This window comes from Rutidosis leptorrhynchoides, chromosome 5 (genome assembly GCF_046630445.1).
Source record: "Rutidosis leptorrhynchoides isolate AG116_Rl617_1_P2 chromosome 5, CSIRO_AGI_Rlap_v1, whole genome shotgun sequence".
In the NCBI taxonomy this organism is placed as follows: Eukaryota; Viridiplantae; Streptophyta; class Magnoliopsida; order Asterales; family Asteraceae; genus Rutidosis; species Rutidosis leptorrhynchoides.
Genome location: NC_092337.1, coordinates 392,106,676 through 392,178,764, shown reverse-complemented (window position 1 = coordinate 392,178,764; position 72,089 = coordinate 392,106,676). Strand labels below are relative to the sequence as shown.

Here is a 72,089-nt window from a genome sequence, read left to right as displayed (position 1 = left end):
CCTGAATATTCTCCGGATTCTCAATTGTGATGTCGGGTTCAAAAAATGGATTATCGGAAATTTGAACTGAAGTACTTGGTCGACTGGATGACGATTCTAAAGAAAAATCAACGGCGGTTATATTTGCTAAATGTCTTGATCTAGTTACAGGTGGTGAACGTACAAAAGGTGATGAACGTCTTGCTCGGTGCATTCACTGAATATCCTATTAGTTTTTAAAAGGAAAGAAAAATTATAATAAGTTATCCAATCAATAGACTTTTCTGATTTTGCCCACGTTTCGAATAGCCAAAAGATGCAGCAGAGGGGCAGGATTCGTTTGGTCTCAATATAATTGAGGACTGTTTGGCTCCAATAACCCGGTCCACGTACAAATCCAACTATTACTACGAACCAGAAAATTTTGATGTCTATTAATTTAACCACTTAAAATAAATTTTCGTAATTTTAAGAAAATTTAGATAAGAAGTAGAAAAAATTCTAAGTCCTAAAAACTAGAATGGCGAGAAATAAGAGAGAAAAAGAGTTCGTCACAAAAGGTCGAAAAAGAAAAAAAATGGTTGAAAAATAAAAGGTGACGGAAAAATAAAAGAAACTTATAAAAACTTAAAAATACTTTACTAACCTAACCTTATTACTACAACTAACTTAAAATTATAATCGCAAATTGAAATTACTAATTGGAATGATAATTGATACATAGTAAAAGGTCTAAAAATATTAAAGCTTACAGGAGAAACTAAATCCCAAATGGAAATAACTTAAAAAGAAACTAAAACTTAAAAAGGCGTCGCAAAATTCTAAAGTACCTAAATCTTAGTCTAAAGAAAAAGCACTTAAGGAATTCTACGGCAAAGCCTAAAAATCTAGGAGTAAAAATAACTATAGCAAAAACTAAGTTTAAAATTAAATATGAGCTAAAAAATACAAATATTACGCTACAACGATTAAAAAGGTACAAAATATAAAAATATACAAAAAGTTGTAAAAATTACAATTTTTATAAAAATATTATTTTTATATTATTTATTTAATAAAACTACTAATTTTACAATTTAAATAAATTAATTAAACTAAAAATACAAATTAATTAAAAAGTAAAAGTTAAAATAAAACTAATAATAATAATAATAATAATTATTAGGGTTAAATAATAATAATAATTAATTAATACCCGTAATTAATGCTGAATTAGGGCTTCTGTCCGTGTGTCAGATGGTCTCCGCGAGTCGCGGTATTTTATGCTTCAAACCCCGCGAGTCGCGGGGTTCCAGAATTCAGATGACAGCTTTCAATATTCGACGCGTTTTTTCTTTATTTATTTTTTTTTTTTATTTTCTGTTTTCTGTTTTTTAATTAAATAAAAGATATTAAAACTTATATTTTTATAAACTAAAATAAAAATAAAGAAACTTATAAAACTTAAATATTTAACAAAATCTTAAAAATACTTATATTTTTGTTTTTCTTTTTATATTTTCGAATTTTTAAAACGTATTTTTACAAAAACGACTTTTAATAAAAGTAACTAAAAATCTTTTTTTTTTTATATTAGCGTTGCGCTTCCGGCGTTTAAGAGTGATCCCCGGCAGCGGCGCCAAAAATACTTGATGTTTTGCGAGGTGTATATAAAATAGTTTATATTTTAGCAGAAAAAAAAACTATTAAATACGATACAATTTTACACAAGATATTTATTTATTTATAGAATGGATATACTTAAACCTTGCTACAACACTTATAGGCAGTGTACCTAATCGTACAGTAGTGTAGTTTTTAGTAAGTCCGGTTCGTTCCACAGGGAAATCTTTAAACAAAGCTCAACGCTATATTAATTTACTTTTATAAAAATACAAATATATATTTAAGTAATATTATTATTATAAAGGGGGGGTTTTTACCGTTTAATGACCGGTTTGTCGATTTTAAAACTTTTAGTCGCAGTTAAAACCTAATGTAAAATATTAAATAAATAAAAGACTTAATTTAAAGCGTAAAGTAAATAACGATAATGAAATTGCGAATAATAAAAGTGCGATAAAATCAACTTGCGATAATTAAAAAGTACGATAATTAAAAGTGCGATTAAATAACAATAAATAAAAGTGCGATAATTAGAAGTGCAATTAAATATAAAATAAAGGAAATTAAATATGAAATAAAAGAATTATGCTTATTTAAACTTCCGTAATCATGATGTTTGACGTGTTGATTTTAGTTTTATGCCCATGGGTTAATTGTCCTTTGTCCTGGATTATTTAATATGTCCGTCTGGTTTTTGTCCATAACATTCCATCAGTCATAAATATAAAGTGCGAGTGTCCTCGTCAAATTATTATTATACCCGAAGTTAAATATTCCAACTAATTGGGGATCCGAATTGTAACAAGGTTTTAATACTTTGTTTAATGAATACACCAGGTTATCGACTGCGTGTAAACCAAGGTTTTACCACTTTGTTAACAATTACACCAATTACCCTTGAATGTAATTTCACCCCTGTTTTGATTATTCTAGTGGCTATTAATCCATTCCCGTGTCCGGTTAAATGAACGATTATTCGTACATATAAATACCCCGCCCATCGTGTCCGATCGAGTGTATATGGTAATTTATAGGGACGCCCAATTGTAAATCTTTATATTAACATTAACAAACTTTCATTTAGTTAAACAAATATAAAGCCCATTAATAGCCCATAGTCTAATTTCCACAAGTGTCGTTCTTTTGTCCAAACCCCAATTATGGTACAAAGCCCAATTACCCAATTTTAGTAATTAGCCCAACATCATGATTACTTCGTTTTAAATAAGCACAATAATAACTTAGCTACGAGACATTAATGTAAAAAGGTTGAACATAACTTACAATGATTAAAAATAGCGTAGCGTTATACGGACAGAATTTCGACTTACACCCTTACAACATTCGCTAACATACCCTTATTATTAGAATTAAAATTAAAATTAAAATATAAATTATATATATATATATAAATTTTACGTATGATAAGAGAAGAAAAAGATATGAATTGCGATCAGAATTCGGTTGGCTTTATAGGGATTTTCAATTTTTGGGGCTCCGCGACTCGCGGTGAATTTTGCCTTCAAACTCCGCGAGTCGCGGAGTTTGAAATTCCAGCTCAAATCTTGGAGTCTTTCTCTGCCGACGGTTTTTATTATATATATATAATATATATATAATTAATATAATTAATTATATATTATATTATATTTATATACATAGTTAACTTGTAATTTTTAGTCCGTTGCGTCGAGCGTTAAGAGTTGACTCTGGTCCCGGTTCCGGATTTTCGAACGTCCTTGCGTACAATTTTATATTTTGTACTTTGCGTTTTGAATCTTGTACTCTTGTAATTTCGAGACGTTTCTTATCAATAATTGGAACCTTTTTTTATTGTCTTTTGTACTTTTGAGCTTTTTGGTCGTTTGCGTCTTCAATTCGTCGAATCTGTCTTTTGTCTTCACCTTTTATTATTTAAACGAATATCACTTGTAAATAGAACAATTACAACTAAAAGCTTGTCTTTCTTGAGGAATAATGCTATGAAATATATGTTCGTTTTTAGCATTATCAAAAACGCACAACCGTGCCAATTGGACCTATACACAAGTCCATCAATCCACCTATATGTGAAGTGAGCTCTGTGACCGAGAACCACTTCACCCGACCCGCACCCATCCTACACATACATATGCACATAGGATATTAACACTCACCTTAAGCCTTGATGAATGCAACCAAGTAATCCGCAACATGCCAATGGAAAGTACCTATTCCATTAACACAAATACAACAACACAATTAGGGTGGATTTACAAATCGACCCTAATTGTCAAATAGTGCAATTTCGACCCAAATGCACTTCCAAGCTCAAACCGCGCTAAAACTAGCCAATGATCACTAACACAAGTGACAATGGTCCTAATATACCAATTAAACCCAAGCATAGGCGTTAAATACCAATCTTGCCCAATATGACACCTTAACCCTAATTTTGACCCATTTCAAAATTAGTTAACCAAAATACACCCAAAGTGGTTCAAACACTTCTATAATCACTAACACTAGTGATTACACACTACTTTCAAGCCTTAAACGTGGTTAAATCATTAACCAACCCAAAACCCACCAACATCAACAATAACTAGTTACAATTACCCATTTCACCTCCTAAATGGGGTTTACAACTAACTAGCTCAAAACCCTAAACTTGAATATCAAATCACAAGAAAGAAATTCGGAGTTGAGACTTACCAATACCGCCAAAATGATGCCGTTGACGAGTGGAACAACTTTAACACTTGAGGTTTGACCCGAAACCCTCTTCTTCTTCTCCAAAAGAAGCTTTATCTTTCTAAAACTCAATCTCTCTCTAGGGTTTGGAGTTGAGAGTGTTTTTGAGTGAAGATGAGGATAATATGAGCCTTGAATCAGTCTTATGGCTCGAGAACCGGCCATAAGTGAATTTACCAAAACACCCTCAAAAGATTCCATTAAAATGGGTTAATAATGTCATTACAGCGACATTTGTCGCGTTTCGCGACACCAATACGCGACAAACAACACTCAAACGCGACAAAGTGGACAGAAATCACCATCAGAAGTTGTCTCGTTTCAAGCATGTTTGTCACGGAACGCGACGCACCAGAACGCGACAAACTGCACTCAAACTCAACAGTTTACCTGATGTACTCAAATTTCACTTTTAAAACATCCCAAAGTCAATCGTGGTCAATGCATTACATCCAAACTATTAAATAATCATTCTTGTACTTCAAATGACGCCTCGAGCGTCATGTTTAGAAAAACGGGGTGTTACAACTCTCCCCCACTTAGATTCGATCACGTCCTCGTGATCCTAATCACTTAATCAATCCAAACCGACACACTACGGTTCTCAACAAACGTTTCAATCTGACTTTCATCACATTACCCATTAACCCAAGAACTAATCCATTAACTAAGACACACACTTGCACGCATTCTGAGCCGTGCAATACACACAACAACCGAAGGTTACAACAATCACTTAGAATACGCGAAATCGCCACGTATTCTTCCAATTCCGTCGGGCAATTCTTCTCAAAGATTTACCCTTAGCAACTAAATCGTCACCCGCGATTTATCAAATCACAATCCGAGCACTAAAACCTTACTCAGTCCCTCGGATCGGGAAAACTCAACCAATCTCGAACCGAGATATCAATCCCTTAGCGTACCCTTACCGAGTACAATGCTAAAAGCAACCAAGTCTCAACCTAAGGTCAACAACCCGAAACGATGAAGACCGAACCAAACGAATCCTTACGAATAACACTTACCACTTAACATCCCTTGTAGTGCGCAATACAACCAATACGCCACTATCCTAACATCATAAGCAACGGCTAAAACCAAGAGCGCCCAAAACGACTATGGCAACGCTAATCCTAAGGTGTACAAAATCAACTATTGTCACACCCGTAACAACATGTGAGCAAAACAATGCTATTGTATCACTAATCACACAACATGGTCCTCACGATCCCACCATCGGTGTATAAAACAACCGATAGATCACACCACACGGTCCTTACGACCCCACCATCGGAGTATAAAACAACTGATAGATCACTCAACATCGGATGAAGTCAGCGGACCCCGTCAACGGTCATGCTTCACCGATATGTCACTACCCCATGATGAAGTCAGCGGACCCCGAAGGTCATGCTTCACCAATCAACAATACCATGATGAAGTCAGCGGACCCCGAAGGTCATGCTTCACCAATCAACGCCCTCTTGGCCTCGAACAACGAGTAGCGTAACATCGCGCTCTGCCACGCTATAGTGAATCCTAACGGATACCACTAACCATTCCCACAATCGAGCAAGAACCACCTATATCAAACATAGGTACAAAACAATAATTCTCTAGAAGAAAATCCGATACGCACATCCCTTAACCGAGGGATTTCACCTTGCTCGCCAAACACGTCCTTTATCTCTCAACGAGATTTACCACATTACCACCTCGGTGGTAACTTACATCCAAAACCATAAGTACAATTTAACCGAAATTGTACTTTAGCACAAATCGTCCAAAACTAGGTCCCAACGCAAACTTCCGGATCTACTAAAAGTATCATCCGAAGTCTCAAACTAAAAACCTCCTCGTGCGGGAGTGCAACTCCCCCACTTGGAACTACGTTCCATATCCACAACTCGTACAACCGTACAATACTACCAAAGGTAGACTTTACCAACAATTGGGCTCACACGATCCATCACCATAACTTGCTCTAACCTTGAGCATACGAAGGATTTTAACCTATCCTTAACCACTTCAAACGAAAAGTGTACCACGATTACACAAACTATACCCTCACAATCATCCAATTGCTATAGTTTGTCAACTTTCACCTTATCACTCATGTACCTAAGGGTTTCACTTCGGTACCCTAAGACAATGTAACCGCAACACAATCAGAGTTGAACACCACGCTAGTAGGTATAAAAGAGGCACCTAATGTCGCGTCATATAAACTCCATTACCAACATACATCGAGATTCAAAACACACGATCTCAAGGGTTTCATCCCACCCGTCGAACCTCATGGTTCATCAACTCCAACACACAAGCGAACACGCGCTTAACAATCGAACACCAAAATCCATTTCCATGGCTTGGTAGAAACATTTCCCAAATACTAAGGAATGCTTGGTTGCACCAAGTCTTACACCCTTCGCCCGTTAATCAAACGTCACCATAGGGTACTTCCATTAGGAACGTCACCCATAACAACAATATGCACAACACAAGGCATTTTACAACTCAAACACAAACGGCACTTAATAAATAATCAAAGGACATATTTATTAAAACGAAACGTACCTTAACGTCTCCTTGCCGCACCCGTCCCCACTAACTTGGGACATTCCGACTTACGATGTCCTTCTTCTTGGCAATTGAAGCACACCATGCCATCACCTTTTGGTACCGAACATTCCCACGACTTGTGACCCCTCACGCCACAATTGTAACATCTAGCCGCACTAGAATCCGATATATTCGTCCGTGTACCACCCGTGCTCACACTCGGACCCTTAGTCCTCTTACTTGGAGCACCATACGAAACAACCCTTCTCTCACTTGAAGGTTCACCAACCTTCGATCGTGAATAAGACTCGAAACCTCTAGCCAAGGCGAATAACTCCTCAAATGATTTCGCTTGACCCCGGCTAATTTTACTCTTCAAGTCATCATTCAAGGTCCGATAAAAATCCCCCATCAACAAACGATCATTCCCCAAATACTCCGGGCAAAAACGAGCCTTCGCCATAAAGGTCGTCTTGAGAGTATTCAAATCCATAGATCCTTGTCGCAAATTTCGCAACTCATTATGCAACTCCCACAAATCAGCTGAAGTTCGGAACTCCTCGAAGAATTCCTCCTTAAATTCGTCCCACGATAAAGCCATAAATGTTTTGCCACCGCCAAGATCAATCATACCATCCAACCAATCCTTTTTCCTACCCCGCAACAAACTAGTAGCGAGTCTCGTCTTCTTCTCGGGAGGGCATTCAATAGTGTGAAAACACCCTTCGACAGCCGAGATCCAAGTTGTGCTCACTAAAGAATCCGGTTTCCCGTCATACATCGGGGGTTTAGTCCTCATGAAGCTCTTAAGACAACGCTCCATTTCACCACTACTCCGAGATTCGGAATACTTCCTATCCGTTTCTTCCCGAAACGTACTCATTTGCTCCGCAACGGCGGCCGCAACTCTAGCGTTAAACTCCGCATCATTCGTCTCGATCCCGTTTCCCGTCGCCATTCTAAGGAATTCAAAGCGATTAGATCACGAACGCATAAAGTTATGCACACAACACCGCCCCATCTTGCTAAACACTCGTCGTACATTACTTGCTAGACACGATTTGCACCTGTAATAAGGTTTGCAAGTCCTTATTACGCACACACGCCGTATCAACTCGTTAGTACAACGACCGCCTTGCTCGATGATATAACAAACACAAACAAAATTCTACGCGATATAAACACACGCGAGAATTATTATCACAACACGATATTATATTAAAAATATCCGCATTATTAATATAAACGTTAGTCCACTTACAAACAAGGCACTAACTATAACCCATTCCGACCCATAATCCTACAAGTCCCGCAACAATTAAGCACACACAAAAGTCTAAGTCTAGGCACCTATCTCAAGTCACCTAAATCCCTTAGACCATGCTCTGATACCACTTGAAACAACCCAACCCGTATTAAAACCGGCCCATAAAATTTTTTCCTTTTAATACGCGTTAAATAATACGTTAGGTCCCATTACACAATTTCCAAAATATATTTGTTACCAAAGTAAGTTCAACGAACTTAAAACATACATTAATAATTTAAACTCCCTAATACAATGGTTCATTAATTAAATCGTAAACCGGTTATAATCATTATGACCCGACTAGTTACGTTTACACAAAACCGAGCATGGTGATTTGGGACTACACTACCCAAATCCTAATCGAGTCCAAAAGCAAGATCTTCTAAAGCAACCTAGCCAAGATCTCTAATCCCCAAGCTTACCCGAGCCGCCAAGCATGCGAACCTATAAAAATATCAACAACGAGAGGGTAAGCTAACGCTTAGTGAGTGATAATATACTACATACATATATATGTATAAAATGGACACGCCACATGTAGTGACCCGAACTTTTCCATGTTTATATATATTAATTGAGATTGATATTTACATGATTAAATGTTTCCAACATGTTAAGCAATCAAACTTGTTAAGACTTGATTAATTAAAATATGTTTCATATAGACAATTGACCACCCAAGTTGACCGGTGATTCACGAACGTTAAAACTTGTAAAAACTATATGATGACATATATATGGATATATATATATATATATATATATATATATATATATATATATATATATATATATATATATATATATATATATATATATATATAGTTAACATGATACTATGATAAGTAAACATATCATTAAGTATATTAACAATGAACTACATATGTAAAAACAAGACTACTAACTTAATGATTTTTAAACGAGACATATATGTAACGATTATCGTTGTAAAGACATTTAATGATATTCATACATGATAATATCATGATAATATAATAATTTAAAATCTCATTTGATATTATAAACATTGGGTTAACAACATTTAACAAGATCGTTAACCTAAAGGTTTCAAAACAACACTTACATGTAACGACTAACGATGACTTAACGACTCGGTTAAAATGTATATACATGTAGTGTTTTAATATGTATTTATACACTTTTTAAAGACTTCAATACACTTATCAAAATACTTCTACTTAACAAAAATGCTTACAATTATATCCTCGTTCAGTTTCATCAACAATTCTACTCGTATGCACCCGTATTCGTACTCGTACAATACACAGCTTTTAGATGTATGTACTATTGGTATATACACTCCAATGATCAGCTCTTAGCAGCCCATGTGAGTCACCTAACACATGTGGGAACCATCATTTGGCAACTAGCATGAAATATCTCATAAAATTACAAAAATATGAGTAATCATTCATGACTTATTTACATGAAAACAAAATTACATATCCTTTATATCTAATCCATACACCAACGACCAAAAACACCTACAAACACTTTCATTCTTCAATTTTCTTCATCTAATTGATCTCTCTCAAGTTCTATCTTCAAGTTCTAAGTGTTCTTCATATATTCTACAAGTTCTTGTTACATAAAATCAAGAATACTTTCAAGTTTGCTAGCTCACTTCCAATCTTGTAAGGTGATCATCCAACCTCAAGAAATCTTTGTTTCTTACAGTATGTTATCATTCTAATACAAGGTAATAATCATATTCAAACTTTGGTTCAATTTCTATAACTATAACAATCTTATTTCAAGTGATGATCTTACTTGAACTTGTTTTCGTGTCATGATTCTGCTTCAAGAACTTCGAGCCATCCAAGGATCCGTTGAAGCTAGATCCATTTTTCTCTTTTCCAGTAGGTTTATCCAAGGAACTTAAGGTAGTAATGATGTTCATAACATCATTCAATTCATACATATAAAGCTATCTTATTCGAAGGTTTAAACTTGTAATCACTAGAACATAGTTTAGTTAATTCTAAACTTGTTCGCAAACAAAAGTTAATCCTTTTAACTTGACTTTTAAAATCAACTAAACACATGTTCTATACCTATATGATATGCTAACTTAATGATTTAAAACCTGGAAACACGAAAAACACCGTAAAACCGGATTTACGCCGTCGTAGTAACACCGCGGGCTTTTTGGGTTAGTTAATTAAAAACTATGATAAACTTTGATTTAAAAGTTTCTATTCTGAGAAAATGATTTTTATTATGAACATGAAACTATATCCAAAAATTATGGTAAAACTCAAAGTGGAAGTATGTTTTCTAAAATAGTCATCTTGACGTCGTTCTTTCGACTGAAATGACTACCTTTACAAAAACGACTTGTAACTTATTTTTCCGACTATAAACCTATACTTTTTCTGTTTAGATTCATAAAATAGAGTTCAATATGAAACCATAGCAATTTTATTCACTCAAAACGGATTTAAAATGAAGAAGTTATGGGTAAAACAAGATTGGATAATTTTTCTCATTTTAGCTACGTGAAAATTGGTAACAAATCTATTCCAACCATAACTTAATCAACTTGTATTGTGTATTATGTAATCTTGAGATACCATAGACACGTATACAATGTTTCGACCTATCATGTCGACACATCTATATATATTTCGGAACAACCATAGACACTCTATATGTGAATGTTGGAGTTAGCTATACATGGTTGAGGTTGATTCCAAAATATATATAGTTTGAGTTGTGATCAATACTGAGATACGTATACACTGGGTCGTGGATTGATTCAAGATAATATTTATCGATTTATTTCTGTACATCTAACTGTGGACAACTAGTTGTAGGTTACTAACGAGGACAGCTGACTTAATGAACTTAAAACATCAAAATGTATTAAAAGTGTTGTAAATATATTTTGAACATACTTTGATATATATGTACATATTTGTTATAGGTTCGTGAATCAACCAGTGGCCAAGTCTTACTTCCCGACGAAGTAAAAAATCTGTGAAAGTGAGTTATAGTCCCACTTTTAAAATCTAATATTTTTGGGATGAGAAAACATGCAGGTTTTATAAATGATTTACAAAATAGACACAAGTACGTGAAACTACATTCTATGGTTGAATTATCGAAATCGAATATGCCCCTTTTTATTAAGTCTGGTAATCTAAGAATTAGGGAACAGACACCCTAATTGACGCGAATCCTAAAGATATATCTATTGGGCCTAACAAACCCCATCCAAAGTACAGGATGCTTTAGTACTTCGAAATTTATATCATATCCGAAGGGTGTCCCGGAATGATGGGGATATTCTTATATATGCATCTTGTTAATGTCGGTTACCAGGTGTTCACCATATGAATGATTTTTATCTCTATGTATGGGATGTGTATTGAAATATGAAATCTTGTGGTCTATTATTATGATTTGATATATATAGGTTAAACCTATAACTCACCAACATTTTTGTTGACGTTTTAAGCATGTTTATTCTTAGGTGATTATTAAGAGCTTCCACTGTCGCATACTTAAATAAGGACGAGATTTGGAGTCCATGCTTGTATGATATTGTGTAAAAACTGCATTCAAGAAACTTATTTTGTTGTAACATATTTGTATTGTAAACCATTATGTAATGGTCGTGTGTAAACAGGATATTTTAGATTATCATTATTTGATAATCTACGTAAAGATTTTTAAACCTTTATTGATGAAATAAAGGTTATGGTTTGTTTTAAAACGAATGCAGTCTTTGAAAAACGTCTCATATAGAGGTCAAAACCTCGCAACGAAATCAATTAATATGGAACGTTTTTAATCAATAAGAACGGGACATTTCAGTTGGTATCCGGGCGTTGGTCTTAGAGAACCAGAAAATTTGCACTAGTGTGTCTTATCGAGTTTGTTAGGATGCATTAGTGCGTCTGGACTTCGACCGTGTTTTCTTTAAAAATGATTGCTTAACATTTTTGTTGGAAACTATATATTATTAACATGTATATATTATGTGATATATTAATCTCTTAACATGTTTGATATTGTGTGATAGATGTATACCTCTAGCACAAATCCCATTGACTCACCTAATAGTAATGAAGATTCGAATATATATTGGACTGATTCACAAGTTCCCGAAGAAGAACCGGAAGAAGAATCAGAACCGGAAGAAGAATCAGAACCGGAAGAGGAGGAACCGGAGGAGGAAATAGAACCGGTGAGGGAAATAATAAAACGGTTAAGTAAAAGAAAATCCTCAACCAACCGACCAAGGTTAATTATGGTCAATGGTGTTTCCGCCAAGGAAGCAAAATATTGGGAGGATTACCAATTCTCCGATGAATCGGATTCCGACGAGAATTCCGATGATGTTATAGAAATTACCCCAACTAAATTTAAAAAGGCAAAAGAAAATAATAAGGGAAAGGGCATAAAAATAGAGAAATCTAATTCCAACCCCGATGAACTTTATATGTATCGTCAACCCCCGAAGCCCTTAAGTTGTAACAATGACCCGGGAACCTCTAAACCACCAGGTTTTTCTAAATTGTTGTGGAAAACGACAGCTCGTATTAGGGGAACATCATATATCCCTAGAAACTTGGCAAAATGAACCAAAACCGAAGAAGAAGAAATGAGCGAGTTGGAATAAGATAGTTGTATTCGTGTGGTGTAATATATGTAATATAGTGTGCTTATGTTTTATGATATATGTAAAAATTGCTTGTATTAATAAGTATTTTTTTTATGAATCTAACTCTTGTCTATTTTACAGTATAAAAACACAAAATGGATAGACAACCCAATATTTTAAGAGACCTACCCGGAGACATGATTGATGAAATCTTGTCTAGAGTCGGTCAGAATTCTTCAGCACAACTATTTACGGCGAAATCAGTTTGTAAGACATTCGAAGAACGTTCCAAGAATGTCTTGGTTTATAAGAGACTTTCGTTTGAAAGATGGGGGATATCACATTGGGAAACCCATAAGTTACGATGTGTTAACTTTGACGCATATATTGCGGGGAACCCAAATGCTATTTTACGCAACGGGTTAAGAAATTATTTTGACTCAATGTATCCGAATATTGGACTTCGTGATTTATAAAAAGCGGCTAACATGCAACATAAAGAAGCATGTTATGCTTACGGATTAGTAATGTTCGCTTCTCACCAAAGTGAGAACAAGAACATCGGGCTACAACTATTAAACAAAACGTTCCCACAAGTGACGGAGTCGGTAATTGGGGTAAGAAATGAGGTTTTTAGATTGTTACGGGACTGTTGGACATTACGTAACCCTCGTCCCTTTGACGACGTTACAACACGCTGTCTTATCAACGGCCATAACGGTTATGTTCCACAAGACCAAGGATGGGAAGTAATCCTAGTAAAACCAGAATGCATGACTTGTTTCTGGACGTATGAATTACGTGTCTTTATTGCCTTTGCTGAACGACTTGTGTACTAGCTAGAATTATCTTCACAACCATCTTGTATCAAATTTATTGTGTGCTATATTTCATTTCATGCTATATGAAAAATAAGCGGTATTGTAAGTTTGTAAAATATTGTGTAAAAGTTTGAACGCGAAATATTATTATAATCAGTTTTTCATATAGAATTGTAGTAGTTGAATTGTATATTAGCTACTAAGTATGAACTTAACGGGTAGGTACTACCCGAATTTAAACTTATAAAACGTTAATATGAATAAAAAGCTTTTATAAATGAGTTCATATTATGCTACGAAATACTATTAACTACACTTAATATTCTGTATGATTAACTTGTTCCATTTGACTATTTTGAAGGAAATGGCACCGACTACTCGACACACCGTGAATATGAATGAAGAGGAATTCCGTACTTTTCTAGCTTCAAACATAGCCGCAGTACAGGCTGCGCTACATACCAACAATAACCTTGGATCTAGCAGTACAGGAAATTGTGTAGGATGCACCTACAAAGAATTCACTGCCTACAAACCTTTAGAATTTGATGGAACCGAAGGACCGATCGGATTGAAACGGTGGACCGAGAAGGTCGAATCGGTGTTTGCCATAAGTAAGTGTACTGAAGAGGACAAAGTGAAGTACGCTACGCATACCTTCACAGGTTCTGCATTAACATGGTGGAATACCTATCTAGAGAAAGTGGGACAAGGCGATGCGTACGCACTACCGTGGTCAGCATTCAAGCACTTGATGAACGAGAAGTACCGTCCCAGAACTGAGGTCAATAAGCTCAAGACAGAAGTTAGAGGGTTACGAACCCAAGGATTTGATATTACCACGTACGAAAGACGATTCACAGAATTGTGCCTATTGTGTCCGGGAGCATTCGAAGATGAGGAAGAGAAGATCGACGCGTTTGTGAAAGGATTACCGGAAAGAATCCAAGAAGATATAAGTTCACACGAGCCCGCCTCCATACAACAGGCATGTAGAATGGCTCACAAACTAGTGAACCAGATTGAGGAAAGAATTAAAGAACAGACGGCTGAAGAGGCCAATGTGAAGCAAGTTAAAAGAAAGTGGGAGGAAAACGGTGATAAGAATCACCAATACAACAACAACAGCAATTACAATAATAATCGCAACAATTATCCCAACAATCGCAACATCAATCGCAACTACAACAAACGGCCCAACAACAACAACAACAACAACAACAACAGCAACTACAACAATCATCCCAACAACAATAATAATCGCAACAACAACAACAATCAGAAGCAGCTATGCCAAAGGTGTGAAAAGTATCACTCGGGGTTCTGCACCAAATTTTGCAACAAGTGTAAAAGAAATGGTCATAGCGCGGCGAAGTGTGAGGTCTACGGACCAGGGGTTAACAGAACGAAAGGAACAAATGGTGTCGGAACGAGTAATGGCAGAGCAAGTAGTGTCGGAGCAAGTTATGCCAATGTAGTTTGTTATAAATGTGGAAAACTGGGCCACATTATTAGAAATTGCCCGAACCAGGAGAACACGAATGGACAAGGCCGCGGAAGAGTTTTCAATATTAATGCGGTAGAGGCACAGGAAGACCCGGAGCTTGTTACGGGTACGTTTCTTATTGACAATAAATCTGCTTACGTTTTATTTGATTCGGGTGCGGATAGAAGCTATATGAGTAGAGATTTTTGTGCTAAATTAAGTTGTCCATTAACGCCTTTGGATAGTAAATTTTTACTCGAATTAGCAAATGGTAAATTAATTTCAGCAGATAATATATGTCGGAATCGAGAAATTAAACTGGTTAGCGAAACATTTAAGATTGATTTGATACCAGTAGAGTTAGGGAGTTTTGATGTGATAATCGGTATGGACTGGTTGAAAGAAGTGAAAGCAGAGATCGTTTGTTATAAAAATGCAATTCGCATTATACGAGAAAAAGGAAAACCCTTAATGGTGTACGGAGAAAAGGGCAACACGAAGCTACATCTTATTAGTAATTTGAAGGCACAAAAACTAATAAGAAAAGGTTGCTATGCTGTTCTAGAACACGTCGAGAAAGTACAAACTGAAGAAAAGAGCATCAATGATGTTCCCGTCGCAAAAGAATTTCCCGATGTATTTCCAAAAGAATTACCTGGACTACCTCCACATCGATCTGTTGAATTTCAAATAGATCTTATACCAGGAGCTGCACCAATAGCTCGTGCTCCTTATAGACTCGCACCCAGCGAGATGAAAGAACTGCAAACCCAACTGCAAGAACTATTAGAACGTGGTTTCATTCGACCAAGCACATCACCGTGGGGAGCTCCTGTTTTGTTTGTCAAGAAGAAAGATGGTATATTCAGGTTGTGTATCGACTACCGAGAGTTGAACAAACTTACCATTAAGAACCGCTACCCACTACCGAGAATCGACGACTTATTTGATCAACTACAAGGCTCGTCTGTTTATTCCAAGATAGACTTACGTTCCGGGTATCATCAAATACGGGTGAAAGAAGATGATATTCCAAAGACTGCTTTCAGAACACGTTACGGTCATTACGAGTTTATGGTCATGCCGTTTGGTTTAATTAATGCACCAGCTGTGTTCATGGACCTTATGTGAAAGGACCCATTCATATACATTATAAACGATTCACAATAGTTGATTACATCGCGAGGTATTTGACCTCTATATGATACATATTACAAACATTGCATTCGTTTTTAAAACACAAACTTTCTTTACATCGAAAATTGACAGGCATGCATACCATTTCATAATATCCACTATCCAATTATAAATTAACTTAATAGTAATCTTTGATGAACTCAATGACTCGAATGCAACGTTCTTCGAAATATGCCATGAAATACTCCAAGTAATATCTTTAAAACAAGCAAATGCACAGCGGAAGATTTCTTTTATACCTGAGAATAAACATGCTTTAAAGTGTCAACCAAAAGGTTGGTGAGTTCATTAGTTTATCATAATCATTCATTTCCATCATTTTAATAGACCACAAGAATTTCATTTTCAGTTCTCATAAATATACGTCCCATGCATAGAGACAAAAATAATCATTCATATGGATTGAACACCTGGTAACCGACATTAACAATATGCATATAAGAATATCCCCATCATTCCGGGATCCTCCTTCGGACATGATATAAATTTCGAAGTACTAAAGCATCCGGTACTTTGGATGGGGTTTGTTAGGCCCAATAGATCTATCTTTAGGATTCGCGTCAATTAGGGTGTCTGTTCCCTAATTCTTAGATTACCAGACTTAATAAAAAGGGGCATATTCGATTTCGATAATTCAACCATAGAATATAGTTTCACGTACTTGTGTCTATTTTGTAAATCATTTATAAAAATTGCGCATGTATTCTCAGCCCAAAAATATAAAGGGTAAAAAGGCAAATGAAACTCACCATACTGTATTTCGTAGTAAAAATACATATAACGTCATTGAACAAGTGCAAGGTTGGCCTCGGATTCACGAACCTAAATTAATTATGTATATATATGTGCTGGTCAATATTTGTCTAACAAATTAGGTCAAGTCATAGTGTACCACAATCCTAATGCTCGAGACTAATATGCAAAGATCAACAAAAGTTAATTTGACTCAAAATGATTTCCAAAATTTATACATGATTATTATATAGTTTAAATATCGTCATTTTATATTTTTAAATATTTTTAAAAGATTTAATAGAGTAAATAATATAATTCATTTATTAATAAATAAAATTTTATATAAAAATATACTTTATATATCTTAAGTAATAAAATTTATAAAGTTAATTTAAAAAAAATATTATGATAAGTTTTATTAAGGTAATTATATTATTTGTATTACATATTTATTTGATAAAATAACATTAATAATAATAATAAGTAAAAGTTGTATTATTTTGCAATAATAATTATTATTATTCTTTTAAAAATATCAATATTTATATTTACTAATAATGATATTATAATAAAACGATAATTCTAATTATGATAACTTTAATATTTATGATACTTTTTAATATTAACTTTAAAATAATAATTCTATTTAAAATGATAATAATAATGATATTTTATAATAACAATGATATTTCTATTAAAATGATATTTTTTGTTAAAATGATAGTTTTAATACTAACGATACTTTTAATAATAATAATAATGATAAAAATAATAAGAATGATAATTTTATCTAGATCAATATCTTATAATATTTTAATTTCATCATGATACTCATACTCATTATTTCCTAATCATTTCATTTAATAGCTTTTAATCGTCTTTTATATTGTGTTTATAATACTAATAATAATAATACTAAAAAGAATTAGGTGTTACTAATATTAGTTTTAATTACAATAATACTAATAATGATAATTACTATGATATTATTAATAATACTAATAACTATTTTAATGATAATAATAATAATAATAACAATAACAATAACCATTTTTAAATAGTGATATATATATATTAATAATGATAATAATAATAATAATAATAATAATAATAATAATAATAATAATAATAATAATAAGATAATAATAATAATAATAATAATAATAATAATAATAATAATAATACTAATTATAACTTTAACGATGATAACAATAGTAATAATAATAAAAATAACAATTTTTAATGATAATTCCTTTTATTAATAATGATAATAATAAGATAAAACTAGAACGACGATAATAACGACGATAATAATAATCATTTTTATAAAAATTTAATTGACTATAACTTCTAATCCGTTCATCGAACCCATTCGATATCTAAATGAAAAGTTCTCAATTTTTCGCTAGCCTTCCAAGGACATGCATATCTTATACCTTATCTCAACCGCAAGTGTAACTAATTCAGGATTCAACATAACCTATCTAAGGGCAATATCAAAAGTACAAGCATGCATAATCCTATATTCTCGAGCACTAGTCAGGGATATACTATTAATATGTAAAAATAATTTACGAGTACTCACGTATCAATATTGAGATTCAATATTGCAGGAAAGGTACGTAGACGCAACGGAGACGATAAACACTAGATTGACCTCACAAGCATACCCATGAACCATACCCATCACCTCCATAGCTATAACCCATGTTTTCCTTAGCTCTATCCCGCTCGAAAAATCCATTTTGAAATAATACGCTCATGACCTCGTCGTAGTATTTTATGTATACTAATAATATCTTGAAATAATACTGAGTAAATATATATATGTAAGTTGATTGAGAGAGTTTAGAGAAATATATTTCAAGTTTCTATGAAATAATGAAACCTATTGAATTCTATTTATAATAGATTTTTGAATTATTAAAGTAAATTATTAAAGTATGAATTATTAAAGTGAATTATTAAAGTATGAATTATTAAAGTGAATTATTAAAGTATGAATTATTAAAGTGAATTATTAAAGTATGAATTATTAAAGTGAATTATTAAAGTATGAATTATTAAAGTAAATTATTAAAGTTAAAGTAAAGTAAAAGTAAAGTAAAGGTAAAGTTAAAGTATAGTAAAAGTATAAAACTATGTACGTATAATACGCGTATAAATATATATAAAATTAATTTAAATCATTATTTATATTTAATAAAATAAAATATAAATATCGTTATCTTTATCATACTGGTTAAGTAATGAGTTGTCAAAAGTGGTTCTAGATATTTATAAAAGTTATATACGTTTTAATAATAAAGTTCTTTTTAAACTAAAAACGTTTTTGTACGTTTGAAAATAAATCAAATAAATATGATAATTTTGTTTTCCAAAACTAAATATATTTAAGAATCATTTTGTTAAAAGGTTAAAATAATGGAAATCGTTATATCATAAAATATTTTAGAAAAGTAGAATCATATATATTCATAATAGGTTTCAAGTTTTTAAATTACGGTCTGTTGGTGAAGCATGGGATAAAGTCCAAAGGTTAAATAAATGTATGAAAAATGTCGAGTTACTTAACTTGTCGATATCCAACATCTAAGTTATTTACACTCCACGTTCTTACTTATAAATCACTTTACCATTTTCCGAATGTTGTCAAAAAGAATAGATTTATTAAATCACAGTGGACCTCATAACATAGACCCGTAATCATATCACAATGTATCTGATAAATCAATCATTTGATATTATCTTCTAATTCCATCGATAAACATATTGAAACAAATGCGTTCGTGTAAAGTAATATACGTTTAATACTTTATTAATATTCTCAAGTTATAATACATATATATATATATATATATATATATATATATATATATATACACATATATACATATCTATTTATATATAACGGTTCATGAATCGTCGGAATTTGGTCGAGGTTATAATGAATGTATGAACACAGTTTAAAATTCTTGAGATTTAACTTAACAAACTTTGCTTATCGTGTCGGAATAATATAAAGATAAAGTTTAAATTTGATTGGAAATTTCCGGGTTGTCACAGTACCTATCCGTTAAAGAAATTTCGTCCCGAAATTTGAATGGAATGGTCATGGCTGACAATAAGTATGTTTTCATGACGTATACGAGTTGAAAATTAGAGTTTTATTATCATCAAGTAATATAGATAAAGCAATTTGATTTTTGTGAAGGGTACGAGTGAAGTTATCACAAAAGAATGAAATGAGTAAATGCACGTTCTTTTTAACCAATGACATAGTCACGGTTGATTTTCGAAATTCAAGGAATTTAGAGAAAATCTTCGTAATAAGATTTGGTTCTTCGAAAATTAAGGAAGTTAAGATCAGCTTTGATTAAATGCGATAATATGTTTTGATTGCTCTGTCGGATATTTTACTATATATCCACCCCCTTCGTTTCCTTATTTCCACAACTCACACCTTTTATTCACTAATATGCTCCATCCAGTTCTGATTCTTGATATACTCCTAACTTTCATATCTGTCATTCTTTTCTTTCATCTGCCACCGGAAGAATCTATTTACTTTTACTATACTCTTAGTTTTATAGTGTTTTTAGTTCTCCCATGTCTTTATATTGCTATATGCATCGATATATATGGTTTATAATTTCTGAGTCGTCGTTGGGCTTTATATCCTCCTTTATATTTCGAAGTCCCTGCTTCTGTCTTCTATAATTATTGTCATCCACAGTTAATGCTCCCTTCTATTTGCTGCGATTTATACTCCTATTTCTATTTCGGAGCTTCATTCTTTCGTTTCCTCTTTTTGAGATTAAGCACCGTATGTAATGGTCCAGAATTCGTAGATATGAATTTCTGAATGAACATAGTTAATGTTCTAAGAAGGAAATTGTAATGGCACGATCTTGATTTGTTAAATTACCAGAATACCCTAGAAAGGACCGAATCATCAAGAAATATTTTCTTGATATTTTAGAGATTAAATAGAATATAGGAGTCGTGTAACATGGCACATGATGACGTTATGATCTGTGAATCATCACGTTCCATTTAGAAACTCAGCATGAATTACTGTAATATAATCACGTTGATCAAGTGTCATTATATTATACTAACTCATGCTTCAGCTCCCAGCACTACTTCAAAAAAAAAAAAATTCCTTTTTTAAACTCGAATGTTTCAGAATTTAGAAACTAAAATAGTTTCTTTTATGATGTAATACAGATAGCGCGAAGAGGTAAATGATTTCGGATAAGAATAATTAAGAAAATATCTTCAGAAATATGGAGGATATTTATAATGAAAGATATGATGATATCTTAGAATTTCTAATATCAGAGGATGATGAAGAATATTGTCCGCAGGGGTTTAGAGTCAAGAGCAAGGTATTCCTTTAATGACTTCAGTAGGTACTGAATCATTTAGATTCTTTGAAGGCACGTTTCGCCCTTGTGATTTGTCCACAGCCTCTTTCATACTTTGCTCAATCCTTTTTCCAGTTCCAAAACTTCTCTTTTTCTGAGCTTTGCCAATACACTATTCTTTATCATCAAACTTTTTACTGTTAAGATCGTTTACAGTTGTTGCTGCTTCGTCAGCATTTCAAGAACTAGTTCACAGTTCAAGGTGTTTTTCAGAAACTTCACATTCAAAGTATGTAAGTCCAGGAGATAGACGTTGTACGTACACATATAACTGTTGGCGTAGACATGCTGCGAGATTTCAAATTAATGATTGCTAATTCCCGATGATTCGTATGGCAATTCTTGTTACAAGATGCGAATGAGTAAATGGTGGGGTTTCAATGAATAACTATAATGACTTTTTGGAGAGGTTAAAGTCAAAGGGTAATGAAGTTGTTGGTACATCTGCTAATAATGTGGTGGAATGTAAAAGGTTCCCTGGTAACGATGGTGTATATCTCAAGGTTATAATAAGGTTAGTCTGACTGAAAAGTCGAAGTTGACTTGCTGGAGCTGTGACAAAATTGGCTACTTTGAAAAGAAATTGCAAAGTTATTTTTGCTAATAAATGCCAAAGAATCTGACACAGATATGTGTGGAATTATGACTTTGGTTTCGAGTGCTTTTTAAGTACCTAACTGTGGGTAATATGTGGTTGGATCATCATCTCGATTGCTCATTATTTGAAGTGTCTTCAGATATTTTCGAAGGGTTTGAACACAGATTGTAATCGTTAATATACATTTGATGTTCTAACATAGTTTTGAAGTCAAAGTATAGCTTTGAAAGATGTAGGAATCTAAAAGTGATGATACCGGTTATATCTCGAATTGAATTCTGAGGTTTCAAAATCAAAATTTGTAATTGGGTTTGAATGAGTATGGTTGTTTTGATCTCTATGAAAGAATGTATATTATTGTGAAAGTAGGAAGTATAGTTGATAATTTGCTTGATCAGATTCGAAGAATGTAACATATTAATTGTGAATATATATATCTCTCGGGTATTACCTACCCGTTAAAAAATTTCACAATTAATATTTTGTACATAAGAATTTTATTACAGTCTTTGTGAAAATATATATGTATATATTCTCCTCAGACATAACATAAATTTTAATGAGTTAATACTAAATTAAACTCATTCGATTTATGGTTGAAACTAGAATTGAATAATCCCTTGAAGGCTTTAGAGATTACATAAGTATTTCTTCAATAATATTGAAATTACGAATCAATACTTCGTTATTTGTTGAGGCGTGATGTTGATTTTTGTTAAATTCTTGTGAACTTCGCAAAGTACGAGTGATGGTATCTGAGAAGTTTCGGTTACATCGATAATGAAAGTGTAAAATCAAATATATACTTGATTTATTATGAATTGGAATTTGTTGAATTGAGACAGAGATTGTAGTTAATGATGGTTAAGTTGCGGGTGAAGGACGTACATTATTGCATATTTGTAAGATGAATTAACCGAGTAGTTAAGATTCACACACAATAGCTTAGCACGGAAAGATTTATTTTTATTTCAAAATATGTATATATAAAATATACATATAATTTATTCAGAGGGAATGAGTTAACTCTTCATAACTCCTTGATACAATATACGCGTTATTGATTCGTAATGATGTCCACAGTGATTCTTGAACTGACGGAGTTTGTGATGTTATAGGTGTTGTTGATTCTGATGTTGACTGTACTGACGATGCTGGTGACGCTGACGGTACTGTTGATGCTGTTGGTAAAACAAGTTTAGCTTGTTAATCACACACCATTTTTGTCAGGGTTTCTACTCTTCCTTCTATCATTTTGGTTCGCTTAACTGATTTATGGTTAGGGCTAGATTAGATAATCTCTAAGACTTTAGAGATTACATAATCTCAGTGGAATGTTTCTCCAATGAAGTTATGAATTAATACATCGTCAGTTATTGTTGCTGGTATTCCTTGATATCTATGGTGCGTATGACGTTGATGCTCGTGGGACAGATTGTGAAGTTGAGGTTTACGACGCGGTTATGGTTGGAGGTGGTAATGGTACTGTTGGCGTTGATGATGGTGGTACTGGTTATGCTGCTGGTGTTGCTGCTGGTGCTGCTACTGGTGTTTGTCATTTTTGCACCATATTCTCCAAAGCCACTACCCGAGCACGAAGCTCGTTGACTTCTTCTATTACACCGGGGTGATTGTCGGTTCGGACGAGCGGATAAATAAAATCTATAATTTGATGGAGTATATAATCGTGACGAGATACTCTGGAAATGAGAGAGAAAATGGTGTTTCGGACAGGTTCGCCGGTAAGTGCTTCAGCTTCTTCGTCAAGAGGGCAATGTGGTGGATGGAAAGGATCGCCTTCTTCTTGTCTCCAATGATTGAGGAGACTACGAACCCATCCCCAATTCATCCAGAATAGATGATGACTGATTGGTTGATCCATTCCGGTCACACTGCTTTCGGAGCTTGAGTGAGATTCCATTTCAGAATCCGAGTGACTTGAACTGATGACAACTTCCATTTCGTACGATTGGATAAAGGATTTTTCGATATAAAATGATTTTCCGGCTATCGGGTGGTATTCTATTTACATAGGATATCCATATATGTATATAGATCAAAAGATTTCGTAGATTACGGAGGAATTTACGGAATATGTCAGGCAAAGTTTACAGTAATAGATACGATAAGATATGATTTAGCAGATACGCTAAGATATGAATTTTGTCTATACACTACTCATGCAATTAATGTAGCAAGACGTGTCTAGACTAATAATGATAAGTAGGTAATTTCCTAAGGATGATAAGCAGATGATTTCCGACTAGAAATGATAAGCAAAACTTTTGACATGCAGACACGGTCGAAGTCCAGACTCACTAATGCATCCTAACGACTTATCAGTTAGACACACTAATGCAGACCTGGTTCGCTAAGACCACCGCTCTGATACCAACTGAAAGGACCCGTTCATATACATTATAAATGATTCACGATAGTTGATTACATCGCGAGGTATTTGACCTCTATATGATACATATTACAAACATTGCATTCGTTTTTAAAACACAAACTTTCTTTACATCGAAAATTGACAGGCATGCATACCATTTCATAATATCCACTATCCAATTATAAATTAACTTAATAGTAATCTTTGATGAACTCAATGACTCGAATGCAACGTTCTTCGAAATATGCCATGAAATACTCCAAGTAATATCTTTAAAACAAGCAAATGCACAGCGGAAGATTTCTTTTATACCTGAGAATAAACATGCTTTAAAGTGTCAACCAAAAGGTTGGTGAGTTTATTAGTTTATCATATCCATTCATTTCCATCATTTTAATAGACCACAAGAATTTCATTTTCAGTTCTCATAAATATACGTCCCATGCATAGAGACAAAAATAATCATTCATATGGATTGAACACCTGGTAACCGACATTAACAATATGCATATAAGAATATCCCCATCATTCCGGGATCCTCCTTCGGACATGATATAAATTTCGAAGTACTAAAGCATCCGGTACTTTGGATGGGGTTTGTTAGGCCCAATAGATCTATCTTTAGGATTCGCGTCAATTAGGGTGTCTGTTCCCTAATTCTTAGATTACCAGACTTAATAAAAAGTGGCATATTCGATTTCGATAATTCAACCATAGAATATAGTTTCACGTACTTGTGTCTATTTTGTAAATCATTTATAAAAATTGCGCATGTATTCTCAGCCCAAAAATATAAAGGGTAAAAAGGCAAATGAAACTCACCATACTGTATTTCATAGTAAAAATACATATAACGTCATTGAATAAGTGCAAGGTTGGCCTCGGATTCACGAACCTAAATTAATTATGTATATATATGTGCTGGTCAATATTTGTCTAACAAATTAGGTCAAGTCATAGTGTACCACAATCCTAATGCTCGAGACTAATATGCAAAGATCAACAAAAGTTAATTTGACTCAAAATGATTTCCAAAATTTATACATGATTATTATATAGTTTAAATATCGTCGTTTTATATTTTTAAATATTTTTAAAAGATTTAATAGAGTAAATAATATAATTCATTTATTAATAAATAAAATTTTATATAAAAATATACTTTTATATATCTTAAGTAATAAAATTTATAAAGTTAATTTAAAAAAAATATTATGATAAGTTTTATTAAGGTAATTATATTATTTGTATTACATATTTATTTGATAAAATAACATTGATAATAATAATAAGTAAAAGTTGTATTATTTTGCAATAATAATTATTATTATTCTTTTAAAAATATCAATATTTATATTTACTAATAATGATATTATAATAAAACGATAATTCTAATTATGATAACTTTAATATTTATGATACTTTTTAATATTAACTTTAAAATAATAATTCTATTTAAAATGATAATAATAATGATATTTTATAATAACAATGATATTTCTATTAAAATGATATTTTTTGTTAAAATGATAGTTTTAATACTAACGATACTTTTAATAATAATAATAATGATAAAAATAATAAGAATGATAATTTTATCTAGATCAATATCTTATAATATTTTAATTTCATCATGATACTCATACTCATTATTTCCTAATCGTTTCGTTTAATAGCTTTTAATCGTCTTTTATATTGTGTTTATAATACTAATAATAATAATACTAAAAAGAATTAGGTGTTACTAATATTAGTTTTAATTACAATAATACTAATAATGATAATTACTATGATATTATTAATAATACTAATAACTATTTTAATGATAATAATAATAATAATAACAATAACAATAACCATTTTTAAATAGTGATATATATATTAATAATGATAATAATAATAATAATAATAATAATAATAATAATACTAATAATAATAATAATAATAATAAGATAATAATAATAATAATAATAATAATAATAATTATTATAATAATAATACTAATTATAACTTTAACGATGATAACAATAGTAATAATAATAAAAATAACAATTTTTAATGATAATTCCTTTTATTAATAATGATAATAATAAGATAAAACTAGAACGACGATAATAACGACGATAATAATAATCATTTTTATAAAAATTTAATTGACTATAACTTCTAATCCGTTCATCGAACCCATTCGATATCTAAATGAAAAGTTCTCAATTTTTCGCTAGCCTTCCAAGGACATGCATATCTTATACCTTATCTCAACCGCAAGTGTAACTAATTCAGGATTCAACATAACCTATCTAAGGGCAATATCAAAAGTACAAGCATGCATAATCCTATATTCTCGAGCACTAGTCAGGGATATACTATTAATATGTAAAAATAATTTACGAGTACTCACGTATCAATATTGAGATTCAATATTGCAGGAAAGGTACGTAGACGCAACGGAGATGATAAACACTAAATTGACCTCACAAGCATACCCATGAACCATACCCATCACCTCCATAGCTATAACCCATGTTTTCCTTAGCTCTATCCCGCTCGAAAAATCCATTTTGAAATAATACACTCATGACCTCGTCGTAGTATTTTATGTATACTAATAATATCTTGAAATAATACTGAGTAAATATATATATGTAAGTCGATTGAGAGAGTTTAGAGAAATATATTTCAAGTTTCTATGAAATAATGAAACCTATTGAATTCTATTTATAATAGATTTTTGAATTATTAAAGTGAATTATTAAAGTATGAATTATTAAAGTGAATTATTAAAGTATGAATTATTAAAGTGAATTATTAAAGTATGAATTATTAAAGTATGAATTATTAAAGTGAATTATTAAAGTATGAATTATTAAAGTGAATTATTAAAGTTAAAGTAAAGTCCAAAGGTTAAATAAATGTATGAAAAATGTCGAGTTACTTAACTTGTCGATATCTAACATCTAAGTTATTTACACTCCACGTTCTTACTTATAAATCACTTTACCATTTTTCGAATGTTGTCAAAAATAATAGATTTCTTAAATCACAGTGGACCTCATAACATAGACCCGTAATCATATCACAATGTATCTGATAAATCAATCATTTGATATTATCTTTTAATTCCATCGATAAACATATTGAAACAAATGCGTTCGTGTAAAGTAATATACGTTTAATACTTTATTAATATTCTCAAGTTATAATACATACATATATATATATATATATATATATATATATATATATATATATATATATACACACACACACATATATATACATATCTATTTATATATAACGGTTCATGAATCGTTGGAATTTGGTCGAGGTTATAATGAATGTATGAACACAGTTTAAAATTCTTGAGATTTAACTTAACAAACTTTGCTTATCGTGTCGGAATAATATAAAGATAAAGTTTAAATTTGATTGGAAATTTCCGGGTTGTCACATTATGAACCGAGTGTGTGGACCATACCTTGACAAGTTTGTCATTGTTTTCATTGATGACATACTTATTTACTCAAAGAATGACCAAGAACACGGTGAACATTTGAGAAAGGTGTTAGAAGTATTGAGGAAGGAAGAATTGTACGCTAAGTTTTCAAAGTGTGCATTTTGGTTGGAAGAAGTTCAATTCCTCGGTCACATAGTGAACAAAAGAAGGTATTAAGGTGGATCCGGCAAAGATAGAAACTGTTGAAAAGTGGGAAACCCCGAAAACTCCGAAACACATACGCCAGTTTTTAGGACTAGCTGGTTACTACAGAAGGTTCATCCAAGACTTTTCCAGAATAGCAAAACCCTTGACTGCATTAACGCATAAAGAGAAGAAATTTGAATGGAATGATGAACAAGAGAAAGCGTTTCAGTTATTGAAGAAAAAGCTAACTACGGCACCTATATTGTCATTGCCTGAAGGGAATGATGATTTTGTGATTTATTGTGACGCATCAAAGCAAGGTCTCGGTTGTGTATTAATGCAACGAACGAAGGTGATTGCTTATGCGTCTAGACAATTGAAGATTCACGAACAAAATTATACGACGCATGATTTGAAATTAGGCGCGGTTGTTTTTGCATTAAAGACTTGGAGGCACTACTTATATGGGGTCAAAAGTATTATATATACCGACCACAAAAGTCTTCAACACATATTTAATTAGAAACAACTGAATATGAGGCAGCGTAGGTGGATTGAATTATTGAATGATTACGACTTTGAGATTCGTTACCACCCGGGGAAGGCAAATGTGGTAGCCGATGCCTTGAGCAGGAAGGACAGAGAACCCATTCGAGTAAAATCTATGAATATAATGATTCATAATAACCTTACTACTCAAATAAAGGAGGCGCAACAAGGAGTTTTAAAAGAGGGAAATTTAAAGGATGAAATACCCAAAGGATCGGAGAAGCATCTTAATATTCAGGAAGACGGAACCCGGTATAGGGCTGAAAGGATTTGGATACCAAAATTTGGAGATATGAGAGAAATGGTACTTAGAGAAGCTCATAAAACCAGATACTCAATACATCCTGGAACGGGGAAGATATACAAGGATCTCAAGAAACATTTTTGGTGGCCGGGTATGAAAGCCGATGTTGCTAAATACGTAGGAGAATGTTTGACGTGTTCTAAGGTCAAAACTGAACATCAGAAACCATCAGGTCTACTACAACAACCTGAAATCCCAGAATGGAAATGGGAAAACATTACCATGGATTTCATTACTAAATTGCCAAGGACTGCAAGTGGTTATGATACTATTTGGGTAATAGTTGATCGTCTCACCAAGTCAGCACACTTCCTGCCAATAAGAGAAGATGACAAGATGGAGAAGTTAGCACGACTGTATTTGAAGGAAGTCGTCTCCAGACATGGAATACCAATCTCTATTATCTCTGATAGGGATGGCAGATTTATTTCAAGATTCTGGCAGACATTACAGCAAGCATTGGGAACTCGTCTAGACATGAGTACTGCCTATCATCCACAAACTGATGGGCAGAGCGAAAGGACGATACAAACGCTTGAAGACATGCTACGAGCTTGTGTTATTGATTTCGGAAACAGTTGGGATCGACATCTACCGTTAGCAGAATTTTCCTACAACAACAGCTACCATTAAAGCATTGAGATGGCGATGTTTGAAGCACTTTATGGTAGAAAGTGCAGGTCTCCGATTTGTTGGAGTGAAGTGGGGATAGATAGATTACGGGTCCGAAGATTATACAAGAAACTACCGAGAAGATCATCCAAATTCAACAACGGTTGAAAACCGCCCAAAGTCGACAAAAGAGCTACGCTGACATTAAAAGAAAAGATATAGAATTTGAAATTGGAGAGATGGTCATGCTTAAAGTTGCACCTTGGAAAGGCGTTGTTCGATTTGGTAAACGAGGAAAATTAAATCCAAGGTATATTGGACCATTCAAGATTATTGATCGTGTCGGACCAGTAGCTTACCGACTTGAGTTACCTCAACAACTCGCGGCTGCACATAACACTTTCCACGTCTCGAATTTGAAGAAATGTTTTGCTAAAGAAGATCTCACTATTCCGTTAGATGAAATCCAAATCAACGAAAAACTTCAATTCATCGAAGAACCCGTCAAAATAATGGATCGTGAGGTTAAAAGACTTAACCAAAACAAGATACCAATTGTTAAGGTTCGATGGAATGCTCGTAGAGGACCCGAGTTCACCTGGGAGCGTGAAGATCAGATGAAGAAGAAATACCCGCATCTATTTCCAGATTCGTCAACACCTTCAACAGCTTAAAATTTCGGGACGAAATTTATTTAACGGGTAGGTACTGTAGTGACCCGAACTTTTCCATGTTTATATATATTAATTGAGATTGATATTTACATGATTAAATGTTTCCAACATGTTAAGCAATCAAACTTGTTAAGACTTGATTAATTGAAATATGTTTCATATAGACAATTGACCACCCAAGTTGACCGGTGATTCACGAACGTTAAAACTTGTAAAAACTATATGATGACATATATATGGATATATATATATATAGTTAACATGATACTATGATAAGTAAACATATCATTAAGTATATTAACAATGAACTACATATGTAAAAACAAGACTACTAACTTAATGATTTTTAAACGAGACATATATGTAACGATTATCGTTGTAAAGACATTTAATTATATTCATACATGATAATATAATAATTTAAAATCTTATTTAATATTATAAACATTAGGTTAACAACATTTAACAAGATCGTTAACCTAAAGGTTTCAAAACAACACTTACATGTAACGACTAACGATGACTTAACGACTCAGTTAAAATGTATATACATGTAGTGTTTTAATATGTATTTATACACTTTTGAAAGACTTCAATACACTTATCATAATACTTCTACTTAACAAAAATGCTTACAATTATATCCTCCTTCAGGGTCATCAACAATTCTACTCGTATGCACCCGTATTCGTACTCGTACAATACACAGCTTTTAGATGTATGTACTATTGGTATATACACTCCAATGATCAGCTCTTAGCAGCCCATGTGAGTCACCTAACACATGTGGGAACCATCATTTGGCAACTAGCATGAAATATCTCATAAAATTACAAAAATATGAGTAATCATTCATGACTTATTTACATGAAAACAAAATTACATATCCTTTATATCTAATCCATACACCAACGACCAAAAACACCTACAAACACTTTCATTCTTCAATTTTCTTCATCTAATTTATCTCTCTCAAGTTCTATCTTCAAGTTCTAAGTGTTCTTCATATATTCTACAAGTTCTAGTTACAAAAAATCAAGAATACTTTCAAGTTTGCTAGCTCACTTCCAATCTTGTAAGGTGATCATCCAACCTCAAGAAATCTTTGTTTCTTATAGTAGGTTATTATTCTAATACAAGTTAATGATCATATTCAAACTTTGGTTCAATTTCTATAACTATAACAATCTTATTTCAAGTAATGATCTTACTTGAACTTGTTTTCGTGTCATGATTCTGCTTCAAGAACTTCGAGCCATCCAAGGATCCGTTGAAGCTAGATCCATTTTTCTCTTTTCCAGTAGGTTTATCCAAGGAACTTAAGGTAGTAATGATGTTCATAACATCATTCAATTCATACATATAAAGCTATCTTATTCGAAGGTTTAAACTTGTAATCACTAGAACATAGTTTAGTTAATTCTAAACTTGTTCGCAAACAAAAGTTAATCCTTTTAACTTGACTTTTAAAATCAACTAAACACATGTTCTATATCTATATGATATGCTAATTTAATGATTTAAAACCTGAAAACACGAAAAACACCGTAAAACCGGATTTACGCCGTCGTAGTAACACCGCGGGCTTTTTGGGTTAGTTAATTAAAAACTATGATAAACTTTGATTTAAAAGTTGCTATTCTGAGAAAATGATTTTTATTATGAACATGAAACTATATCCAAAAATTATGGTTAAACTCAAAGTGGAAGTATGTTTTCTAAAATGGTCATCTAGACGTCGTTCTTTCAACTGAAATGACTACCTTTACAAAAACGACTTATAACTTATTTTTCCGACTATAAACCTATACTTTTTCTATTTAGATTCATAAAATAGAGTTCAATATGAAACCATAGCAATTTGATTCACTCAAAACGGATTTAAAATGAAGAAGTTATGGGTAAAACAAGATTGGATAATTTTTCTCATTTTAGCTACGTGAAAATTGGTAACAAATCTATTCCAACCATAACTTAATCAACTTGTATTGTGTATTATGTAATCTTGAGATACCATAGACACGTATACAATGTTTCGACCTATCATGTCGACACATCTATATATATCTCGGAACAACCATAGACACTCTATATGTGAATGTTGGAGTTAGCTATACATGGTTGAGGTTGATTCCAAAATATATATAGTTTGAGTTGTGATCAATACTGAGATACGTATACACTGGGTCGTGGATTGATTCAAGATAATATTTATCGATTTATTTCTGTACATCTAACTGTGGACAACTAGTTGTAGGTTACTAACGAGGACAGCTGACTTAATGAACTTAAAACATCAAAATGTATTAAAAGTGTTGTAAATATATTTTGAACATACTTTGATATATATGTACATATTTGTTATAGGTTCGTGAATCAATCAGTGGCCAAGTCTTACTTCCCGACGAAGTAAAAAATCTGTGAAAGTGAGTTATAGTCCCACTTTTAAAATCTAATATTTTTGGGATGAGAATACATGCAGGTTTTATAAATGATTTACAAAATAGACACAAGTACGTGAAACTACATTCTATGGTTGAATTATCGAAATCGAATATGCCCCTTTTTATTAAGTCTGGTAATCTAAGAATTAGGGAACAGACACCCTAATTGACGCGAATCCTAAAGATAGATCTATTGGGCCTAACAAACCCCATCCAAAGTACAGGATGCTTTAGTACTTCGAAATTTATATCATATCCGAAGGGTGTCCCGGAATGATGGGGATATTCTTATATATGCATCTTGTTAATGTCGGTTACCAGGTGTTCACCATATGAATGATTTTTATCTCTATGTATGGGATGTGTATTGAAATATGAAATCTTGTGGTCTATTATTATGATTTGATATATATAGGTTAAACCTATAACTCACCAACATTTTTGTTGACGTTTTAAGCATGTTTATTCTCAGGTGATTATTAAGAGCTTCCACTGTCGCATACTTAAATAAGGACGAGATTTGGAGTCCATGCTTGTATGATATTGTGTAAAAACTGCATTCAAGAAACTTATTTTGTTGTAACATATTTGTATTGTAAACCATTATGTAATGGTCGTGTGTAAACAGGATATTTTAGATTATCATTATTTGATAATCTACGTAAAGCTTTTTAAACCTTTATTGATGAAATAAAGGTTATGGTTTGTTTTAAAACGAATGCAGTCTTTGAAAAACGTCTCATATAGAGGTCAAAACCTCGCAACGAAATCAATTAATATGGAACGTTTTTAATCAATAAGAACGGGACATTTCACCACACAAAAGTCAAATACCGCATACCGGAGCATCCAAGTATAAGGCAACTACACTAAGCATACCGTACAATCTCTAAGCACAAGCTAAAGATATCAACAAAGTATAGTTAGTTTACCAACGACAAGGTGAACAACGCCAATGAGCTACACCCGGAGGGTTAGCTACATCACAACAATACAACAATATACGTATACAATATTTAACATGCTAAACAGTATCCAACAACATAATATGGTTAACCATAACGCTATGGTGCTACCAGCACGTGGTTCACACCATACGCATTTGAGTCTCACTCTTTTATAGTGCTACCGGCACGTGGTTCACACTTCGACGCTACAGGCACATGGTTCACGCTCATTTTATAGTGCTACCGGCACGTGGTTCACACTCGATGCTACCGGCACGTGGTTCACATCATTATATTTATAGTGATACCGGCACGTGGTTCACACTCGATGCTACCGGCACGTGGTTCACATCATTATATTTATAGTGCTACCGGTACGTGGTTCACACTCGATGCTACCGGCACGTGGTTCACATCTTATCGCACACATGTTATGGCACTACCGGCTCGATGGTTCATGCCATAACACCCACAAATAGATACGCCATATACACGTACGTATAAATACTCCACTCACAATAATAACCCTTCGCCATTGGGGTTATATAATCCACATCACACGCCCATTTGATAACGTACACACAAAGTGTGCACCTCGCCAAAGGTGGTCAACCAAAACGCACAACCGTGCCAATTGGACCTATACACAAGTCCATCAATCCACCTATATGTGAAGTGAGCTCTATGGCCGAGAACCACTTCACCCGACCCGCACCCATCCTACACATACATATGCACATAGGATATTAACACTCACCTTAAGCCTTGATGAATGCAACCAAGTAATCCGCAACACGCCAATGGAAAGTACCTATTCCATTAACACAAATACAACAATACAATTAGGGTGGATTTACAAATCGACCCAAATTGTCAAATAGTGCAATTTCGACCCAAATGCACTTCCAAGCTCAAACCGCGCCAAAACTAGCCAATGATCACTAACACAAGTGACAATGGTCCTAATATACCAATTAAACCCAAGCATAGGCGTTAAATACCAATCTTGCCCAATATGACGCATTAACCCTAATTTTGACCCATTTCAAAATTAGTTAACCAAAATACACCCAGAGTGGTTCCAACACTTCTATAATCACTAACACTAGTGATTACACACTACTTTCAAGCCTTAAACGTGGTTAAATCATTAACCAACCCAAAACCCACCAACATCAACAATAACTAGTTACAATTACCCATTTCACCTCCTAAATGGGTTTTACAACTAACTAGCTCAAAACCCTAAACTTGAATATCAAATCACAAGAAAGAAATTCGGAGTTGAGACTTACCAATACCGCTAAAATGATGCCGTTGACGAGTGGAACAACTTTAACACTTGAGGTTTGACCCGAAACCCTCTTCTTCTTCTCCAAAAGAAGCTTTATCTCTCTAAAACTCAATCTCTCTCTAAGGTTTGGAGTTGAGAGTGTTTTTGAGTGAAGATGAGGATAATATGAGCTTTAAATCATTCTTATGGCTCTAGAACCGGCCATAAGTGAATTTACCAAAACACCCTCAAAAGATTCCATTAAAATGGGTTAATAATGTCATTACAGCGACATTTGTCGCGTTTCGCGACACCTTGTCGCGTTTCGCGACACCAATACGCGACAAACAACACTCAAACGCGACAAAGTGGACAGAAATCACCATCAGAAGTTGTCTCGTTTCAAGCATGTTTGTCACGGAACGCGACGCACCAGAACGCGACAAACTGCATTCAAACTCGACAGTTTACCTGATGTACTCCAATTTCACTTTTAAAACATCCTAAAGTCAATCGTGGTCAATGCATTACATACAAACTATTAAATAATCATTCTTGGACTTCAAATGATGCCCCGAGCATCATGTTTAGAAAAACGGGGTGTTACAATTTGACTTTCAAAATCATTTAACATTAAACTCGTTAGAGTTTAACTTATTTTAAAATTATCAATTTTAATCTTTGAAACTCGTTTAGAGTTTTATTTAATGTTTCCATCAAAAAACATATGTAATTTAAGTCTCAAAATTATTTAACTTTAAACTCGTTACCGGTTTTATTTAATGTTTTCATCAAAAACATTTAGCATATATTATAATCAACAGTTAAATATAAATGCGTAAAATAAAACACAACCATGCTTGATCCAATGAGCCGACATGAGATCAAGAGGTCAAACTAAGGGTAATATCGTAGCTCCCACTTAATTCAAGAATCAAGTGAAACCTGACAAACGCCATCGTTGTCAACTTGACCTGTTCGCCATCTTCTAAGTCAAAATCCACGTTGCATCTTTATCTTTAATCTTCATCTTATTACATTTATTTAAAATTGAAAAGTACAACTAATCTAATACTTTTACAATTTAGAATAAATTTAAATACAATACTATAAAAATATAAAATAAATATAATACAACTTTGGCTTCAAAATGGCCTTTCTAATAAAATAAATAATCAACATGACATAATATTGCCGTAATCAACAATCACAACAATCACATATAATCAAACACATAGGTCGGGGCATTACGGGCTATGTGTGTTGTCATAATTTTTAATAACTACATTATTAAAACATACATATGGCTTGTCCATGGTTACAATGCATGTGTACAACCATGGAATGAAATAAACAACAACTATTCAAGCCATAAAAAATAAATTCAAAATTTATAACAGTGAGTTTTTTCAGATCTTATTCGTGCGTCATGAGGTAATCAACAAAGTTGACTTTCAAAACCATAAAGGTTTTGACTTTTACCAATTCACCACAAAATTAAATCTAAAGAAAATCACGCGACAATTAAGATGGTGTACAAGTGGCTCGGATACCACTGTTGGAAAATCGTGTGTACTTTTAAATCAGATTAACGCAACGGATAGTTAAAATAATAATCTTTTATTATTTTATAAACTATTTACAAAATTAAATATTAATATATTTAAATTTAATAAAACGTGCACATGATTAACGATCCCAAAGATCCAGTTACACCACTAATAATTGTCAAAATATGTAATTCACAAAGCGAGTAAACGATATACCTTTCTTGAAGAAACTGATTGAAGGAGAGAAACCTACGATCAAAAATATGACCGTCTCTTAGGATAGTCCACACTACACTTCAAACGACCGTCAATGGATGCTAGTCCAAAACCAAATAACAAATTAATAAACCCTTGATTAATTATATGAATCAATCAATAATACTCCATATTATTTTGTCTTGCAAAAGAATGAATCAAAATAATATGTGGAAGCTTTTTATTTTTGTGTAACAAGAAACAAAACCAATAGAAATTGATACATTTGAAACTTCGTCCGTCAAAAACTCTCTTTTTCTCTATCTCACCCAAGAACAAAACAACCCATTTATATATCTCTAATATATGTACGCATGATATCTTGTTTTGTTGTTTTGTTCAACTTGATTTCCTTTTCCAACTAAATCAAGATACAGATAAATATGGAGTATATATTATAATATATATTTTTAACCAAATCAAGATACAGATAGATATGGAGTATATGTTATTATATATATATATATATATATATATATATATATATATATATATATATATATATATATTCAATTTCGTGTAATATTATATTTGGTTTGATTTTGTTTTTAAAAAGTCGTATTTCTCAAATACTTTAAGGATATGTTATGTAACTTATAATTAATAATTTTTATCATGTCGCTTTCATGTGAATAGTAAATTAATTAATTTCGTTTTATTTACTATTTATATGAATAGTAAATGAATTAATTTCGATTTACTATTTTGTTACTTGAGTAATATATATACATCATATATACATATTTTATTTGACGTCTCGATGTATATGTGTGTGACCCCGAAGGCTCAAATGAAGTTGGCCATATAGTTATATGTTGTACATTGCACATTAATCCTACAAATAACACTACATAAACCATTGAATGTCTCTGGTAGGCAAAAATTGTAACACTTATGAAGATATAGGTCTTATAATTGTTGCATCGAGAAGACGTCTAAGGGTATGCTAGAACAATTACTCAAACGAAGTTCTTCACTGTATTCATTCTGGACAAATAAAGGATTACATGGTCCACTTCAACATAGGTGTCATCCTCATATATGCAAATCGAAAACTCCACAATATGACCTTGGTTCTGTAGCAGAATTTGGTATACAACACATAAAAGATTATTCTCATCAGCTGACTCTTGAAGAGTGTTCAATTTTGATCAAAATTATTATCATCAGCTCGCACTTGAAGATTATCCTCATCAAAGTAATTATCATAACATTGCACTTGAAGATACGGCTCGTACAAAGACTCCTAAATTTATCCCGAGCCTATCAAACACAACTTTGGGAATTTTAGTCCGATTGTACCTCCATTCTTTAGAGAGAACACATGTCTTGACAACCTCTCGATAAGGTATAAGACATAGAATAGTTTCTATTATATTTGGAGGAAGGCTGCAGAGTCTATTTATAGACAAACCTTTAATTTTCATCGCAAAACTTTTTGTTGGGACATATTTTAATTAACACTGCAAAAAATAATTCAACATAACTGCATTTCAGTCCTACGATTTATGTAGAAAAAATTATGTCGACATAAACATAGTTTAGAATTTACAAATAAATGTATTTCGGTCAAGGTTCATCATGTGCAAAAATTATGTCGCTATACTCCAAGTCATCAACTCATCATCATAGTCTTTAAGCATAAAAGTCGGAGAAGAAACCTCTTTCCCCTTATTTTTCTTTTCGAAAGTAACGACCCTACCAAGTTGGTTACTTGGTATGTTTCTATTTAAAACGTACCAAGACTTACAAAAACCATCACATGAGAGAACCTCACAATCACAATACAACCTTCCGCTTCGACTTATCAATATTAGTGCCAACTTTTCAACTTTCTTTTCCCCGTTACGACAATCTACAGATTCAACCTTCATATTCTTCTTCTCTTTCTTCAATCACCTTTCAGCAAAAGTCAGAGACGCCACAATGTGATCCGAAATGCCAACCGAAGTTGCACCCTCCTTTAGGTCCATTACGGTCCCGCAGTCCATATTGCCAGCTAAAGCTAAACTAGCAGCCTCCCCCAATTTTTCATTGGGCCTTCAAAACTGAAATGGGCTGGACTTTCCAACCTCCACCTTGTCAGGGCCCATCAAACTTCTAGCATGTTTGATTGTCAAAATTTTAAAAGCTTGTGAAATAATTAAACTTTAGAAAAAGAAGTTTGTTGAAATACCTTATAAAATAAGCTTGTTAACTTTTGAAATAAAAAATTTCATATTTACCTTTTATATATTTATCTAGCATATTTTTATAATACATTTTAGTCAAAATATCTATAAGTTCAAGGTATTTTTAGCAGTGTTGTAAAAGTCGGCCGACTTGGCCGATGCGTCGGTCGATGCGTCATTTTTTTGGGTTATTCGTCCCGTTTTTTTCTAAAAACGACTCAAAAAACGGTCAAAGTCTGTCAAAGACGGTCAAAATTGGTCAAAAACGGTCAAAGTCAATCAAATTTTCGTCAAGATCTGATATATTTTAAAATTAGGGTTTGTTTTCATTTTTTGAGCCGCTCTTTTCTCTGTGTCCTTACTGATTATGTACTTGGTATCATTAATTGAGTTTTAAGTTTAATTGTTTTTAAATTCAAGTTCCTATTTAAGAAATTTATGGTACATAATCAACTATTTTATATATTTATAAATATATATTTAGGAAATTATTAATATAGTCAACGTTGGTCAACGACTGATGCGTCCACGACGCGTCCCCCGACTCGGCCGACGCGTCCTTTTTAGGTCTCGACCGATGCGTCCCCGACTCGCGATTTAGCCAAACGCTTATAAACACGCATTGATTATGTGTGCCTACCTTGCATTTCCATCTTTCGATTAACAGGACTAACCATGAAAAAAAAAAACTATTTAAGTGCATCTATTGATGTTGAAATATCCCTTCCCATTTTGTAAAGTAGCAATTGTTTCTATAACCAATTTCAAACCCCAAATTACGAACTTCATTAACAAATTCAAACCCTAGCACTAGTACCGAATCAGTTCGGCGTTCTTTGGCCATTACTAATTTCGAAGCTTACACAGTTTCGGCATCACAGCCGGTTGATGAGGTGTCTCCGTCGCAAAAGGAGCTACCACCGCCAGTAAAAAAGAAACATGAGGTGTACCGGAGAATGCGACTTGGTGATGAATGATGAATTGCTAAGGACATGAGATTAGTGGCTTTGTAATTATTTCGGTTACTATAAATACCCGACTACCCGAGGACCCTAAACAGCAACCCAAACAACCCATTAACGATGGAGAAGGTGAGAATTGCCACTATACATCTTATTAACTATTCCAATTTGATTAGTGATAGTTGATTAAGGGTGCGTTTGATAAAACCGAATAATTTAGCGCTGAATGATTCATAATTCTGAATGAAAATAAGTTATTTGATAATTATTTTAAATAAACGATATGAATTGAGTAAAATTACCTTATTAACTAATGATATTCTTCTCAAATCATAGTCAGAACATTTAACTAACATGAATATTGAATTTTTCATTCATGTAACACGTTATTAATGTAATTTTAGTCAATTAATATCGTTCATTCAAAATGATTATCAAACAGCTTATTTTCATTCAGAATAAACTATATTCAGAGGCTCTGAATCATTCAGATTCTGAACCATTCAGCGCTAAATCATTCAGTTTTATCAAACGCACCCTAAGTTTATGAAATACATATTTATATTTCACTTATATATTATACTAACTCCGTCCCAATTTAATAGTCTACAAAATAGCATATAGTTTAATAAATGTTATTATCAAACTGTACTTTTTATTCACTTTACAATTCTACTCCACATAATTTAATAAATGTTATTATCAAACTGTACTTTTTATTCACTTTACAGTTCTACTCTTTACTTTTTATCAATTTTTTGTTTTGAATGCATAAAGTAGTTTATAAAAGAACTTTATATCATTAATCTTATCTATTTATCGAAGTAGACTATTATTTGATTTGAGTTATTCAAAAAAGAAAAAACATGACTATTAAATTAGGATAAAAAAGAGAATTTTAGTATTTCATAAATAAACAAAGCATATTTTAAAAGTGCTCATAACCACGTATTTTCGTGAATCCTACAATAAGGCATACCGGTGATAGTGAGATATGTTAGTTTACTATAGGGATGTGAATTAAGTTGTTTTCAACTAGACCTAACTGTGTTTGTAAACGATTACGGATTAATCGGTGGCCGATGAGGTCAGTAACGAAACTTGAACTTCTTCATTGGAGGGGTCATGATTATAGTATATAGTTACAGGTTCAACTTGTTCGTTGGGGACCAAAATTACTATTATGTTTAATTAAGCTCTTTTAAAAATATATATGATATATGATACTATATGATTATGAATATATAATCTTTGAGTTATGAACGTCTTGACTATTGGATCAACTAAATCGTTTTCTGTATGAAAAAGATATGACCTAGATGGTGTAGGCTAGCTGAATCTACGAGTTGTTGTCGTTTTCATCATATTTTTTTTCATATGAACTTCAAATTAGTTGCTTTAAAAGCTCAACCACTCATAACTTAAAAGGGACCAATTTCATTTTTGTTTTGTGTGTGTGTGTGTGTGTGGGGGGGGGTGGGCAATGACACTCCCAGCCCTCACTAAGCTTCGTCTTTGGATGAGGTCAAGTGCTAAGGACACCGTTCCTCCATGAGACGGGTCTCTTCTCTTTGTGTAAAGTTTTATTGAATTAACAGAATTTCTAGATTCAAATAATATTCAAGAACATGAATGTCACTCAATTTCCAAGATTTTAGCTTCATTTTTTAACATTGAGTTGGATACTGAAGACGAGGGCATTTTAACATTTCTTACAGAATAATTTTTTTTTTTTTTTTCCTTACAAAATTCTTCCCTGGTGTATATATCTACAATATATAATTCTATAATCTTTGTTAAAATGTACATATCATATGATGATTTTATCTCTATATATAGATTTAAACATTTCTTAGGACTAGATCCCATATTTCTAATATAATGCAGAGGATTTATATACATTGCCATATCATTCTTACACCAATACTTCTGAATATGTAATAATTACACACAAAGGGACCTAAACATTTCTGTACCAAAAAGTATATCCTTATCATTTCTAAGTATGTAACTATAGCATGTATATAGCAACAAAAAACCAGTAGTTCAGGACTATTATGTAATTTCAACATTTACTCTAACCATGTTTACTTCAGCAACCTGAACCATGCAGCCAACTCGAATAATTAAGTAAATGTATTTGTCGTGACTAAAATAAAATAGAAAACCAGCAGCTAGCTACTTAAATCTTTAGTAGAAAAATGGAGAGCAATGAATTGAGTCTTAAATGCTTACTGCAAAACATCAACTACCCATTCTCACCCATCCATAACTCCATCTTTTATATAAACCTAAATCAAACCCTTAATCCCTCACTACCATTTCAAGAATCATGAAGACATCAACTCAAAGCAGTTGCTTGCTTATTTGGGGTCTTGTTGCAACTTTGCTTTCACAAAATGTGCTTTCTTCAACCCTTGAAGATCAAAAAAACTTCTTCTTTCCTCCACTTCCTATTATTAATCTATCGCCCCCGGTTTCGCTTACTCCCCCCATTGATCCTTCTACTCCACCGATAGGTACGTACGTAGCCCTATACAAATAATCAAAAACATTATTAATTTAATCTTGCATTGAATATTAAAAAAAATGTAATGATAGCGGTTCAATCATGATATCTTCATAAGATGTCTCGGGTTCAAACCTAACTAACACTTTATATTCAGGTGCCAGTGAATAAGATCAGAAACGGTCACCGCATAATCCAAGTTAATTAAGCAAGTCGTGTACATCTGATTAAAAATACTTCAATTTCTCGGATGGCACAAACAAAAAAACTTAATACGTTTACCCGTTTGCATGCATGTTTAATTTTAATATCTAGCTAGCATTTTAATTTTTAATTATTTGGCAGGTTACGGTAGTCCACCTCCTGCTCAAGGCTCAACAGGAAGTCCACCACCGGTTCATCATACACCACCATCTCATGGTGGTGGTGGTGGTGGTCATCACCATGGAGGAAGCCCACCAACTAACTGTGAAATCCCACCACCACCTAAACATGTAGACCCGTCGCCCGGTGGACATCACAACCCATCGCCCGATGGACATCACAACCCATCTCCTGGCGGACATCACAACCCATCACCATCGGTTCCAACTTACCACTATAGCCCACCACCTAGTGGCGGTGGCGGTGGAGGTGTCGGCGGCAGCCCACCAACCACGCCTACGTACCCACCGATCGTACTTCCTCCCACCACTCCTGGTCTACCATTTCCATCACCTCCATTTGACCCTAATTCACCACCCATTACTGGTGGTCCATGCGAGTAAGTCACCGATTCCACTTCAATCTAAATGATCGTGTTTGTCTGCTTATATAAAAAAATATATATATACGTATACCACCCTGATTATTTACAACTGCTAATTGTTTCTAAAGTAAGCAATTATATTTTTCATATACCCGGGTAGTATAAAAAGAAAAACCTTATTCATTTACCCGTTTACCCATAACAGTCCCATATATATTAGACAAGTGTATAGTTTTTTATAAAATGTAAATCAACCCATGGATGCTAGCTAGGGCGAATCTAGCTTATAGTCCGTGGGGGTAACGTGACACCAATACTTTGGGATTTTATTACAAAGTAGTTTTCAAATTATACAAATTATACAGTTAATCACTAAATTAAGTATACAACCCCGTATATTTGTGGGATTTACAGTTTTCTTGATGTAAACAAGCTACTAAAGTACCCTCCAAATGTAATTAGTTTTGGGGAAAATTTTCGGACCCTATGAACTTTAATCTTAGATTCACATTGACAATTTAATTTACTGAATATATATATTGTTTCTTTCTTAATAATGCAGTTTCTGGAGGAACCACCCAGGGTTCATATGGAGTCTATTTGGGTGGTACGGAACAACAATCGGGTCAGCTTTCGGTGTAGGCACTCTTCCAGTCATCGGGGCCGGAACAAATCTTAACTTACTGCAAGCACTTTCAAACACGAGAACTGATGGAATTGGTGCACTTTATAGGGAAGGAACAGCTTCTTTATTAAACTCGTTGGTTAATAAACACTTTCCGTACACAACCAGCCATGTTAGAACCAGTTTCTTGGCTGCAATCGGTTCGAACAAGGCTGCAGCAGCTCAAGCTAGAGTGTTCAAGCTGGCTAACGAGGGTCATATGAAGCTTAGAGTGTAGTTTCATGATCGATAAATAGAGTTTTATCATTTGTGTCTATTTTGTTTTAGTTATTGCATGTTAATTAGTATTCTTCACTTGTTTTAAATTATGGTGATCGAGTCTTAATTTGTGTTTGGAAGGTTTTGTACGTTCTTTTAATTTCTTGTTAATTAATTTATGTCGTCCAACTTTAAACAATACCATATTTTACATGAATTTTATGTACGTTAAATGTTTTAACTTGATTTCTTGATTATTGTCGGAATATAGTTGGATTTGGATGAAAGGACTGATGATGTAATTCTTTTTCTTCAGATTATTTAAAGTAAGGTCTCATTTTCTCTGACGAGTATTTAATGTAAAAGTTTTTCCATTTTATTTTATTTTGATCTCTTAATATAATGCAAGAAATCGGGTATGAAAGCAGATAATCTGGATTGGTTTCTGAATAGTAAAACACTTTTCTAATTAAGTATTTTCACCCTCACAATCCCTCGGGTTTACACGAAATTCTTATTGGATAAGACAAAACCGATTTTGTTTCCAGGCTAGAAGAAATCAAAATCACGTATGAGAGAATCTGTAAAATTATGTTTGTTTATGGTGGCGCTGCCCCTTGGACCCGGCCAGGGGCTGCCCCTGGACCCCGCAAGGGGCGCAACCCCTTGACCCAGCCAGGGGCTGCCCCTGGACCCCGTGGAAGTTGCTAGTCAACTCTTACGGTCGTATACTCTACACTCTCCGAACCCTTGTTAAGTATAACTAGCTATCTTTTGCATTCAAGGAAATCTTAATTAACTAAAATTAATGTTAGATGACACTAAAATCACCAACAAATAATCTTAGACCATTTGTATCATTGAGTTCATACGTCCGTGGGATATGACGTGGCTCCAATACCGACGTCTCCTTAAGGCCTAATGCCGCGTTGGTTTTCAATTTTAGACGGCGCCAGTTGGATGGCAGCGGATTAAGCAACCAGCGTTGGAATAAATTTAATAATTTTATATTATTTTAAAATATAATTTTTATCCATTTTTAAATATTTTACTAATTATATTTTAACACATCATCACAATACTCCTAACTCACACCAAAAACTCATACCATCACTACTCCACACACAAAAAAAAAAAAAAAAAAAAAAACATTCTAGTTATCAAAACCAACGCCACCAACCAGCCCTCTCTAACTACAAATGGTCACAATAATGGAAGATCGAAATAGATCAGACAAAGATGTCCATAAGAATAAAATCATGCATGTTGTATATAGAAATACTATATTGAAAAAACTTATACAAGTGTAATATACTTTTATACAATAATTTGTTCAGAGTATGAAAAAACGAACAAACAATTCAGAGTATTAGCATCGAATGATTGGATTCTAATCAGTGCTACGAAGCCTGATTAACATTCTGATGTGATTTTCCTTGCTTGACATTGAATGAGATAGGTTTTAATGAGTGTTCTGCTGGTTGTGACAAGAATTTGACTTAGTATATTGTATAATTACTTGCATATAATATATAAATCATATCGAATTGATGGACCTAGGTTGGTTTATGTGTATATAGTTGGGGGATGTGGTAGGTTTGACTAAGTAGGTTGACTGTTGTCAGTGCATTCAAGTTGTTATAAATAGAGTTGTCATGTTCAGAGATGGTAATGGTCTGGTAGATTACAACTCAAAATGTGATTGCAGTAACATTGTGACTGCTGTTACCTACCTTGGTTATCTGTCACATAAACATTCTTTTATGATTATTTTTCTATTTTTTATTTTATTGAGGAAAATGTTTGATTTCTTTATTTGTGTTGTTACTGTCAAGACATTTTGCCTTGCTACAAAATAATGTAGTATTTTCTTTGCGTGTTTTGGTTGAGATTTGCGGTGAATCTCGCGTTGTGTTTATGTTTTCGTTGTTGATGGACGTTTGGTTTTGGTCAAGATTTAAAATGGGGTTTTCGATTAGAGTGCTTTACGAGTTGGTGTGTTTTAATTGTCATACGAGTCTATGAAGTTGTATTAGGTCGTATTGGTTTGTTTTGCTTCAAGTTTCTTTTGGCGTATTTGGTATTTGTAATAGGGCTAGGTCAATTACAAGGATTGTTCTTGGATCTTTTCGATTCAGTTGCAGTCAGCACCGATACTTTTGTAACACAAATAGATCTCTTGATCTATTTAGAGTTAAATTCATGTTTTCTCTCAACCAACCCAGCCAACTTTTATAATTAAATATATTATTACTGTATAGGTAGAGCTCGTTGTGAAAGACACATAATTTTGGGGTCTATTTTTCTATTTTCTCTCATTTTTCCGTGGAATATATTACTAAAGCTTGAAGCTTGGACACTGTTTAATCATTAAGTTAATATTTACAACTAAGACTATTTGTAGACTTGACAATGTGATGTGTTTTTTGGAAGGCAATGACATTACAAAGGTGGTGGGATGAAGTGACCTAGTGCGAAAGGTATTGAAAAAGTGTGTTGGGTGATGTGTCAAATATGATTAAAAGTTAGTTGAAAACGTCGTGAAAAAAGTTTAAAAAAATAATAAAATAACGATAAAGTTCATGAATCACTCCGTGTTGAATTAAAGCACGCCTATAGAAACACACCCAGCACGGTACGCTAATGCGTACTGGTGGGGTGGTTGGCCTGGTGGGAGCACCTCCAGCTCCAACACGTGCATAACTAGTACTCTAATAAAAGTAGATTTGGAACTTGTGACAAGATTATATTGATTTTGAAGAATTCTATGTCTAGCTGAACATTACAACCTAGTGTTACAGTCGACAACATTTTATGTATTTATATGCAAATCTGACATTACATAACAATGTTAAACGTAATTCAAAGACTATATTTAACAACAACAACAACAACAACAACAACAATACTAAATTCCACTAAAGTAGAGTATGGGGAAGGTTATATGTACACAGTCTTTCCTCTACCTTAGAGTAAAAGGGAAGTCATTCATCAACCCACGGATACCTATCGGTCCGCGGGAAGAAGAAGTCGTCCCTCCCTATACTAGAGGGCAGAGAGGCTGCTTCCTAAGGACCTCCGACCAGAAGAACCATGAAATCCGTTAAATGAAATAACTAAATGCAAGTAAAGTAGATAAAATAGAAACCTTACCAAGACTATATTTAAGCTTACTGTATTTAAAATTATAAACTCCGTTAAATTCATTGTAAAGTACATTAGATAATTCTCTTTTGAAATTTATCATTTATCATCCTTGTTAAAATTTGATAACACTATTTATTCATGTTTTTCATGTTAACTGAGTTATAAATAGAATATAGCGTTATGTTAGCATTGTCCATGCTACAATGCTAATAGTACTCACGGCCGTCATGTAAGCATTGTCGAACATACAAGAGCTAACTTTAAACCGACTTTATACTTGTAACACTAGGATCGATGTTCAATGACCACATCACTCAACCGTTTCCAATGCTATTCATGGACAACAGCGCAAAAGACATAATACAAACAAATTCAACAAAGTCCATCACAACATCCACCAGAAGCACATAATACAAAAACATTCTGCTTAACATTAAGCATAACTAAACTAGAACCTGCATTGCTCTGACATTGGGACATTGCGCCAAGCTTAACTAGCTAGCTTGACGCAACTCGGGTCTGACAAAATCAGCATCAGCAGGCACTGAGATGTCAACCGTAGGTCTTAACTCTGCACAAACTTTAACAGCTTCGTGCACTGGATCTTCAAAGAAGTTACTAATGAGGTCCTGGTTAAGCGGAGCCCCATTGTCTATAGCAACTAATGCTTGTTGAGTAAGAATATAATCGAAACGCGGGGCCCATTTTCTTGATCCCAACCTTGCAGTTGTTGAACAGTTGTCCACCATAAACGACACACCTCGAGCATGCATGAATGGGTTTAGTGAATCCACTGACTCTATCAAACTCTCATTGATAATCTCGGAATAAGAGTGTCCTTTCTTCCTCAACACTTCGATCTATAAATTTTTAGTTATGAATGTGAATAGTTATGAATCATATACAAAGAAAATAATAGTTATGAATGTAAGGCTCACCTGGGCCATCATTAGTGCAACATAGACACCAGCTGTGAAAGGATATAATGGACCCAAATCACCTGCGGGTCGGGCAGCGCGAACCTTTTCACCCACCTTCCACATCCGGGTCTGGTCAATCTTACCCATAGGGAAGGCTGGTAGACCTTCCTTTTCCTGAAAACAACAGACCAATTATTTTCACAAAAATTCTGTTTTCTATACTGAAAAACAAAAACTAGATCAATACTATGTTGAAGAATCTAAAAAACAAGGTTGCAAAACTCGCTACTCGGTTGAGACTTTGGAGGGAGTAATCGGCAAGTTGGAGATTAATCAGATTGGACCTTTTATAGATTTTAAAAAAATAATTCCAAAATTATATGTGTAAATATAAAAAGAAAACCATAAACACAAAACATAACATAATTGTCTAAAAACTTAAAGATAATTGTTCATTTGTTCAAAAACTCTAAAACTCTAGTTTAAAATCATATTAAAATGTTGACCGACTTTGACCAACAAATCCGATTTTGACCCATTAACCGACGTTGACTGATCAATTAAACAAATTTTAAAAAATCGAATAGTCTTGTTCTTAAAAAGGAGTAATCAGGATTAAACGGGGTTTTTTAAAACAGTGCTACAAAGAAATGATAAACTTACATAAAACCGACGCCCGGCCAACACAACACTTCGTATCTCACTGCCACTGGCAACATCCTCGTAGCACTCGTACAAAATATCCATGCAAGGATAGAAGGAGGCGCTGTATGCTGTCAAAAACTCTTTTTTGCCTTCTTCGGTTAATGACTCGTATACGGCCTTCATACCCTGTTTATTAGGAGCTTTGAGAAACAATTCTAAGTACACACACGATAACTTGGAAATAATTTAGGTACTATGGAAAAGGAATGTAACCTGAGTTGATATAGTCCTTGATATATTTCCAGTGATGCACTCTACGGTATTTTTGTAAGCCAAATCTTCACTCATACCGCCTTCTGTATACCTTCTAAACAAAGACTCCACAATACCATGCACCGCACCAAGTAAAATACCTGATGTTTGCCAAATGCTTATATTCTACCATATTAAATCAGTCAAAACAATGTAATAATTAAAATAAAATAAAGGGTGCACCTCGTTCCCCAAATATATCACTCTTGTACTCCTGTTCGAGTGTCGTGGCAAATGTAAAAGGTGAACCAAGAGCAACTGACCATCCAAGTGCAACATCAGTGGCTCGTCCATCAACATCCTGCACACACGCATATATTTCAGAACTCGGGTAATATTTCAAAAAAAATATGACACATCAGATATTTACTTAATATAAGAACATAAAAAAAACCAACCTGATGGACCGCAAAACTTGCATTGATCCCAGCTCCATTTATTTCTTTTCCTTGGACATACAACCTCCTTACAGACGGACCCATTCCTTTGGGACACACAGCAACCACGCTTATGTTCTTCGGAAAATCAAGGCCAGCTGATTGCAAATGACCAAGAAGGAACCCATGTGATAGTCCAAGTATGCTGTTTGGCTTCATGTGCGAGAATATTTCCACATAATTATCAGCCTATAACAAACAAAAAATAACATAAGGTTAAGCAAACGTACATGAAGGGGTCTTCAAGGACACAATATATTACAATAGTGAGGAGTCAAAAACCAGCCCAATTGACTAACCTGAGCTGAGTCAGAAATCAAGAGCAGGACCAAGTCACTCCCTGAGATGGTCTCATAAATATCTCCAAGTGTTCCGTCTTCTTCGGAGAAGCCAGCAGCACGAGCCTCGTTGAATGAACTTGAACCCTTTCGTAAACCAATCTAATTTATAGCAATAATCATCATTACTATGTCGCAATCTTGGACTACAGTAACAGATCAAAAAAGTTATATACAATGAAATATTCACCTTCACTACAATATCAGATTTTGCTTCTGCAAGAGAATCCCTCAAATTTTGCGCTTGAGCAGGACCCTAAAGAGAAAAAAAAATATATGAGCAATTTAAATGAAACAGCAATAAAAAGCATTACAAGATTTCTTAATATCCAATAAAGATTTAAGTTCATAGATAGTTAATGGGATTAAGCATCCTATTGACATCAAGTATCGTATGAGATATTTATTAGTGTTAAAATATAAGATATATTATTACTAGTTATATCAAAAATATATACATCAATTAAAGAAATAATAATCATAATCATAATCAATAATAAGTAAATGTAAAATGAAACAAACCTGAGAGCCCCAACCAATAACACCAATCTGCTTAATACCTTTAAAAGCATCAGGCAACAAATGAAACAAATCTCTTCCTCCTCTTACAATATACTGCACAATACATTTACAATAAACCAATTTATAAACAAACAGATTAAATTAAATATATATTCATATTTATTTTTTTATATCAACATATAATAATAAATAAAGTATAACATGAACATGAATAATACCTCATCATAACCAGCAAGGTTAATTTTCTCCTTTTTAAAAATCGACGTCTCGAAATCAAGAAACGTTGGAGGTCTAGTGATTGCCGGCGCCGACACCATACGAGCACCAAGAGCTGATCCATTAGACCGAAGTTTCAACGAATTTGTTGAAGTTTTGGAAGACGGAAACCTTACATTAAAACCTAGGGTTTTAGGAGCGACCTTGAGAGACGCCGATGATGATGATGATGATGATGAGGTGGCAGGTGCCAAGGTTGAGAAGGATGCTGGTGTGGTGGTTGCCGCCGCCATTGTTGACTGAAAATGTAACGGAAACGGCAGAGCAAAACGTAAAAGTGAAGAGGAGTGAAGTGAGTTACAGTCAGCGTTTAAGTTATGGTAATCGTTCGATGAAGATATGAAGAAATAAAATAAAATTATGACAAAATTGTAAAATTCGTCCTTGTATTTGTTTGTTTTATTACAAATAGTCCCTGCAAATAATATACTGCAAAATCAGTCCTTATGTGCATTTTAGAGTCCCAAATCAGTCCTTAAAGTTAACTGTTGTAAACGTTCGTTAAGTTGGAGAGCCACATGTACCTCACGTGATACACATGTATACTAATTGTTTTCAATTCTGTATAACCTATCACACCACTCATTCAGCAACTGCTATTCAATCTCAATTGAAATCTGCACGATAAAGTATTCAAATGTTTGGAGTTATGTTTACTGTAAATGCGTATTACACAAATAGGTGTATGTGTTAATGCACTAAAAAAAACATTTTTTGTTGACTTTTAGCTGACTACATTTTTTATACCACTTTTGGCTCATTTTGATAACTAACTATAGTAACAATTAGATGATATAAGTGTATTTGCAACAGATTTAATAAGACATAATCTCCAACTCATAGTAGCATGTTCAATTTGCTACACAATATTGTTTTTGGGCAACTTTTGCCACATATGTTACCAGTTATTGATCATCTTTTTCATTTTGTTTTTGGTTGGTTAATGTGATGACCCGGAAATTTCTGACCAAATTTAAACTTAATCTTTGTATGATTAACATTTTCGACACGATAAACAAAGTCTGTAAAACTGAATCTCAAAATTTTTTAACTACTTTCATATATTCAAATACCTTTCGGTTATTCTTGACGATTCGCGAACAATTATATGTATATAGATACATATATATATACTATAACTTGAAAACGTAACAATGTATTAATTGTTTGATACTGTACATTAAACTTATTGGTTTAAATATTTATTTGAATATATATGATAAGTTGAAATATTAATTATATGAATAACTTGCGACGTATATTTAAAACGTGTTTATGAATGTTGAAAATATATATTAACTTGGTCATAAAACGATTTGTTATTATATATATATTAACAAATAGCGAGACAACGATTTATAGAAGTAAACGACCAAAACACTCGAAAGTTTAAGATATACTTTGAATGATATAGTTTATTGATAATTTAAGACTATATTTTGACAAAGGTACGAGTCACAAAACGTAAATTGCGAGTTTTCTAAGCGTACAAAAATGCGTTCGAGAAACCAGAACCGGGACATAAGTCGAGTGACAACGTACGAGTCATCGGAACGAAAATTACAAGTCAACTATGCACATGAATTTAATATAATATATAATTAATTATTTAAATTATATATATTATATATATTATAAAATATTATGTCGACAAACAAGAAGTTAAAAATTTGTGAGTTGTCCCAGGGTGCCATGCGATCGCATGACCTTGAAGCACAAATCTCATGCGATCGCATGGGGTACTTTTTCAGAAAAGGTTCTATAAATTCAAACGATTTCATTTCAATCACACACATTTATTTATGTTACTTCCTCCGTATTTAAATTATTATTATTATTATTATTATTATTATTATTATTATTATTATTATTATTATTAAGATTAATATTATTATTAATCTTATTAATTATTAGTATTATTAATTATTAATTAGTAATATACATAAAATACTACGACGAGGTTATGAGCGTGTCACTTTCAAAAATGGGTTTTTGAGCGGGATAAAGTTAAGGAAATTATGGGTTATAGCTATGGAGGTTATGGGTAATGTTCATGGGTATTATTTACAAGTCAAACCTACTGTTATCATCTATGTTGTGTCTACGTACTTTTCTGCAATATTGAATCACAATATTGATACGTAAGCATTTATATTTTATCTTTTATACATTAATTGTGTATCCATGTCTAGTGCTCGAGTATATATATTTATACATGCTTGTATGCTAAATTTCGTCGTTAAACAGTTTTTGATGAATCACGAATTAAATACATATATTACTGGTAAAAGGTATATGATATGCATGTTTTTGGAAAGCTGGCGAAAAATCAATGACTTTTCATTTAGATATCGAATAGTTTCGATGAACGGATTAAAAGATATGATCAACTGAATTATGGTTGACGTTAATTGAAATTGCTTTTGAATCTGCAATTAAGATTTAAACAACTTGTTTACGAGATTGATAAAGTGAACTTTTAAATATTACCAACCGAGTAAATGACTCCTTATATAAGGTATGTCTCGTTTTGTTGAACTATTGTCAAAATTGACTTTTTGAAACGACTTTGGATAACTTTTGTATGTCGATCTCGAGCATTAGGATTATGATACACTATGACCTGACCTAGCTTAATAGACATTTATTAACCAGCATATGTTCTCTAGGTTGAGATCTACGGTTATTTGGTAATCCGAGTTTCAGTCACATTTTGGTGAACGACTTTATATGCTGCTAAGGTGAGCTTCATTTGCTCCCTTTTACTCATTACATTTTTGGGCTGAGAATACATGCACTGTTTTAATAACTGTTTTACAATATTTATATGCGTGAGTTTCATTTGCTCCCTTTTACTCATTACATTTTTGGGCTGAGAATACATGCACTGTTTTAATAACTGTTTTACAATATTTATATGCGTGAGTTTCATTTGCTCCCTTTTACTCATTACATTTTTGGGCTGAGAATACATGCACTGTTTTAATAACTGTTTTACAATATTTATATGCGTGAGTTTCATAAGATCCCTTTTACTCTCTACATTTTTGGGCTGAGAATACATGCAAATGCTTTATTAACCGATATACAATATTTATATGCGTGAGTTTCATTTGCTCCCTTTTTAATTGCTTTTGCAATATATATTTTTGGGCTGAGAATACATGCACTTTATTTTAAACGCAATGGATACAAGTACATACTAAATTCTACACTGAGTTTGAACCGAAAATCCCTTAGCTTTGGTAACTAGTAACTGCCAGTTATAAGAACTGGTGGGCGCGAGTAGTAGTATATGGATCCATAGGGCTTGATATCCCCTTCCGAGCTAGAGTACTAGCCTTTTAACGGACGTATGCTATTTGAGAAGCGTACACGTTGGTTTGCGTGTATTTATTAAGATGATTATACAAAGGGTACAAATTATATATACGTTAAGTTTAGTTACCAGGGTGCTCAATTTCGTAGAATATTTTGATAAACGTTTCTGGATGAAACAACTGAAATCTTGTGATCCACCTTTATGTACAGATTATGCAAAACATTAAAACTATGAACTCACCAACCTTTGTGTTGACACTTGTTAGCATGTTTATTCTCAGGTTCCCTAGAAGTCTTCCGCTGTTTGCTTACATGATATACAAGCTATGTGCATGGAGTCTTGCATGCTTTATTCAAGAAAACGTTGCATTCACAAAACCATCATCATGTATCTATTTTGACTGCATTGTTAACGGAAGTATTATTGTAAACTATTATTTACGGTGATTGTCTATATGTAGAAATCATCAGATGTCAAAAACCTTGGAATTAAATATTCATTTATGGTATGCCTTTTCAAAAGAATGCAATGTTTACAAAACGTATCATATAGAGGTCAAATATCTCGCAATGAAATCAATGAATGACGTGTTCGTCCATATGGATTTGGAGCGATCGTCACAGTTGGTATCAGAGCGTTGGTCCTAGCGAACCAGGTCTTGCATGAGTGTGTCTAACTGATAGTTGTTAGGATACATTAGTAAGTCTGGACTTCGACCGTGTCTGCATGTCAAAAGTTTTGCTTATCATTTTTGTCAGAAATTACCTGCTTATCATTCCTAGTCTAGACACATTTTACTGCATTGATTGCATGAATAGTGTATAGATAAAATTCATATCTTAGCGTATCTGTTACTGTAAACTTTTCCTGACATCTTTCGAAAATTTCTCCGTGATTTATGGAATTTGGTATTATATATACATATGTAAATTATGTATTGAAGAATACCAAACTAAATTCTATAATCTAATTCATATAAAAAAAATCATCTCCCTAATTATACAAGATGGATCCTGTATCTAGTTCAAATTCCTTAAACTCTGACAGCTATTCCGATATGGATATTCACCTGAATTCCGAAGACAGTGTAACCGGAATGGATCAACCAATTAGCCATCATCTATTCTGGATGAATTGGGGATTGGTTCATAGCCTACTTAACTATTGGAGACAAGAAGAAGGCGATCCCTTCCATCCACCACATTGCCCTCTTGGCGAAGAACCTGAAGCACTTACCGGTGAACCTGTTCGTAATACCATTTTCTCTCTCATCTCCAGAATATCTCGTCATGATCATATACTCTCTCAAATTCTAGATCTTATTCGTCCACTCGTCCGAACCGACAATCACCCCGGTGTAATAGAAGAAGTCAACGAGCTTCGCGCTCGGGTAGTGGCTTTGGAGAATGTGGTGCAAAGGTTACAAGCACCAGCAGCAGCACCGACAGCAACAGTACCACCATCAGCAACACCAACAGTACCATCACCACCACCAACAACAACATCTGCATCCCACACCTTAACATCACAATCTGTACCTCGAACATCAACGTCATACGCACCATAAATACCAAGGAATACCAACAACAACAAATGATGAAGTATTGATTCATAACTTCATCGAATAAATATTCTGCAGAGAATATGTAGTTTCTAAAAGTTTTAGAGATTATATATTCTAGTCCTAGTCGAAAACCAGATGAGAATAATATTATGTTAACTCATTTAAATCATGATTACATCTAAAGAAAATATATATGTAGGTGTATTTTCATAAATAATGTAATTAAGAAAACTCTTTTGTACAAACTGTTAATGGTGAGAATATTTTAACGGGTAGGTAATACCCGAGAGATATATAAATTCACTATTAATATGTTACATTCTTCGATTCTGATTCAACAAATCATCAACTATACTCACTACTTTCACAACAATATATATTCTTTTATAAAAATCAAAACAACCATCCTCATCCAAATTTGATTACATATTTTGATTTTGACAAATCAAAATCCAAAGTCAAGATTTAACAAAAGACATCATTCTTAGATCTCTACATCTTTCAAAGCTATACTTTGACTTCAAAACGGTGAAAGATCCTTTAGCATTGTTATTACCGAAAATAATCTTGCAATTTCTTTTCAAAGTATCCAGTTTTACCACACTTCCAACCAGTCAACTTCGACTTTTCAGATTAAGCCTTATTGTAACCTTGATCTATACGTTTTGTTACTGGGGAACCTTTCATGTTCCGCCACATTAGCAGTAAATTTACCAAACAACTTTATTAATCCTTGACCTTTCGAAAAATCCTTATACTCATTGAAACTGTATCATGTACTCATCCACATCTTGTAACGGCAATTGCCATACCAACTATCGAGAATTAGCAATCAGTATCTTGAAATCTTGTAGCACGTCTACGCCAACAGTTATATGTGTACATATAACGTCTACCTCCTGGACTTACATACTTCGAATGTGAAGTTTCTAAAAAACACCCCAAACTACGAAACTAGTTCTCCGAATTTTGGAAAACTGTTGATGAAGCAGCAAAAACTGTAAATGACCTTAACAGTCAAAAGTTTGATGATAAAGAATAGTATGGTGGTAAAGCAGAGAAAAAGAGAAGGTTTGGAATTGAAAAATGGATTGAGCAGACCATGAAGGAGGCTGTGGATAAATCACAAAGACTAAATCTACCTTCAAAGAATCCAAATGATTCAGAGTCTGCTGAAATCATTAGCGAATACCTTGCTCCTTACTCTAAAACCTTTGCGGACAATATTCTTCATCATCATCTTATCTTAAATATTCTAAGATATCATAGTATCTCCCATTATAAATATCCTCCATATTTCTGAAGATATTTTTCGAAACCATTCTTATCTGAAATTATTACCTCTTCGCACTATCTGTGTTACATCATAAAAGAAACTATTTCAGTTTCTAAAATCTGAAAAATTCGAAAAAAATGGATGTTTTGAAGTAATGTTGGGAACTGAAGCATGAGTTAGTATAATATAATGACACTTGATCAACGTGATTATATTATAGTAAGTCATGTTGAGTTTCTAATGGAACGTGACAAAGGTTCACAGATCACACCCTCATCATAAACCATGTTACATAACTCTTTCATTCTATATAATCTCTAAATATATCAAGAAAATATATTTCTTGATGATTCGGTCTTTTTCGGATATTCTGGTAATTTGACAAGTCAGATTGTGCCATTACCGTTTCTTTCTTAGAACATTAATTATGTTTATTTTGAAATTCATACCTACGAATTCTGGACCATTATTCGCTTGACTTAAGGTCGGGAAGAGAAAACGAAAGCATGAAGCTCCGAAATATAATGGAGAACATAAAGCCCGATAACAACCCCGAAATTACAAACCGTGTATATCAATGCGTATAGCAATATAAAGACACGGGAGAATGAAAAACACTATAACCCCAAGGTAATAGTAGAAGAAAATAATCTCATATGGTGGCAGATGAAAAAGAAGAATGAATGATATGATAGCCAAGAAAATATCAAGAATCAGAACTGGATGAAGCATTTTCACAAATCTTTTGTAAGTATGAAATAAGAAAGAAGATTATAGGAGTGGTGAAAATAAATGAAACGGAAGAGGTCAATTTATAGCAAAATATCAGACATAGCAATCGAGGCAGATTACGCATTTAATCAAAGGAAATCCTAATTTCCTTAAATTCCGAAGAATCAAATCTTATTTAAATTATGAAGATTTTCTATTCCTTAAATTCCGAAAATCAATCGTTACTACGTCAAGAGATAAGACGAATCTCTATTCTCCATTTCACTCTATTACGATAACTTCCCTCATACGCTTCGAGTAATTGGATTTTTTTTATCCATATTACTATTCAACGGTGATAAAAATTCTATTTATCAACACATAATTGTCATGAAAACATTTTTATTGTTAGCCATGACGACCTCACTCAAATTTCGGGATGAAATTTCTTTAACGGGTAGGTACTGTGATGACCCGGAAATTTCTGACCAAATTTAAACTTAATCTTTGTATGATTAACATTTTTGACACGATAAGCAAAGTCTGTAAAACTGAATCTCAAAATTTTTTAACTACTTTCATATATTCAAATACCTTTCGGTTATTCTTGACGATTCAAGAACAATTATATGTATATAGATACATATATATATACTATAACTTGAAAACGTAACAATGTATTAATTATTTGATACTGTACATTAAACTTATTGGTTTAAATATTTATTTGAATATATATGATAAGTTGGAATATTAATTATATGAATAACTTGCGACGTATATTTAAAACGTGTTTATGAATGTTGAAAATATATATTAACTTGGTCATAAAACGATTTGTTATTATATATATATTAACAAATAGCGAGACAACGATTTATAGAAGTAAACGACCAAAACACTCGAAAGTTTAAGATATACTTTGAATGATATAGTTTATTGATAATTTAAGACTATATTTTGACAAAGGTACGAGTCACAAAATGTAAATTGCGAGTTTTCTAAGCGTACAAAAATGCGTTCGAGAAACCAGAACCGGGACATAAGTCGAGTGACAACGTACGAGTCATCGGAACGAAAATTACAAGTCAACTATGCACATGAATTTAATATAATATATAATTAATTATTTAAATTATATATATTATATATATTATAAAATATTATGTCGACAAACAAGAAGTTAAAAATTTGTGAGCTGTCCCAGGGTGCTATGCTGAAATGTCCCGTTCTTATTGATTAAAAACGTTCCATATTAATTGATTTCGTTGCGAGGTTTTGACCTCTATATGAGACGTTTTTCAAAGACTGCATTCATTTTTAAAACAAACCATAACCTTTATTTCATAAATAAAGGTTTAAAAAGCTTTACGTAGATTATCAAATAATGATAATCTAAAATATCCTGTTTACACACGACCATTACATAATGGTTTACAATACAAATATGTTACATCGAAATCAGTTTCTTGAATGCAGTTTTTACACAATATCATACAAACATGGACTCCAAATCTTGTCCTTATTTTAGTATGCAACAGCGGAAGCTCTTAATATTCACCTGAGAATAAACATGCTTTAAACGTCAACAAAAATGTTGGTGAGTTATAGGTTTAACCTATATATATCAAATCGTAACAATAGACCACAAGATTTCATATTTCAATACACATCCCATACATAGAGATAAAAATCATTCATATGGTGAACACCTGGTAACCGACAATAACAAGATGCATATATAAGAATATCCCCATCATTCCGGGACACCCTTCGGATATGATATAAATTTCGAAGTACTAAAGCATCCGGTACTTTGGATGGGGTTTGTTAGGCCCAATAGATCTATCTTTAGGATTCGCGTCAATTAGGGTGTCTGTTCCCTAATTCTTAGATTACCAGACTTAATAAAAAGGGGCATATTCGATTTCGATAATTCAACCATAGAATGTAGTTTCACGTACTTGTGTCTATTTTGTAAATCATTTATAAAACCTGCATGTATTCTCATCCCAAAAATATTAGATTTTAAAAGTGGGACTATAACTCACTTTCACAGATTTTTACTTCGTCGGGAAGTAAGACTTGGCCACTGTTGATTCACGAACCTATAACAATATATACATATATATTAAAGTATGTTCAAAATATATTTACAACACTTTTAATATATTTTGATGTTTTAAGTTTATTAAGTCAGCTGTCCTCGTTAGTAACCTATAACTAGTTGTCCACAGTTAGATGTACAGAAATAAATCGATAAATATTATCTTGAATCAATCCACGACCCAGTGTATACGTATCTCAGTATTGATCACAACTCAAACTATATATATTTTGGAATCAACCTCAACCCTGTATAGCTAACTCCAACATTCACATATAGAGTGTCTATGGTTGTTCCGAAATATATATAGATGTGTCGACATGATAGGTCGAAACATTGTATACGTGTCTATGGTATCTCAAGATTACATAATATACAATACAAGTTGATTAAGTTATGGTTGGAATAGATTTGTTACCAATTTTCACGTAGCTAAAATGAGAAAAATTATCCAATCTTGTTTTACCCATAACTTCTTCATTTTAAATCCGTTTTGAGTGAATCAAATTGCTATGGTTTCATATTGAACTATATTTTATGAATCTAAACAGAAAAAGTATAGGTTTATAGTCGGAAAAATAAGTTACAAGTCGTTTTTGTAAAGGTAGTCATTTCAGTCGAAAGAACGACGTCTAGATGACCATTTTAGAAAACATACTTCCACTTTGAGTTTAACCATAATTTTTGGATATAGTTTCATGTTCATAATAAAAATCATTTTCTCATAATAACAACTTTTAAATCAAAGTTTATCATAGTTTTTAATTAACTAACCCAAAACAGCCCGCGGTGTTACTACGACGGCGTAAATCCGGTTTTACGGTGTTTTTCGTGTTTCCAGGTTTTAAATCATTAAGTTAGCATATCATATAGATATAGAACATGTGTTTAGTTGATTTTAAAAGTCAAGTTAGAAGGATTAACTTTTGTTTGCGAACAAGTTTAGAATTAACTAAACTATGTTCTAGTGATTACAAGTTTAAACCTTCGAATTAGATAGCTTTATATGTATGAATCGAATGATGTTATGAACATCATTACTACCTTAATTTCCTTGGATAAACCTACTGGAAAAGAGAAAAATGGATCTAGCTTCAATGGATCCTTGGATGGCTCGAAGTTCTTGAAGCAGAATCATGACACGAAAACAAGTTCAAGTAAGATCATCACTTGAAATAAGATTGTTATAGTTATAGAAATTGAACCAAAGTTTGAATATGATTATTACCTTGTATTAGAATGATAACCTACTGTAAGAAACAAAGATTTCTTGAGGTTGGATGATCACCTTACAAGATTGGAAGTGAGCTAGCAAACTTGAAAGTATTCTTGATTTTATGAAACTAGAACTTTTGGAATTTATGAAGAACACTTAGAACTTGAAGATAGAACTTGAGAGAGATCAATTAGATGAAGAAAATTGAAGAATGAAAGTGTTTGTAGGTGTTTTTGGTCGTTGGTGTATGGATTAGATATAAAGGATATGTAATTTTGTTTTCATGTAAATAAGTCATGAATGATTACTCATATTTTTGTAATTTTATGAGATATTTCATGCTAGTTGCCAAATGATGGTTCCCACATGTGTTAGGTGACTCACATGGGCTGCTAAGAGCTGATCATTGGAGTGTATATACCAATAGTACATACATCTAAAAGCTGTGTATTGTACGAGTACGAATACGGGTGCATACGAGTAGAATTGTTGATGAAACTGAACGAGGATGTAATTGTAAGCATTTTTGTTAAGTAGAAGTATTTTGATAAGTGTATTGAAGTCTTTCAAAAGTGTATAAATACATATTAAAACACTACATGTATATACATTTTAACTGAGTCGTTAAGTCATCGTTAGTCGTTACATGTAAGTGTTGTTTTGAAACCTTTAGGTTAACGATCTTGTTAAATGTTGTTAACCCAATGTTTATAATATCAAATGAGATTTTAAATTATTATATTATCATGATATTATCATGTATGAATATCTCTTAATATGATATATATACATTAAATGTCTTTACAACGATAATCGTTACATATATGTCTCGTTTAAAAATCATTAAGTTAGTAGTCTTGTTTTTACATATGTAGTTCATTGTTAATATACTTTATGATATGTTTTCTTATCATAGTATCATGTTAACTATATATATATCCATATATATGTCATCATATAGTTTTTACAAGTTTTAACGTTCGTGAATCACCGATCAACTTGGGTGGTCAATTGTCTATATGAAACATATTTCAATTAATCAAGTCTTAAAAAGTTTGATTGCTTAACATGTTGGAAACATTTAATCATGTAAATATCAATCTCAATTAATATATATAAACATGGAAAAGTTCGGGTCACTACAGTACCTACCCGTTAAATAAATTTCGTCCCGAAATTTTAAGCTGTTGAAGGTGTTGACGAATCTTCTGGAAATAGATGCGGGTATTTCTTCTTCATCTGATCTTCACGCTCCCAGGTGAACTCGGGTCCTCTACGAGCATTCCATCGAACCTTAACAATTGGTATCTTGTTTTGCTTAAGTCTTTTAACCTCACGATCCATTATTTCGACGGGTTCTTCGATGAATTGAAGTTTTTCGTTGATTTGGATTTCATCTAACGGAATAGTGAGATCTTCTTTAGCAAAACATTTCTTTAAATTCGAGACGTGGAAAGTGTTATGTATAGCCGCGAGTTGTTGAGGTAACTCTAGTCGGTAAGCTACTGGTCCGACACGATCAATAATCTTGAATGGTCCAATATACCTTGGATTTAATTTCCCTCGTTTACCAAATCGAACAACGCCTTTCCAAGGTGTAACTTTAAGCATGACCATCTCTCCAATTTCAAATTCTATATCTTTTCTTTTAATGTCAGCGTAGCTCTTTTGTCGACTTTGGGCGGTTTTCAACCGTTGTTGAATTTGGATGATCTTCTCGGTAGTTTCTTGTATAATCTCCGGACCCGTAATCTGTCTATCCCCCACTTCACACCAACAAATCGGAGACCTGCACTTTCTACCATAAAGTGCTTCAAACGGCGCCATCTCAATGCTTGAATGGTAGCTGTTGTTGTAGGAAAATTCTGCTAACGGTAGATGTCGTTCCCAACTGTTTCCGAAATCAATAACACATGCTCGTAGCATGTCTTCAAGCGTTTGTATCGTCCTTTCGCTCTGCCCATCAGTTTGTGGATGATAGGCAGTACTCATGTCTAGACGAGTTCCTAATGCTTGCTGTAATGTCTGCCAGAATCTTGAAATAAATCTGCCATCCCTATCAGAGATAATAGAGATTGGTATTCCATGTCTGGAGACGACTTCCTTCAAATACAGTCGTGCTAACTTCTCCATCTTGTCATCTTCTCTTATTGGTAGGAAGTGTGCTGATTTGGTGAGACGATCAACTATTACCCAAATAGTATCAAAACCACTTGCAGTCCTTGGCAATTTAGTGATGAAATCCATGGTAATGTTTTCCCATTTCCATTCCGGGATTTCGGGTTGTTGAAGTAGACCTGATGGTTTCTGATGCTCAGCTTTGACCTTAGAACACGTCAAACATTCTCCTACGTATTTAGCAACATCGGCTTTCATACCCGGCCACCAAAAATGTTTCTTGAGATCCTTGTACATCTTCCCCGTTCCAGGATGTATTGAGTATCTGGTTTTATGAGCTTCTCTAAGTACCATTTCTCTCATATCTCCAAATTTTGGTACCCAAATCCTTTCAGCCCTATACCGGGTTCCGTCTTCCTGAATATTAAGATGCTTCTCCGATCCTTTGGGTATTTCATTCTTTAAATTTCCCTCTTTTAAAACTCCTTGTTGCGCCTCCTTTATTTGAGTAGTAATGTTATTATGAATCATTATATTCATAGATTTTACTCGAATGGGTTCTCTGTCCTTCCTGCTCAAGGCATCGGCTACCACATTTGCCTTCCCCGGGTGGTAACGAATCTCAAAGTCGTAATCATTCAATAATTCAGTCCACCTACGCTGCCTCATATTCAGTTGTTTCTGATTAAATATGTGTTGAAGACTTTTGTGGTCGGTATATATAATACTTTTGACCCCATATAAGTAGTGCCTCCAAGTCTTTAATGCAAAAACAACCGCGCCTAATTCCAAATCATGCGTCGTATAATTTTGTTCGTGAATCTTCAATTGTCTAGACGCATAAGCAATCACCTTCGTTCGTTGCATTAATACACAACCGAGACCTTGCTTTGATGCATCACAATAAATCACAAAATCATCATTCCCTTCAGGCAATGACAATATAGGTGCCGTAGTTAGCTTTTTCTTCAATAACTGAAACGCTTTCTCTTGTTCATCATTCCATTCAAATTTCTTCCCTTTATGCGTTAATGCAGTCAAGGGTTTTGCTATTCTGGAAAAGTCTTGGATGAACCTTCTGTAGTAACCAGCTAGTCCTAAAAACTGGCGTATGTGTTTCGGAGTTTTCGGGGTTTCCCACTTTTCAACAGTTTCTATCTTTGCCGGATCCACCTTAATACCTTCTTTGTTCACTATGTGACCGAGGAATTGAACTTCTTCCAACCAAAATGCACACTTTGAAAACTTAGCGTACAATTCTTCCTTCCTCAATACTTCTAACACCTTTCTCAAATGTTCACCGTGTTCTTGGTCATTCTTTGAGTAAATAAGTATGTCATCAATGAAAACAATGACAAACTTGTCAAGGTATGGTCCACACACTCGGTTCATAAGGTCCATGAACACAGCTGGTGCATTAGTTAAACCAAACGGCATGACCATAAACTCGTAATGACCGTAACGTGTTCTGAAAGCAGTCTTTGGAATATCATCTTCTTTTACCCGCATTTGATGATACCCGGAACGTAAGTCAATCTTTGAATAAATAGACGAGCCTTGTAGTTGATCAAATAAGTCGTCAATTCTCGGTAGTGGGTAGCGGTTCTTGATGGTAAGTTTGTTCAACTCTCGGTAGTCGATACACAACCTGAATGTACCATCTTTCTTCTTGACAAACAAAACAGGAGCTCCCCACGGTGATGTGCTTGGTCGAATGAAACCACGCTCTAAAAGTTCTTGTAATTGGCTTTGCAGTTCTTTCATCTCGCTGGGTGCGAGTCTGTAAGGAGCACGAGCTATTGGTGCAGCTCCTGGTACAAGATCTATTTGAAATTCAACGGATCGATGTGGGGGTAATCCCGGTAATTCTTTCGGAAATACATCGGGAAATTCTTTTGCAATGGGAACATCATTGATGCTCTTTTCTTCAGTTTGTACTTTCTCGACGTGTGCTAGAACAGCATAGCAACCTTTTCTTATTAGTTTTTGTGCCTTCAAATTACTAATAAGATGTAGCTTCGTGTTGCCCTTTTCTCCGTACACCATTAAGGGTTTTCCTTTTTCTCGTATAATGCGAATTGCATTTTTGTAACAAACGATCTCCGCTTTCACTTCTTTCAACCAGTCCATACCGATTATCACATCAAAACTCCCTAACTCTACTGGTATCAAATCAATCTTAAATGTTTCGCTAACCAGTTTAATTTCTCGATTCCGACATATATTATCTGCTGAAATTAATTTACCATTTGCTAATTCGAGTAAAAATTTACTATCCAAAGGCGTCAATGGACAACTTAATTTAGCACAAAAATCTCTACTCATATAGCTTCTATCCGCACCCGAATCAAATAAAACGTAAGCAGATTTATTGTCAATAAGAAACGTACCCGTAACAAGCTCCGGGTCTTCCTGTGCCTCTACCGCATTAATATTGAAAACTCTTCCACGGCCTTGTCCATTCGTGTTCTCCTGGTTCGGGCAATTTCTAATAATGTGGCCTGGTTTTCCACATTTATAACAAACTACATTGGCATAACTTGCTCCGACACTACTTGCTCCGCCATTACTCGTTCCGACACCATTTGTTCCTTTCGTTCTATTAACCCCTGGTCCGTAGACCTCACACTTCGCCGCGCTATGACCATTTCTTTTACACTTGTTGCAAAATTTGGTGCAGAACCCCGAGTGATTCTTTTCACACCTTTGGCATAGCTGCTTCTGATTGTTGTTGTTGTTGCGGTTATTATTGTTGTTGGGATGATTGTTGTAGTTGCTGTTGTTGTTGTTGTTGTTGTTGTTGGGCCGTTTGTTGTAGTTGCGATTGATGTTGCGATTGTTGGGATAATTGTTGCGATCATTGTTGTAATTGCTGTTGTTGTTGTATTGGTGATTCTTATCACCGTTTTCCTCCCACTTTCTTTTGACTTGCTTCACATTGGCCTCTTCAGCAGTCTGTTCTTTAATTCTTTCTTCAATCTGGTTCACTAGTTTGTGAGCCATTCTACATGCCTGTTGTATGGAGGCGGGCTCGTGTGAACTTATATCTTCTTGGATTCTTTCCGGTAATCCTTTCACAAACGCGTCGATCTTCTCTTCCTCATCTTCGAATGCTCCCGGACACAATAGGCACAATTCTGTGAATCGTCTTTCGTACGTGGTAATATCAAATCCTTGGGTTCGTAACCCTCTAAGTTCTGTCTTGAGCTTATTGACCTCGGTTCTGGGACGGTACTTCTCGTTCATCAAGTGCTTGAATGCTGACCACGGTAGTGCGTACGCATCATCTTGTCCCACTTGCTCTAGATAGGTATTCCACCATGTTAACGCAGAACCTGTGAAGGTATGCGTAGCATACTTCACTTTGTCCTCTTCAGTACACTTACTTATGGCAAACACCGATTCAACCTTCTCGGTCCACCGTTTCAATCCGATCGGTCCTTCGGTTCCATCAAATTCCAAAGGTTTGCAGGCAGTGAATTCTTTGTAGGTGCATCCTACACGATTTCCTGTACTGCTAGATCCAAGGTTATTGTTGGTATGTAGCGCAGCCTGTACTGCGGCTATGTTTGAAGCTAGAAAAGTACGGAATTCCTCTTCATTCATATTCACGGTGTGTCGAGTAGTCGGTGCCATTTCCTTCAAAATAGTTAAATGGAACAAGTTAATCATACAGAATATTAAGAGTAGTTAATAGTATTTTGTAGCATAATATGAACTCATTTATAAAAGCTTTTTCTTCATATTAGCGTTTTATAAGTTTAAATTCGGGTAGTACCTACCCGTTAAGTTCATACTTAGTAGCTAATATACAATTCAACTACTACAATTCTATATGAAAAACTGATTATAATAATATTTCGCGTTCAAACTTTTATACAATATTTTACAAACTTACAATACCGCTTATTTTACATAAAGCATGAAATATAGCACACAATAACTTTGATACAAGATAGTTGTGAAGAAAATTCTAGCTAGTACACAAGTCGTTCAGCAAAGGCAATAAAGACACGTAATTCATACGTCCAGAAACAAGTCATGCATTCTGGTTTTACTAGGACTACTTCCCATCCTTGGTCTTGTGCAACATAACCGTTATGGCCGTTGATAAGACAGCGTGTTGTAACGTCATCAAAGGGACGAGGGTTACGTAATGTCCAACAGTCCCGTAATAATCTAAAAACCTCATTTCTTACCCCAATTACCGACTCCGTCACTTGTGGAAACGTTTTGTTTAATAGTTGTAGCCCGATGTTCTTGTTCTCACTTTGGTGAGAAGCGAACATTACTAATCCGTAAGCATAACATGCTTCTTTATGTTGCATGTTAGCCGCTTTTTCTAAATCACGAAGTCCAATATTCGGATATATTGAGTCAAAATAATTTCTTAACCCGTTGCGTAAAATAGCATTTGGGTTCCCCGCAATATATGCGTCAAAGTAAACACATCGTAACTTATGGGTTTCCCAATGTGATATCCCCCATCTTTCAAACGAAAGTCTCTTATAAACCAAGACATTCTTGGAACGTTCTTCGAATGTCTTACAAACTGATCTCGCCTTAAATAGTTGTGCCGAAGAATTCTGGTCGACTCTAGACAAGATTTCATCAATCATGTCTCCGGGTAGGTCTCTTAAAATATTGGGTTGTCTATCCATTTTGTGTTTTTAAACTGTAAAATAGACAAGAGTTAGATTCATAAAAAAAATACTTATTAATACAAGCAATTTTTTACATATATCATAAAGCATAAGAACATTATATTACATATATTACACCACACGAATACAACTATCTTATTCCGACTCGCTTGTTTCTTCTTCTTCGGTTTTGGTTCGTTTTGCCAAGTTTCTAGGGATATATGATGTTCCCCTAATACGAGCCGTAATTTTCCACATTGGTTTAGAAAAACCTGGTGGTTTAGAGGTTCCCGGGTCATTGTTACAACTTAAGGACTTCGGGGGTTGACGATACATATAAAGTTCATCGGGGTTGGAATTAGATTTCTCTATTTTTATGCCCTTTCCCTTATTATTTTCTTTTGCCTTTTTAAATTCAGTTGCGGTAATTTCTATAACATCATCGGAATTCTCGTCGGAATCCGATTCATCGGAGAATTGGTAATCCTCCCAATATTTTGCTTCCTTGGCGGAAACACCATTTACCATAATTAACTTTGGTCGGTTGGTTGAGGATTTTCTTTTACTTAACCGTTTTATTATTTCCCCCACCGGTTCTATTTCTTCATCCGGTTCCGATTCTTCTTCCGGTTCCGATTCTTCTTCCGGTTCCGACTCTTCTTCCGGTTCCTCTTCGGGAACTTGTGAATCAGTCCACAAATCATTCCAATTTACATTTGGCTCTTCATTATTATTAGGTGAGTCAATGGGACTTGTTCTAGAGGTAGAAATCTATCACATAATATCAAACACGTTAAGAGATTAATATATCACATAATATTCATATGTTAAAAATATATAGTTTCCAACAAAAATGTTAAGCAATCATTTTTAAAGAAAACACGGTCGAAGTCCAGACTCACTAATGCATCCTAACAAACTCGATAAGACACACTAATGCAAATTTTCTGGTTCTCTAAGACCAACGCTCGGATACCAACTGAAATGTCCCGTTCTTATTGATTAAAAACGTTCCATATTAATTGATTTCGTTGCGAGGTTTTGACCTCTATATGAGACGTTTTTCAAAGACTGCATTCATTTTTAAAACAAACCATAACCTTTATTTCATAAATAAAGGTTTAAAAAGCTTTACGTAGATTATCAAATAATGATAATCTAAAATATCCTGTTTACACACGACCATTACATAATGGTTTACAATACAAATATGTTACATCGAAATCAGTTTCTTGAATGCAGTTTTTACACAATATCATACAAACATGGACTCCAAATCTTGTCCTTATTTTAGTATGCAACAGCGGAAGCTCTTAATATTCACCTGAGAATAAACATGCTTTAAACGTCAACAAAAATGTTGGTGAGTTATAGGTTTAACCTATATATATCAAATCGTAACAATAGACCACAAGATTTCATATTTCAATACACATCCCATACATAGAGATAAAAATCATTCATATGGTGAACACCTGGTAACCGACAATAACAAGATGCATATATAAGAATATCCCCATCATTCCGGGACACCCTTCGGATATGATATAAATTTCGAAGTACTAAAGCATCCGGTACTTTGGATGGGGTTTGTTAGGCCCAATAGATCTATCTTTAGGATTCGCGTCAATTAGGGTGTCTGTTCCCTAATTCTTAGATTACCAGACTTAATAAAAAGGGGCATATTCGATTTCGATAATTCAACCATAGAATGTAGTTTCACGTACTTGTGTCTATTTTGTAAATCATTTATAAAACCTGCATGTATTCTCATCCCAAAAATATTAGATTTTAAAAGTGGGACTATAACTCACTTTCACAGATTTTTACTTCGTCGGGAAGTAAGACTTGGCCACTGTTGATTCACGAACCTATAACAATATATACATATATATTAAAGTATGTTCAAAATATATTTACAACACTTTTAATATATTTTGATGTTTTAAGTTTATTAAGTCAGCTGTCCTCGTTAGTAACCTATAACTAGTTGTCCACAGTTAGATGTACAGAAATAAATCGATAAATATTATCTTGAATCAATCCACGACCCAGTGTATACGTATCTCAGTATTGATCACAACTCAAACTATATATATTTTGGAATCAACCTCAACCCTGTATAGCTAACTCCAACATTCACATATAGAGTGTCTATGGTTGTTCCGAAATATATATAGATGTGTCGACATGATAGGTCGAAACATTGTATACGTGTCTATGGTATCTCAAGATTACATAATATACAATACAAGTTGATTAAGTTATGGTTGGAATAGATTTGTTACCAATTTTCACGTAGCTAAAATGAGAAAAATTATCCAATCTTGTTTTACCCATAACTTCTTCATTTTAAATCCGTTTTGAGTGAATCAAATTGCTATGGTTTCATATTGAACTATATTTTATGAATCTAAACAGAAAAAGTATAGGTTTATAGTCGGAAAAATAAGTTACAAGTCATTTTTGTAAAGGTAGTCATTTCAGTCGAAAGAACGACGTCTAGATGACCATTTTAGAAAACATACTTCCACTTTGAGTTTAACAATAATTTTTGGATATAGTTTCATGTTCATAATAAAAATCATTTTCTCATAATAACAACTTTTAAATCAAAGTTTATCATAGTTTTTAATTAACTAACCCAAAACAGCCCGCGGTGTTACTACGACGGCGTAAATCCGGTTTTACGGTGTTTTTCGTGTTTCCAGGTTTTAAATCATTAAGTTAGCATATCATATAGATATAGAACATGTGTTTAGTTGATTTTAAAAGTCAAGTTAGAAGGATTAACTTTTGTTTGCGAACAAGTTTAGAATTAACTAAACTATGTTCTAGTGATTACAAGTTTAAACCTTCGAATAAGATAGCTTTATATGTATGAATCGAATGATGTTATGAACATCATTACTACCTTAATTTCCTTGGATAAACCTACTGGAAAAGAGAAAAATGGATCTAGCTTCAATGGATCCTTGGATGGCTCGAAGTTCTTGAAGCAGAATCATGACACGAAAACAAGTTCAAGTAAGATCATCACTTGAAATAAGATTGTTATAGTTATAGAAATTGAACCAAAGTTTGAATATGATTATTACCTTGTATTAGAATGATAACCTACTGTAAGAAACAAAGATTTCTTGAGGTTGGATGATCACCTTACAAGATTGGAAGTGAGCTAGCAAACTTGAAAGTATTCTTGATTTTATGAAACTAGAACTTTTGGAATTTATGAAGAACACTTAGAACTTGAAGATAGAACTTGAGAGAGATCAATTAGATGAAGAAAATTGAAGAATGAAAGTGTTTGTAGGTGTTTTTGGTCGTTGGTGTATGGATTAGATATAAAGGATATGTAATTTTGTTTTCATGTAAATAAGTCATGAATGATTACTCATATTTTTGTAATTTTATGAGATATTTCATGCTAGTTGCCAAATGATGGTTCCCACATGTGTTAGGTGACTCACATGGGCTGCTAAGAGCTGATCATTGGAGTGTATATACCAATAGTACATACATCTAAAAGCTGTGTATTGTACGAGTACGAATACGGGTGCATACGAGTAGAATTGTTGATGAAACTGAACGAGGATGTAATTGTAAGCATTTTTGTTAAGTAGAAGTATTTTGATAAGTGTATTGAAGTCTTTCAAAAGTGTATAAATACATATTAAAACACTACATGTATATACATTTTAACTGAGTCGTTAAGTCATCGTTAGTCGTTACATGTAAGTGTTGTTTTGAAACCTTTAGGTTAACGATCTTGTTAAATGTTGTTAACCCAATGTTTATAATATCAAATGAGATTTTAAATTATTATATTATCATGATATTATCATGTATGAATATCTCTTAATATGATATATATACATTAAATGTCTTTACAACGATAATCGTTACATATATGTCTCGTTTAAAAATCATTAAGTTAGTAGTCTTGTTTTTACATATGTAGTTCATTGTTAATATACTTTATGATATGTTTTCTTATCATAGTATCATGTTAACTATATATATATCCATATATATGTCATCATATAGTTTTTACAAGTTTTAACGTTCGTGAATCACCGATCAACTTGGGTGGTCAATTGTCTATATGAAACATATTTCAATTAATCAAGTCTTAAAAAGTTTGATTGCTTAACATGTTGGAAACATTTAATCATGTAAATATCAATCTCAATTAATATATATAAACATGAAAAAGTTCGGGTCACTACATATGCGATCGCATGGCCTTGAAGCACAAATCCCATGCGATCGCATGGGGTACTTTTTCAGAAAAGGTTCTATAAATTCAAACGATTTCATTTCAATCACACACATTTATTTATGTTACTTCCTCCGTATTTAAATTATTATTATTATTATTATTATTATTATTATTATTATTATTATTATTATTATTATTATTATTATTATTATTATTATTATTATTAAGATTAATATTATTATTAATCTTATTAATTATTAGTATTATTAATTATTAATTATTAATTAGTAATATACATAAAATACTACG

General features: G+C 33.4%; 2 protein-coding genes across 2 annotated transcripts; one reads left to right on the top strand and one right to left on the bottom strand.

Moving 5' to 3' along the window:
- The first annotated feature begins 42,196 nt into the window (after nt 1–42,196).
- Nucleotides 42,197–44,202, top strand: LOC139850560 (uncharacterized). The gene is made up of 3 exons (XM_071840125.1): nt 42,197–42,383; nt 42,719–43,136; nt 43,684–44,202. The coding sequence occupies exons 1-3, from the start codon at nt 42,197–42,199 to the stop codon at nt 44,021–44,023; spliced, it is 945 nt and encodes a 314-aa protein (XP_071696226.1). The 3' UTR covers nt 44,024–44,202.
- A 3,146-nt stretch (nt 44,203–47,348) lies between these two features.
- On the bottom strand, nt 47,349–50,898 carry LOC139846772 (ketol-acid reductoisomerase, chloroplastic-like). The gene is made up of 10 exons (XM_071836285.1): nt 50,544–50,898; nt 50,326–50,418; nt 49,994–50,059; nt 49,765–49,905; nt 49,427–49,654; nt 49,212–49,329; nt 48,990–49,129; nt 48,735–48,902; nt 48,090–48,245; nt 47,349–48,011 (listed from the first exon to the last, which is right to left on the bottom strand). The coding sequence occupies exons 1-10, from the start codon at nt 50,832–50,834 to the stop codon at nt 47,646–47,648; spliced, it is 1,767 nt and encodes a 588-aa protein (XP_071692386.1). The 5' UTR covers nt 50,835–50,898; the 3' UTR covers nt 47,349–47,645.
- Between the last annotated feature and the right edge of the window lie 21,191 nt (nt 50,899–72,089).

Bases quoted from the DNA above. Each gene is read 5' to 3' on its own strand.
- LOC139850560 (XM_071840125.1), top strand. From the start codon at position 42,197: ATGAAGACATCAACTCAAAGCAGTTGCTTGCTTATTTGGGGTCTTGTT. The intron at 42,384-42,718 runs GTACGTACGTAG...ATTATTTGGCAG, and splicing joins TCCTTCTACTCCACCGATAG to GTTACGGTAGTCCACCTCCT. The intron at 43,137-43,683 runs GTAAGTCACCGA...TTAATAATGCAG, and splicing joins ATTACTGGTGGTCCATGCGA to TTTCTGGAGGAACCACCCAG.
- LOC139846772 (XM_071836285.1), bottom strand. From the start codon at position 50,834: ATGGCGGCGGCAACCACCACACCAGCATCCTTCTCAACCTTGGCACCT. The intron at 50,419-50,543 runs GTATTATTCATG...TGTATTGTGCAG, and splicing joins ACCTTGCTGGTTATGATGAG to TATATTGTAAGAGGAGGAAG. The intron at 49,330-49,426 runs GTTGGTTTTTTT...GCGTGTGTGCAG, and splicing joins CAAGTTTTGCGGTCCATCAG to GATGTTGATGGACGAGCCAC.